General features: G+C 46.7%; 2 protein-coding genes across 2 annotated transcripts; one reads left to right on the top strand and one right to left on the bottom strand.

Moving 5' to 3' along the window:
- The first annotated feature begins 13,423 nt into the window (after positions 1-13,423).
- LOC142784738 (tetraspanin-33-like) lies at positions 13,424-51,989 on the top strand. Its single transcript, XM_075883238.1, has 5 exons — positions 13,424-13,450; positions 18,654-18,993; positions 22,376-22,490; positions 24,068-24,377; positions 51,960-51,989. Exons 1-5 carry the CDS (start codon positions 13,424-13,426, stop codon positions 51,987-51,989), a joined length of 822 nt encoding a protein of 273 aa, XP_075739353.1.
- A 5,463-nt stretch (positions 51,990-57,452) lies between these two features.
- Positions 57,453-64,341, bottom strand: LOC119173759 (NADH-cytochrome b5 reductase 2). The gene is made up of 4 exons (XM_037424545.2): positions 64,114-64,341; positions 62,427-62,642; positions 58,599-58,864; positions 57,453-57,763 (listed from the first exon to the last, which is right to left on the bottom strand). The coding sequence occupies exons 1-4, from the start codon at positions 64,339-64,341 to the stop codon at positions 57,550-57,552; spliced, it is 924 nt and encodes a 307-aa protein (XP_037280442.2). The 3' UTR covers positions 57,453-57,549.
- Positions 64,342-72,089: the final 7,748 nt, after the last annotated feature.

Below are 72,089 nucleotides of genomic sequence, written 5' to 3'. Positions count from 1 at the left end.
CCGCCTTTCTCGGTGATGTTGAGGATGCATTATTCGAGGGATCTGCTGATTTTGAAGGCTTTCTCGAAGCTGTGACGGTATTTTGCCTATGCGTTCTTCGTTAGTTTCAAGGGTGTTCTGGTACCCTGTGCGTCGAAGGACGGCTTGCCCTGTGAGTGACAGCTTGAGTCTCTCGACCCAGTTGATAAGGTGTGCTTCGGTGAGTTCTTCCCACGTATTATGAACTCCCATGCGAAGCATTCGGTCAGTGGAGGCGGCTGGCGGTAGTCCTAGTGCAAGCTTTGTAGCCTTTCGTATCAGCAGAATAAATTTTTTTCTCTGCTGTCTTCAGGTTGAGGTAGGGAGTTCCGCACGTTATGCGGCTGTAAAGGAAAGCATGTACCAGTTTTAGGGTATCGTGCTCTTTGAAGCCACTGCGGCAGTTAGCCACGAATTAGGTGGGTGAGCTGTGTCACAGTGTTCTGCAGCCGGGGTAGGGCAGCAGAGCCAGACCCATCTTTATGTATATGTAGTACAAGGACTCGAAGCGTGTCAACTTGTGGTATTTGGACTCCCTGTAGAAAGACTTGTGGGTCAGGAGTGTCGTCGCTTGGTGGTCTACCCCGGGTGCGTACCGCAAGTACTAAGAGTTCTGACTTTTCCGGAGCACATTGGAGGCCGCAGGTTTTGAGATATCTTTCAGTGATGTTAACCGCCTCTTGAAGTCAGTCCTCCTGTTCACCCGTGCTTGAACCTCTTGTACACATAGTAGTATCATCGGCGTATAACACGTGACGTATCCCAGAGACAGCATCCGCGAGACATGGGAGCTTAAGGAGGGCCAAGTTGAAAAGCACTGGCGATATCACTGAGCCCTGCGGCGTGCCTTTGTTAGGGAGTTGAAGAAGCTCGCTCCTGATATTGGCAATCCCTACAGTCGCAGTGCGATTGGTGAGGAAAGCCAGCACTTAGACGTGTGTCTTGGCACCGCAGCCGACATCTTCCAGGCTACGGAGAATGGCTTCGTGGCTCACATTATCAAATACGCCCATTACGTCCAAAGCTAGAACAGATTACTCAATGTGCTTGCTCAAGCAGAGAGGAATACCTTCTTTTATCTGCAAGAAGATGTCTTGTGTGCTGAGCATTTGGCGGAAGCCGAACATGGTGTTCGGGTAGTGACCATTGTCTTCGAGATGTGTGGTGATCCGCTCGTTTACCATGTGCTCAAAGAGTTTCCCAGCGCAAGATGTAAGGGAAATGGGACGAAGATTCGCAATCGAGATTGGCTTGTTTGGCTTGGGTACCATGGTTACCTCTTAGTGCTTCTAGGTTTGTGGTAGCTCGCACTTCCTCCGGCAGTCGTTATAGTGCCGAAGGAACGCCGTCAACGCTTGGGGCGGTAGCTGTAGTAGGTGCTCATTGGTCACTACGTCATTTCCTGGGCTCGTGTTGCGCGTAATCTTAGCGAGGGCCGCGTGTAGCTCTGCCAGCGTGAAAGGCTGGTCTAGTGCTTCGTTCGGTGCTCCTCGATACTCCCCGGGTGTCGAATTGTTGATGGAGGTAGCTTGCTGGTTAACCGAGTCACGCAGTTTTGCTTGAAGTTCTTAGAGTAACTGGTGCTCTATGCCCTCATAGTTGTGCATGAGCCACTGAATTGTATTTCTTTGATTAGTTTTGGTGTGGGTGTCGTCGATCTGGGCTCGAAGAATGCGCTAAGCCTTCTTTGTGCTCAATGTCCCTTGAAGTTTGTCGCAGGAGAACCACCAGTTCTGGCTCGCAAGGTTTTCGGCGTACTCCTGTGCCTGTCTAATGAGTACGGCGATGCGGTGCTTCAGCTTGCCGTTGAGCTTCTGCCGTTGCCATTGTTTATTAAGCGATCTTAGAGCTTCCCATGGTGAAGGAAATGATTATTGACGACTGGATTGTCCTTGTTCAAGTGTATCGTTTTGTTATGTCTGTCAGCAACACTTACAATATTGTTTAACTAGGCTCCAATGTCTTCGATAGTCGAGTCATCATCAAGGTCATTCTTGTAGGAGGTCCAGTCCGTAACCGAGCTTTTCTTGTCTTGAGCGAGTAGTGAGCCTGTTCGACTTCTATTTGAAATATGTGATGGTCACTCCTTAGAGTGTCTAGTAGCCTTGTCCACGTTGCGTTGTGCACGTCTCTAGTGAACGTGAGATCATAATTAGTATCCCTCGACACACTGTTGCCCACTCGGGTTGGATGGAGCAAGTCATTCCACAGCGTCAGACCGTGTTGCTGTACAGCGTCGTGAACACGCGCCCCCTTCTTCATGGTGTTGTGATAGCGCCCGGCCGCGTAACTCCAACTATGACGAGTCGGTTGCCATTAACCATTTGACGGAGCTCGTGGATGAAGCGGTCGTATTGGTGTAACTGCTCCCACTGAGGGCTGTAAATGATGGCCAGGTATAAGCTTTGTTGAGTCTTCCGAGTTGGGACTATCTCCACGATGGTGTGTTTGATGCCAATGTCTTCAATTTCCTGAGCCTGTGCAGTTAGAGTCTTCTTGACTAGAATTGCGGTGCGGGGTGAGCATGTGAAAGTGTTGTAGCCAAGGAGCTTGAGTTTTTCTGTGTGGGTTTCCTGCAACGCGATCATATCTGGATTATTCGTTTTAACATATTGTTGCATGTTTTCAGAACGAAGTCTGTACGATCTGCGATTACAGTGCCAAATTCGAAGAGCTGGGAGTGGCTCAGGCTGTCGATTTGTGGGAGCTGCCATTCTGGCAGTTGATTCCCGCCTGGTGCTGGTCGTCTGGTGCTGTCGATCGAATTTCCGCTGCAGTTTCATCCCCTAATGTCTTTCGCTCTTTCCGCTTGGTCCCTGATTGCTCCACCAGCTGCTCATGGGTAACGGAATTTTTGTATGCATATGTTATGAAGTTATGCTGTTGTGCCATGAAGCCACCAAGCTTGGCGTCAAGCGTGCATACAGTACGGGTCAGTGGGTCTACCTTTTCCATAATTTTAGTAACCACTTTCTCTATGGTTATGTCTATGAATGCCAGGAGTTTCGCAGTGAGGGATTTTTCGAAAGCTTCAAGGCGTCGTTCGACGAGGTGGAGCATCTTCACTTCATGTGCTTGCAGCCTTTCTCCTACCGGCTTCATTATTCTGGCTTCCGTTTGTTTTAGTATGCTGTCGTCAAGTTCTAGTGTGTTACACTCGGCTGGTGGGCGTTGTTGCACCCTCCATTGTAAATCTTAGACTTTAATTTATAGAGCCCGGATGGTCACTGTCTGAGCAGGCGAGATTGTCGAGGCACTTGTAGTATTTAGAAAACTGGGCCTGTCACTACCGGTCACCGCGGCGGCGTAACTGATTCCTCTAACGGAGCGTGACAGTATTGGCGTGTGGGATCTAGAGCGACCTTTTTTCTTAGAGCGAGAGTGACTTCGGTCAAATTTTGGGGGAAAAGAGAGGCCCGTGAAATTTCTGGTCTGATAACTGACCCGGGTGAATCATTTGTGCAAGCAGTGCAGCGATTCTCACGGGCGCTGGCATTAGCGAGCTGCTGGCGTCTTACTTGATAAGGAGGGGGGTTGCTGCGGAGTTTCTTCTTGCATTCCTTTCCAGTAGTCTCATGGTCTTCTCCGCAGATCTTGCAAATTGGTTGGCAGTCATGTGGTTTTGTGTCCATGTCATGGCCGCATTAGTAGCTGAACTTCGCTTTCGGCTGAGGGCAGATGTCTTTTCAGTGACCTATAGCGCCACAGGTTCGGCAATATTGGATGGACTTCCGGTATGGCTTGCATCGGTAGTCTCCACTGGGGTACGTTACGTAAAAAGGAACGTGCTGCCCATCGAAAGTGATAACTGCAGCTGTGGAAGATCCCAGCATGCACGCGCCAAGGACGTGGTATCTTGGGTCTATGCGAAGGCCTGCAACAATCTCTGTGGCACTTGTTTTTGGTTCGAGGCGGTAGTTCACTCCACGACACACATCATCGGGGTGTCGAATGTGCGGATTTACCTAATATATTACTCCACCGAGCTGTATAGTGTTTTTACTTTGCAGTTTGAAAGCTCGTTCAGTACTTTCTGTGCTTGCGATGACCACATTCTCTACTTTCTGCACCTGCACTCGCACATGGTCATAAAATTCCTGCTGGGCCAAGCCACTTGATCTTCCGATGGCATGTGTAACCTCTATGAGTGCTCGTTTTGAAAGATCTCGTCCTGGTTGCGGGCGGAATACAATTTTTAAGTCATCAGTAGGGAATGGCCGCCTCCTAGTGCTGCGTCTACGTTGCGGTTGAGATTCGGCGTCTGGCTTCACAGGTTGCGTAGCTCGTTCTTCGGCTGACTTGTCTTCTTTGGCTGACCTGCCTTTACGGACAGCTTGAAGCCACTAAATGTGGGATGTGCTTGTCGTTTTGCCACTATTTTCATCAAATGTCCATTGTGATGCCGTTCTTGAGTTACCCTCAGTGTTGTGCACTTGCATCGTACTCGGGCTTTCTTGACGTGGGTTAGACGTCTGCGTTTCCATGAGAGCGTTAGCTCTTTACCTCAGATGCTGCGTATCTGTGCTGCGCAAGCAGCGTGCTCATGCACCTACGAGCCGCTGGCGTCCAGCTCGTTCCACAGACCCGTCCTCGTGCCACAGCGGCGTTCGCGAGCAGCACGGCCTCTGAATTCCTTGGCGATGTTGCATCCCAGCGAACAGGCACAATATGTTTAGAGTTCAATATCCAGTAAAAAAAGTACACTCACTGCGATGAGTCTGGTGTCAAACAATGCCCTGCAACGTGAGGAATCCTAGCTAACCAAACGCGAGCAGTGTCCAAGCAAGGTTGCACAGAAAATAGCAAATAAGAGCAGGAGCCCATTTGAGGTGCGACTACAAACCTCAGCCCCCTGGCGGCCACTGAATCGGTGGGAAAGTGAAAGCAAAACTTCAACATGAATCTTCTTCGCCAATATTGAGCTTATTATAGTCAAACATATGCCACCAGAGTTTTCAGAGTGCAGTTTGTCAATCTAGACCGAATCATTGTTTCACAACAGTGTTCCTTTATTGTCATGAAACGTCAAAATGCATTGACCCGCACTTTCTTGTGCGTATGTGTTGAACACAGCACTGTTCTTTTAGCTGTTAAAGATGCAAAAAATCAAAGCTAACAGCCCAATACGGCGTATCCGAACCCACCCATAGGATGGTCTATAGTGTCAATGACTATACAGGTCAGCATAAATTGTTGATATTCCATGCTTGGAAAAAATTATCCTATCGCAAGTATCCAATTCCTTAACTTGTCTTTGCAGTTACTTCCACTGTGACGCGTCGAACCCGAGCCATGAACGGTGCTCGGTGCCGCCGTCTTGTTGCCGCCCTGAGTCGGCTTTCACTGGCATCTTCTGTGGGCGCAGCGTACTGAACTTGTCTGATCACGAGGCTTGGTTCCGCGTTCACACGGGAAGCTGCCCTGACGCGACAAACCGCTACGTGAAGGAGCACGTCATGATCATCGGGGGTTTCTGCCTCGTCGCTGTCATTGTTCTGGCCTTCATAGACATGGTCACAAACGCCGTAATTGACGAGATCGACATCATTCGCGAGATATATGACCATATCAACGGTGCAGAGGCCGAAGTGTCGTCCGCATTCACAACCTAAGATGCACTATTCGTTAGAACGTTTCCTGTTTTTTTTCTATTTACATTTACACATTGAATCTTTCCTGGTAATCAATGTTGTTCACTTTTAAAGATCTTTTTAATATATCTTTAGCACCTCAGGCCACAATAGCGAATAATCGCAACCTAAATAGTTGATCGAAGGATGTAAAAGTTGAGGGGGTTGGTTTCCTTTGTTATACGTTATAATAATTACTCTTAACAGAGAATGATGCAAGGAAAGTCTATGAAAAAAGAAAAGTATGCAAAAAAGTTACTTGCTGTAAGCGGTAACCCATCTGTCTTCTTTAGGCAGGCAAACTCGGAGTCAGGGCCGCTAGTAGCCCTGACTCTAAGTTTAGAACATTTTTCGGCCTGTTGGCGTCACACACCAAGTGAATATATTACGAGCTGGCATCTGAATAATATTCACTCGTATACAGCCTAAATACATCAAGTCTTCCAGAACCTAATTCTCACTACGAACAAAGGAAAGAAATCGGAAATGTAAGGCTCATTCATCATTACCTATTCCCCTCTGGGAATATGGATGAGGAGTAAAGTGGTACAGTACATGACGTAGAGGTGACGCCATCTTTGCATGAAAAAGCTGAAATACACCTAGATAGAGAGATTCCGATTCCCAGAAACGCATAGAGGCCTGCGCGAGTAACAGTGTTCTCTTGCCTGCTTCTATACACCGGGGTAGGGAAACGGGAAAGCAACCACACGATGGATAACGATGTTGATTTATCGTTGTGAGTATATACCGTTGCTACAAGTTGACCAAGTGCTATATTCTACATCGAGTCGATTCATTCACAAGAAGGTTATTAGTGCTCTTAGGACCACCGTCTCACTGTTGACCTCAAGTCAAGCGCCGAACACAACTTGATCTCGTTGCGGCACATTACAATATCGACAAGTAAAATAAATGAAATTATGTCGTTCGCGAGTTCATGCAGGATAGGTAAAAAACAGTGTTCATGTGTTTCTGGCACCTGATGGTAAATATAACAGGTGCCACTTTCCCTGCAGCCGATAATATGGGTATAACAGGCGCAAAAGTTTTGGGAAAGGAACATAAAATGCAGAAAATACAATTGCATTTCGTGGCATTTTTATCAAAGATTTTAATTAAAAAATTGAGCAATTTTTCCCTCCGACGACCGCAGTATTCCTCTAAATATTGTCAAATTTGCCGTGTGTGCTTGGTGTTTCGTGTACATTCTTCAAAAGCCATTTCAATTACATGCGCCTTATTGCTGAATTCCCCCTCACTCAGCATTTTAATTGATCATTGGTGAGTAGTGGAGTGGGATACTCCTGACTTTTGAAGTGTACCAAGGCTGTGTAGTGTGGTTTTCTTTATATGCAAGGTACATCTAATGACTGCAAGCGCACAACTTGCTCTTTAGACTTTTAAACACTTTTATGTGACACAGTCCTCTTCATTTTTTTTAAGTTGGTAAGGGCCGTTCATTATGGTAATACTTCCTCTTGAGCGGGTAATTTTTTTCTCTCTTGCTAATGCCCTATCTATTTACAGATGTGCCCTAAAGGGTGTAATTGTACTACACAAGGAGGTGCCAATATTGGTGCGGCTTGATGTTGTAACCCTTTAAAACATGGTAGAACAGTCTTTCTATCTGGTAACCTTTCTTTAATATACAATATAAGCCACACTAATCATGCAGTAGAAAAAGAAGACGACGATCAGTTTTTTTTTTCGATTAGATCGTCAAACTAGTGAGGTGGTTTAATGATAATTGTATCAAGTAAACTATGTGATAGGGCGAGAATGTCCTTCAGAATGTTAGGCTCGGGGCGTCAATTTGTAGCAATACCTTTGGGTCTCCCCGGATACTACGTGTTTTTCATTTCCTAGTTGTCATTTCCTCTCTTGTGTTCAAAGTACTAGTCACGTTGGCAGTGTTTTGGCAGCCTGTTGAAGGAAAAACTGTATTCAGAGGAGACTTTAATTCACTGCATTTTCTTGGGAGCTAAGGACGAATTCCTGTGGTAGGCGGCTGTGGGAATACACCATCGACCACAGCTTCTCGTGTCCGAACAAAGGCCACGTAACATTTGTCCGAAGTCAGACTTGCTCAGTATTGGATTGACCCTTTTCCTTCAATGCAATCAATCTTTTTTTCATCAGCTGTTGTTCACTCAACAACAGCGATCACCTTCCTATTGTTTTTTATTACTTGTTGAATAATAACTTTAGGTCGGCCAACACGCAAATGAAAACCATGGTAAGTTTCAAGCCTGCCTGCATTCTGCCATTACTAAATTTCAAAATGCGAGTGCTAATGAGATTGCATGTACGAATGGCTATATACTAGAGAGATTTAAAAAAAATTCTGATTTCACTATTCGATTGAGTAAATGATCTTCATCTTGTTGGTGGAAGGATGAATGCACGCGGGACTATAAAAGCCTAAATTTCGTTAAAAAACTTCTTAATAATCAGTACTCAACAAACTCGAAATACTATCAATTTCTCGCTCTCATATTGAAGCGTACAATTAAGCGCGCGAAAGAAAAATACCACAGTTCACATTACAATTACCCTTCCAAACTAAGAATGAATGTGATTTGTTCCCATAGCTCGGGAGAAGGAAAGTACTGCCGATGACTTTAACCTTACAATCATGTGCCTTTATGCCGGAAGAAATGAACTACTCTATAGAAGGCAAAGTGCTAAGTTTAGAGCACTTCTTCACTGCTAAGTTTTCGGCTATTCGCTTTGTGCTAGTAAATTCACTTGGATTTTGAATAAATTTGTCAGCTTAAGTAAGTCACAAAGTACCATGCCGAATAGGGACATCAGCAGGATCAGATGAATAAAAAATTATTTTTTGTTTACGATGTTACTTCAGGATTTACCTAAACTTCTGCTGAAACTTGTGAATTATTTGATAGGGAACACATGGATGCTGCCAGAATGGAAACTTGCTAAAAGAATAATGTTGCTCTAAAATCAAAATGGAGCATGTATGTTGGATAAAATGACACCAATCACGTTGACATTAAAGTTCAGTAAAATTGATTTAGAGGATAATCAATATACAAATGAAGAACTCATTGACGAGAGGCCAGTTTATAGCCTTTGTTTAATTGGGTTAAAGACTGGTTGTTTATATTGAAATATCCGAGTTGATTTGAAAATTCGTATGCAGCTTGCTTGGCTACATAACAAATCTGCAGCTGTAATTACTTTACACTTTGCTAAAGCATATCGAACTGTAGAGCATTGTATTTTTATACATCAATTAAAATATTTCTGCTGTACCTAATAATGTTGGCTCACATTTTTCTTGCAGACAAAACATTCTACAGATTATCTCTAAAATTTACAGATTATCTATAACGATAATCTACTCACTCACAAATGAGAGGAATATACCGCAAGGCTCAGTGGTTTTCCCAGTGCTATTTCATGCACTAATCAGCACCATCACACGTCACCAGAAGAAAACAACGTATGTTTATGCTACGATGTCACGTTTTTCGCAATCGCAGATAATATTCAGACTTTATCTAAACGGCCACAGATTTACCTTAATTCTTTAGATAGCTGGCTTGTTGTTAAGTGATTTATGCTTAATTCGAGTGAATGCGCGCTTCTTAAACTCCCGCTGCGATGCCCCGTGCACATCTCACTGTCTTATTATCATCAGGATATAAAGCAGGTAGAATCCATTAAGCTACTAGAAGTAATTCATCATACATTGCTTTACTGACAACCTAAAATCACCGGAAAATGTGTGCGGGTCTGTGGCGTATTACGTAGGCTAAGCGACTACCTCATAAGTATTAGAAAAGACCCGCTGATAATTATATGTCTCATATACATTCGTCCTGTTTTGGAAGCTGGTTGTACACCTTTCTCTAAAGCTTCAGCTCTAAAATTAAGACCTCTTCTTTGTTTTCGGAAAAACAAGCTTGGCGCTTATGTCCTAGCCTGCATAAAACAGTTTCTAACAATACGTTCTGTGCCTAGAATTGAGAGTTCCTTCTATTTCCAGCAGAATATGCCTCTGACTGTACAAACACTCTTGACAATTTATGATTCACTATTACGACAATCAGAAACAGCCTTTTTTTCCAACCCGGTATGAATTTTCGAAGCTTCTTGGTCACGACTTCACAGCTAACAAATCATAAACGCGCATATATGCGATATCATCCCGACTCGTCATAAGTCATACCTTGTGAAAATTCAATTTGATAATATTTTTTCAAATAAAGCCCAATTACTTTCCCGTAATATCTTAGAGGCTCTATTACAAGATCACCTGCGCAGTATTACCACAATTGTTCTTCTTGCAGACGCATCACAATTGAATGAAAACTGCTGTGTTGGTTTACTTAGACCGAATTCAGATTGTTCTTATACTTCTCCACTATCTGATCTATACCCGTTTTTGTGGCTAAATTTCTGACAGCTGTGGTCGCTTTGCGCCAGTTGGATATGACAATTACATCAGCTGTCATGATAACATATTCTCTATCTTTTGGTGCGGCACTTTCTGTTTGTGCTGAATCTTAACTAATGAAAGCGTTCCATGCACCACTACCTGCTGACCTGCAGGTCACGGGATCGGATGCCGAAGGCAGTGTCTGCATTTTCGATGGAGGCAAAAATGCTGTAGACCCATGTGCTCAGATTCGGGTGCACGTTGAAGAACCTCAAGTGGCCGAAATTTCCGGAGCCCTCCACTACGGCGTCTCTTATAATCAAAGGGTGGTTTTAGGACGTTAAACCTCACATATCAACCAATCAATCAACCTACATTTATTATATCCCTGGCACTATGCCTTTTGCCAATCTTGTAAACTAGAAGTACATGTTATGAGGCTGCGCTGCCAATTCTAAATTTCTACAAACACAGGTCTGGTTACGCACCTTCGCCACTGTGCGCGTTCTGTGGTGAACTAAAAACAATGAGTTATTTTTTATACCTGCGCTCGGTATAATACAGAGCGAAAAATTGTTTTAGAAATACTTTTACGTGGTATTAAAATGAATTTATTTCTGCCTCTCATTTGGTCATTAGGAGCCTCTATATCTCGGTTCTCCATTAGGAAGGTATGCGTCGCTGTCAAGGACTATAATAATAAAACTCATCGGTTGACTAATTTATCAGTAGTAATATGCTGACATAATTAGGATGTAGTGCATGATCACCATCATCATTTCTTGATCACCGCGCCGCGTCTCTCGCGCAGCTGGCGCTAGCTCGAGCTGCGCGAGAATTAGAACGAGCTGACACGCCTGGCGTGGCGGACGCTGGTAGCCGACGGGCTTCGCTTCAGGCCTGCAATAAAGTGGCGAAATCGGCACGGCCCCATCGGCCGCCTTCGACGGCGTCTCACGGCTCCCTCCTCTCGCCGCTACATTGGTGACCCGGAGAACACGCCCTTCGCCGAACGGCCCGCTGCCATGTTCCCGCAACTCTGCCCACCAGTGCCGCCGTTCCAATCGACCTACCCCAAGGTATGGTTTATGCAGCTGGACGCCGTTCTTGCGGTGAATGGCATCACGGACCAGCTGCTGATGCACGCCATTCTTCTCGACGCCCTTCCGGTGGAGTTGCGCCATCTCTCTGGCACATCAACCTCCAGCCAGCAGCCTTACGATGACCTCTGCTCGGCGGTGCTTGCCAGACATGGCCTCACATACCATCCGCTTCCGTTTACCCGCACCAGACAGGTTTCCCAGGCGTCGCAGAACAAGGTACGAACCGGTCCGCAACCCTCCATTGACCGCTACCTCGGTACCCCAGCTTTGACTACTTCTACACCTGATCCGGTCGCAGAAACATCCACTCCTGCACCTGATCACGACCGCGAGGTAGAAGGCTCCCCCACTGCGACTGACCTTCCCTCCGAGAGGTACATTCCCTCAGAGCCCCCGTACGGAGCTTCATCACACGTGCCTGCCACCTTCACGTCTTCCGTGAAATCTACGGCACGTCACACCGTGGCCCTCGCCGTTTCCGCGACCACCAGCTCAGACGTCTCGGCCTCCTCCTCGCCGCAGCTGCTGGTCAGCTCCTCTATGGTGCTCCCTGCCGCTCCGCCACCTGCCACTGGTGCCAGCAATGGCCTGCCGGGTGCCTCGCCACATGCCATTCGCACCTCCCCGGCCAGCAGCCGACCACCCTCGGCGTCCTCGCTCCCCGCCCCTGTCCCTGTCTCTGTTTCGTGGTCTACGACGGGCCCCAGCGCCGTGCCTTCGCGGAGCCAGAGCCTGCCCTCATCGTCGGCGTCGACACCTGCAACCACCAAAGCAACTGCCACCGTCGCCCCTCTGCCCGTGGCGCTGCAGCAGGCACCTGCGTCGAAACCCGGCGTCGCACAGGTGGTTTCGGCCAGCCCCAGTCCTCGCACTTCTGGTGCGCCCCGGCTCATCCAGCCGAAACAGCCACAGATCCTACCCAAGCTGTCGAGTGGCAGCGCGAACATGACGACGCCTTCGGCAGCGGCGACCACCCGGTCCCAGTCTCCCCTGGCGGCCCAGCACAAGGCCACACCGCGGCCCGCGCCTGTACCGGCGCCGCAGCCTGCGACCACGGTGCCGCGCGGAGCCGCGATCGGGCTCAACACGGGGAGTCCGCTGCTCATCGGGAATCCCGCGGCAGCGCAGCCGGGCATGTTTCCGGCTTGACCTGCGCACGGCACTTTCCTGCTGAACCAGTACATTCCGGGCCCGGGCCACAGCCCGATTCTGATACAAGGCGCACTGGGGCAGACCCAGAGCTCTCTGGGACAGATACAGGGTGTCCAGCTGGCCCTGCGGCCACCTCATGCCACGGGCCTGACCCTGGGACCTCAGACGGGGCCCAGGACCCAAGGGGGACATCCAGGACCGCCTGGCACCCCGACGCTTGTCATTCCACAGAACCTGGGGCCAAGGCCCAACATCTTTCTGGCACCGCCATGCATGATGTCGCCCCTCTCGCTTGCCATAGTCCCTGGACAGCCACTGACGCTGCAACAGCTGCAGGCCATGCTGCCCACGCAGACCATGCTGGCCCAGCCCACACTGGGTGCGTTCCAGACAGACCAGCACCAATCCCTGGTGCAGATACCGACGTTCACCCAGCCGCAGATACTGGCGCATGCCCACCATCACCACCACCACCACCACCATCATGGGGCCCTGTCGGGACCTCTAATCTCGACAGGCGACAGTATAGTGTCCTCTGCACCTAGCGCCAACATTGTCACCCACCATCCTGTCATGACCTCGCGACACACGGTCCACTCTCGGCCTGTCCGACCAGGTCACCGTGAGACCCGCTTGTCGACTACCACAGCGACCCGGCACTTCCTCCTGCGTCCTCTGCGCAACTCCCAGTGTCGCCCACCAGAGACCCACCGGTTCCCGACGGTCACTACACGTTGACAAACTGGACTTCCTAAACGGACACCTTGCGGATTGTCGTTCATGTATATAGTCTCTATCTCTTTCTTTGTTATATACACTTCAAATCGCGCAAAGCGCTAGGGGGGGAGCCCTGTAGTGCATGATCACCATCATCATTTCTTGATCACCGCGCCGCGTCTCTCGCGCAGCTGGCGCTAGCTCGAGCTGCGCGAGAATTAGAACGAGCTGACACGCCTGGCGTGGCGGACGCTGGTAGCCGACGGGCTTCGCTTCAGGCCTGCAATAAAGTGGCGAGATCGGCACGGCCCCATCGGCCGCCTTCGACGGCGTCTCACGTCTCCCTCCTCTCGCCGCTACAAGGACATTCAGGAGCAAACCTCATAAGCGTGAAAATGCACGTGACAGTGACGAGCGATGCTGTGAGCGACGAAACAGGGGCGTTTGCGCGACGTGTCGCGTGCTCGTTTTCGCGCGATCGCTCGGTTCTCCAGATTTGGAAACCGTCGCTCATCACCCGGAAGTGCTGGGCTCAAGCAGCCAATAGCGAAAAACCGGAAAAGACAAAGACTACATGATGCACGTGACCCTGCCCCAGTCACGTATGCGCAACAATAATGCAAAGTTCACGCATGTGCATATAAAAAGTGCGTTGCAAGGCATTCATAAACACGCTCCGTTCCAATACACAAATATATATCTTATATTTAACTTGAATACCGCACACTACGCGGTTTTTTTGGTGCGAGTAGACAGCCTCATGCCAGCAAAACTGGAGTTCACTCGCCGAAGCCGTCGCGTGAATGAGGTTTGCCTGTGCTAGCGACTGATCGCGCGAAGACGATCTACGTCGCGTCGCTCGTCGCTGTTGCGTGCATATTCGCGCTTATGAGGTTCGGCCCTTATACGTATAAAAATAAGGGTAATACTCTAACCTAAATAGATTTTCGTTTCCTTGTTTTCTTTTTATTTAACTGTGTGCATTAGGTCAGCATCACAGTTTTCAAGGTAATCTGTATTCTTTGTATTATATGACTTGTATTATTCTGAAACTTCATACTGTTTCGTAAAACCACTCAATTCTTGGCCGATCCCCGACGGTAGGTATGCGCCACAGGCCATAGGTGAAAAGAAGATGCTGTTTTAAGAAGGTTGCTTTGAGCATTCGGCACCTCTACATTGGGCTACAGTCACAGGGATGTTCACTACGGAATAGAGAAATTTATCAGTCAGACTAAAAAATATAGAGCTAAATTCTTCATAGTATATGTGAAAGTGTTGCCCTTTCATCGCAAACCTTGCATTTTTCTGTTAAATACAGATCAGGGTAACAGAGACTAAAGAGAACTGGATTCGGATAAGTATATGTTTGCAGTTGTCGCCACGCAACTGCCTGTTTTTTATTTAACCTGTTGTGTGGCGGAGGGTACTTTCGCCTTTCTAGCTTATAGTGCTGCGTTATTTCGTGGTAACTAGTCATGCGGTCCCCCCACTCCCACTCCCCCCCGTGTGGAACTTCGCCCGAGGTGGCGTCGGCGTTCGCAACGGCTCGGTTCGTGAGTGCTCGAGCCGCCGCGTGCGCCGCCTCGTTGCCGGCCAGCGGGGTTTGTGTGTGTGCGGGGGTCCATATGACGAAAGTGTCATTTTTTTCCCGAATTTTGTCTTCGTTAGTCATTAGGATTCGCAGCGCCTCTCGGGAGACACGACCGTTCGCATAGTTGCGTATCGCTGCTTGCGAGTCACTAATTCACATATACTATGGGAATGCTCGAGTTTAGATGAAAGCAACGATGAAAACCACGAAGAGGCAGTTTCGGACCGCAGGACACGCTGGGAGGGGGCTCTGCTCAGCTCCTCATTCGAACAACAACTGTGGGCCGTCCAGCGAGCCGAGGAAGCCGCCCGAGCCCAAGGGCTCGTGGCCGACGCCTAGGCCCGCCCCAAATCAACTTCGCTGGACTTCATAAATAAAGTTATTCTTCTTCTTCTTCTTCTAAATTCTTCAGTCTTTTAAACTTTTAAATATAATTATTCAGTAATGATTTGATGTGAAGCTTGTCCTTAGCATATACGAGTAGTATTGCGAATAAAAAAACAAATTCACCTAAGACTCGGCTAATTGTTGTTAAATAAAATAGCGGATTCTCTTGCGAAGGCATCGCTTTTGAAACCCATCATTCCTATTTTCCCTCCTGCAGTACACATTACGGTGGCGCAATTTCGCACAGGCAAAATTGATCGGACCCTGCATTGACGGCTTCTCTGTAGTACAACCACTTGTTATTTCCCTGGCGCAGTAAACTGTCTAATTCAAGGATGATGGAAGTTATCATCACAAAACTTCGTTGCCGCGTAACCTCCTTCAATTTCTACTTGCATAGAGCAGGTTTATTGAATTCCCCTAAGGGCATTTACTGTAATCAAGACGAAACGATCAGTCACTTTTTCTTATATTATCGCCGTTTCGATTTATTCAGGCGAAGCATACTAGCTCCACCTCTTCAAAAACTGAGCTTGCAATTATCACAGCCTGATTTTCTTTCATTTGAAGCTTTTACACTGGGTTTCTGCAACAGGGATGTTTTACCCACTGTTAAGGAATACATCACTGCGACTAAACAATTTTTTTGCTAAGCTAAGGTCTCTATATGTTCCCTTTATTTCTTTTTCTGCAAATTCGCAATTTGCACTTCAAATCATAAATAAATAACAAAAAGTTTTTTAGGAATGAAGCAATGCTGAAAGTATCGGGCAAATTCACCTTATATTCGGCCAATCCCCTCCGTTGGGTACGAGCCATTTGCAGAGGAGAACAACAACAACAACAACAATTCCCTGCATTGGGTAAGAGCCATGAGATGAAGAGAAGAATAATAATAAGAAGAAGAAGAAGAACATACACGAACGTGTATATTGTGAACTACAAAACATAGTCCTTTCCAAGCTCATCAGCTGCATGTCCCGGCCATACAAGCATGAAGGTGGTGCAAGTTCACGTTCAAGCGGACCCTCGGCTCCAGTCAGCAGCCCGCAAGCTGACCCAACGATCCTTCTTGACGTCAATCCAGTGGTGAACTTACCGCGGTATCGATGGTGCATTAATAATATGATAGATAAACGTGCGGGTCAATATTGTAATTCTTACCGTTCCGGGATCACCATCATAAGTTTCCTGCTTGTTTAAATAAATGAAAAGCCTGCTCCAAAGAATCAATCAAAGTAATAGAGCTTTTCGGATATCTCTTCATCAGGTATATCAGCAATATTTTTATTTATCCTATACCTTGCACTTGACCCAGCGTACCTTCTTATAACCTACATATCACGAAACATCCAAGCCCATCACTATTTCGCTCTGCGCAAAAAGAAGCATGACATTATGTGTCTCAAGAGTACCCGTTAGGACAGAATATTTGATGAACCAATAGTCGAAATTCAGGTCAGTATTTTCTAGGCTATAAGTTCCGAAAGAGTGAACAGATTGTCAATTACGGAACATATCCAAGGCAAGAAACTGTGTTTAGAAAAAGTACATAACGATTTAGAGTACTCGGTACTGTACTATATATGAGTGAACTGAAAGCCGTCCTTTGGGTCTCACACTTGTTGAGGCCGTATTGACGAGAAATTCAGGGATTAATGAATTCACTTATCACCCCATCACTGTATGTTTAGAAAAAAATTGGCAGCATATCCACGGATGAATGATGGAGAGTGGGAAGAAGCATTCGTCCGTCCATTTGTTCTTGCTTCCGTCTGTCCATGCGTCCATCCGCCCTTCCGCGCGTGCGTCTGATCGTGCGTCCGTCCCTGCGTTCGTCCATGCATCCGCCCCTGCGTCTGTTCATGCGTCCATCCATACATCTGTCTGTGTGTCCGTTCGTCCATCTTTTCAACGCTCCAAGTACCACCATCACGCATCTTTTCATCATATATTCCCCCTATAGAAGCACCGCTATTCAGCAGACATTCCAAGGACTAAACGAAAGTTGGCACACGCATTCTTTCTCACGGCTTGCGCTTCGGGTCTCCTTCTTACCTTTCACCACCTCGAGTCCATAGTATATACTAGTTCACTGTGTTCATGGCACTCCGGCCCAACGCTCGCTAAACCTTTCTTAAACCAAGGAGGTTACGCACAGCGAATATAACGTAGCAACCTTATCCTGCCGGTTAGTGCCTAATGTACAAGCCAATGGCTGCTAATGGGAAATGAGAGACAAAAGAATTCGACTTTAACTTTCTTACGGCTTGCGCTTCGTATCTACTTCGCACCTTCAACCACCTCGAGTTCATAATATATACTAGTTCATTGTATTCATGGCGCTGCGGCTCAACGCTCGCTAAACCTTTCTAAAAATAAGAAGGTTATACCCAGCGAGTATAACATAGCAACCCTTTCTTGTCAGTTATATTGTTCAATGTACATGCCAATGGATCGTGGATGCCAATGAATGTGGATCGTAGTGTGCGCGTTAACTAAAAGCCGAATGCTCCTGTCTCTCATTGTCCATTAGCCGCCATTGTCATGTACATTGAGCTCTATTTTTTATTGTTCAACAACGCACAGAAGAAATATTTCACTGGAACCACCTTGGAGGTCAAAATGTTATACTTGTTACACACTACAAGGGCTACGAAGGACGAACGCGTGTCGTTATAAAAAGCTTCGCTCTTAAAAAGAGAAAAAAACTACTGCTCGCACTGCACACACGTTGACTGGATCACGTTTTAAGAATTTAGTCAAAGGTGTCTAATCCGTGCGGGTGGCGCTTACGGCAGCTGGCGTTCCAAGATGCCAAGGAAGTGCTGAACTAGCGGCAGTGAAAGGTGAGAACTAGACACAAAGACCAGGCCTAAGACAGTGCGCGGGTGCCGCTCCTCTAGTCCGGCCGTGCCACCTCTCGTTCAGTCCTTGGACGGTCCTCTGGATGACAGTACTTCAATATGATCAATACACGACGAAAAGGTACGAAATGGTGGCACTTACAGACAAACAAATGCACGGGCGGATGGAAGGATAGACAGACAGATGGGCGAATGCATGGATGGACGCATGGACGAACGCAGGGACGGACTCACGAATGAAAGCGCGTATGGACGCATGAATGGACGCACAGATGGAAGCATGAATACACGCAAAAATTGACGGACGCATGGACGTACTGAAGGAAGGATGCACGGACGAACAGATTCACGGACAGACGAACGGACGCGTGGACGGACGTATGATCAGATGCACGGACGGTCGCAAGGACGGTCGCACAGACAGACACACGGGTGGAAGGAAGCAAGCATGAATGGACGAAAGGAAGCATAGATGGACTGACGGACTGACGGATGCTTCATTGCCCCACTCACTCATTATCTTGCACTCCATGGATAGGCTGTGTTTTTTTTTCCAACAGCTCTTAACCACTAGTATACCCCATATTTCTTATATTCGAAGAAATAAATATATTGTATCGTATTGTATTGTTTCGTACTGCATCTGCCAGGAGTAGTTCGAAAAAACGTCGCTTTAAATTCCTCAATTTATGAGTTCCTAAGATCGGCTATTATAATGGCGGCCTATAGAACGCTGACGTGAGTGACTGATTGAAATCCGGTTTCTTGTCTTTGAAGGTGCGATGCCCGCTGCTGCTTCTCAATTGTCTCCTGTGGTTCGTGGGGGCGTTCTTCATGCTGGCCGGGGAATCGTGGGAATCGTGGGAGTTTCTGGTGGAATCGTGGGAGTTTGAGGAGGACGAGCGCATCTTGGAAAACGTGGACTTTCCCGGCACGTTACTGTTGCACCTGGAGGTGCTGCTCTTTTCATTCGAGCTCGCCCTGTTCACGGTCAGCTCTTGTGGGTGCGTTGGGGCACTGCGCGAGAACACCTTCCTGCTCAATATGTACTCCCACGCACTCACTCTCCTGATTCTCATCAACTTCGTGCTGGGTGTTCTGGTATTTTTTGTTCCTGGTAAGAAAATGTAGCTGTCTGAGCTTTATCGGTGACACAATGACAACAGAAAAATCGGGGAATCATTTCGCTTGTTGTCCTCGACAAATATATCTTGCAATAGAGAACTTGTCACATAGTTACCCTTTTCAGCTTTTTTGCATGAAATATATAGGCCAAATTTCATCTATTCAAAAAATGAAAATGCGTTAACCACTCAATAATGTACTTCAATGCATCGATAACGCGTGAAGGACATCATAATATGGGATGACCTTTTAATTCCAACTAAAACTATCCACGTGATAGCATTCTTAAAAAATGAGCTACATGCAAATGCACTTCTTACAAAACATAAGGCGGATCGTCCCTGTGCAGGGTAACAAAACTGCTACTAGAAGTACCACACGAACTACGGAATCGGTGTGTCCGGCTTCAAGCACTAACCTGGCTTGTAAAATTTCGTCGCAAATGATTATGTGTCAACGATCGCGTGTTCCTGCGTTAATATCCAAAGACCTTTGTCCAAAGCTACGACGACCACTCCAAATAATTCTATTCATATTAGGTAACAATTTTTTAATAATTAGCTTTTGGTTATAACACACATTCTATCCAAAAAGTGCCCTGTGACAATAGGGGCTGCTGCAGTGATAGGATGCTCCGGAAATTTCGACCATCTGGTGTTTTTTAATGTGCACTCTGTGGTCGGAAACGCTGCGGTCGGAATTGAGTTCTTCGGCCTCCAGGCCAGCAGCGGAGAACCGTAACCGCTACGCCAATGCGTAGGACTCACCCATTTAATGTAAATGATACGTCTTGAACGAAGATATACCAAGTCATTGTATTCAAGTTTCTTTTTAGTTATATAACAAGAGTATTTTTATACATCCTGCCAGTATGCCAAACAATTACTGGTTTTAAGTGCAAAGAATTTCTTAGCGAATTTCTGCGACTTTGAGCGTATCTATCTATCTATCTATCTATCTATCTATCTATCTATCTATCTATCTATCTATCTATCTATCTATTTATCTATCTATCTATCTATATATCTATCTATCTATATAGCCGCCTACGACGTTTAGCTCTTCTGGCCGTTTTGATAATGGTACTAATACCAAATTTGGTATGGCATAACATGACTGTATGAAGAACACATTTGACTAGCTATAACTTGAAAATCTTAACGTATTTGTTATGAATGTCAAGATTTACCTTTCATGGCCCTGAAGCTCTTGCGGTGGTTTCGTTCACATGGCATGTAGCAAAACTGGCATGGCATGGGATGATTTCGTGGCGAACACAAGATGCAGACCTTAACAAGAAAATTATGATATGCGTGTCATGTAACAACATGACTACATGCCACGCTCATGATGCGTTCGCGGACGTTTCGTTAGCGTCACATATATCAACTTTTGTATTACGGGACGTTAATGGATGACGAAGGTATTATACTGGTTCAAACATGATAAACATGAAAAGGGTGTCAAGTAACAACATCACTACATGCCACGCTCATGATGCGCTGGTGGCCGTTCCGCTAGCTCCACTTATACCAAATTTGGCATTACGGGACGTGAATGGATGATGAAGGTATTATACTGGTGCAAACATGATAAACGTGAAATACCTGTCATATAACAACATGACTACGTCCTACGCTCATGATGCGCTCGCAGCCGTTTCGCTAGCTTCACTTGTACCAAACACCGCATTACGCAACGCAGGCGGACGACATAGGTAAATTACACATTCAAACATAATAATCAGGAGATGTCTGTCATGTGAATACATGACTACATGCCAAAGTCAAGGCGCCAGTACATTTCGAGGTGAAGCGGTGCGCGTGGTCGTCGGCGTTCATTTCATCGCGCCACGCCGGTGTTGCCACGCCAGGCGCCGGTCCTGCCATATATTCGCAGGCGCGCGCCGCACTGCGTTGCTTTGACGCATGCACATTTCAGCGCGTCGGGCGTCCCTCTGTCACAAAAAGAAGTAAACGCAGTGTTGTCTGGGTAACGCATCGACGCGAAATGCAGTGTGTCACATTTCTCGCCGGACGCTAGTCGCTCCGGTCGCGCCTAGCGTCACACTAAAGAGTGCTCGTGTTTTGCTAACGTAGCGTCACTGTGCCCAGCGTGCGCGCGCTTCAACGCTACATTGGAGTAAATTGGGCCCTTCAGGATGCGCTCACGGCTGTTTTACTAACTCCACATATACCAAATTTGGTGTTACGTGTCATCATTGGATGGCAAAATATATGACTGGTGCAAACATGATAATCTTGACACACGAGTCACCTAAGAACATTGCAACAATCCACGCTCATGGCATTCTGACGGCTGTTTCGCTAGCTCCACACATAATAATTTCGGTATCACGTGACTTAAATTTATGACAAAGGTAAACGACACGTCCAAACATTATAGTCATAAAACGGAAGTCATGTACAGCATCATTCACCTCCACTTTGTAACATTGTGCTGATCTTAAAATGACATAACATTTCTCATTCGCGCTTGGAATATTATGGATTTCCACTGTACGTGGGGTCTGCCAATTTTTCGGCAAAAAAATATTCCAAAGAGCCCCCTAACCACCCCAATGCCAACATTTATTTGTGGTGTTCGAGCTGTGTACGAATCTTCGCAGCACGCGTACCCGACAAAATTTTTCGAAACGGGGTCGTATCAACGACGTCACACGCGTATATTCTTCAAAAAAGGGACCGTGCTTGTTTTGCTATTTTCTATTGCTATGCTCCTTTCATTGGCTTGTCTCTTCCCGGCCGAGCAGTTCTCCTTCGCAGACGAGGAGGAAGAGTTTGCGAGCTCACGTACCTCGAAACAGACAAAATAAATTCTATTTTAGGGACGAAGCTCCTTTGGGTGTGGGTTAGTATTCAGGGCCGTGACCGCAACCCGTGGCCGCGCAGCAGGGCGGCCCAAAAGTTGCCGCAATGTGTGACGCCAAGCACGCCGTCGTCGCCGACGTAGGGCAACGGGTGGCAGACACGCATAAGGCGTGAGCGCCGTCGCAGTTGTGACACACGAGCTGGCATTGTGGACACACGTCTGGCCGTTGCCGTCCGGAGGCAAAGGCTCCGGGGAATGACGGTGGTTGAACCCCTCCAGCGTGGGCTCGCCCGGAGCACTGGACGGGACACCTGTGCTCGTGCAATGACCTCCGGCAGTCCGCGCACGAGGGCCGTCGTGCAGGTCTGCACAATTGATGGCCGCCTCCAGCCAACACCCCCCAGACTGCCACACCGCAGGCGCTGCATGCCCGGTGAGCCCCGTCCGAAGCGGACCGGGCACGTCGCCCTCAAGCGCGTCAGTCACAGTCGCAGCGTCTTGGAAGCCTGGCCGTGGTTGATGGCTGGCGGCCTCAACCTCAGCTGCGGGAAACTGCGAGGACGATGGTGGTCGTTGCCGGCAGGACGTGCAGAACACTGAGGTTGGTCGACAGTCGCCTTCGGACATCGGGGAGGGTGAAGGCTCCGCAACCGCGAGGTGAATAGCAGGCGGATGGACGTCAGCGCCATGTGAATAATACTTACTCTTGTAAACTGGACTGGATGTGACTGATTGATGGTAACCAGAATCATGGAAGCTGGAGCTTGCAACGGAAGACAATGACAGTCTCCGAGATATATATGGGTTCCTCACATGAACCACTTGGCCAAAATGCTTGATTTCTTTTTCAATCTTCTCTTTGGTGTAAACAATGCTTGCTGTTTTGCTCAGCTCATCATCAAATTTACGTTCAACTACAAAATGCTTAATGTCATCTCGTAGCTCAGCCAAGCTCTGCTCAGAGAGTGAGGGTGCAGTATCACTACGTGCCTTCAGCGCAGCTACATCATTTGAAGGCAGGGTGCTATGACGACATTCAAAGCCCACCTCTGGAGGGCAAAGCAGCTACGACAACGAGAACGCGTCTGATGGGGTGTGTGTTCCCATTGTTTCCAGGCACCTTGCTATCCAGTGCGTGATTCTGATGATTGTCACATAGTTTTATTCGTAAAAATGAACAGTGAGCTCTATATGCTGTATGTCTTTTGCAAAAATTGTTTTCAAATATGCGTGTTACACCGCAATTGTAGTCGAAAGACGATAGTCTTGCGTCTGGAGAGAGTGAACAAAACGTTCATTTGATGTTCTGCACAAGAAAATATGAGAAGGTTATTCTGGAGGTGCTACGTTAGAGTGCTTTGAGCGTGCAGCGGAGGCAAATAAGCGCATCGAGGCACGTTAGACACGAGCGCCATCTGGCCCAACGCATTCTTCGAAAAGGAAGGCGTGCAGCCCGCGGATAAAGGTGCACGCCAGACCTGGAGGTGATAAGGTGTAGAACGCAAAGCGACGGGCAGGTGCCACCACCATGACGTCGTAGCAAAGCGTTGGAAATACCTTTTTGAGCATCACGTTGCACTTTCGGCGCAGCGCCATAAACGCTAACTTGTGTTGTGCCTCTTTTAGTATAAAGCAGACATACAAAACTTTGAAGTGTTGTTATGGCGCCTCAGATGTACGCAATAATTGCTATTCAATTGATCGCACAAACATGAACGCTAAACATTAAGCAATATTGGTGGGCGCTGCGAATGGGGTTGGCCGTTTGGTGCCGTTTGAGGTATCGTTAGGGCGGACAAACAGACAAAAGTACAGACAAAAAGAACAAAATTTTTCCGTGGAAGGTCCTCAAGAAAAAAGCAAAATACACCAATTGTATTTAATGTTTTATATGCTGTTTGGCCCCTAAACTACCCACAGAATAAAATTTATTCATGACGTTGCATTTACACATTAGTCTAAAGCTAACGAGTTCATCGACTAATCTATACACTTGTTCGAATTATTTTGCTCAGCGTTCGAGGTGAAAACGCCATGAGCTAGTGCATCTAGTAACAGAAAATGACGCTAGAGCGATCATTGTGGTAATTTAGGGGCTGAGCATTTTGTTTGTTTGTTTTTGCCAATGGAGACAAACTCATTGCGGCGCTAGAAGTACAGAGCTTCGGTGTAAGAATAGCTTGACGCGGTTGTGTTGCACTCAGTATACTAGTTCTTAAAACATCTTGTTTCAGCAGCTACTTCCACTGTAACCTGTCCAACCCGAGCCACGAGCGCTGCTCGGTGCCGCCATCGTGCTGCCGCGCGGACTCCAGTTACACGGGCATCTTCTGCGGACGCGATGTGCTGAACCTGCCCGACCACGAGGCTTGGTTCCGAGTGCACACGGGGAGCTGCCCGGACGCAGCTAATCGCTTTCTGAAGGAGCACGTCATGATCATTGGCGGCGTCTGTCTCATCGCCGTCATCGTGTTGGCCTTCATCAATATGGTAACAAACGCCGTGATCGATGAAATCGACATCATCCGCAAGTTATACGAGCACGTGAGGTCTGCTTACAGTGGGACGCCGTATAGCCAACAATCTGAATTGCAAAACCAGGAATTCGTTTAAGATCCATTTTTCTTCCCGGAGCTTTCCAATAAACTAATGTGGCGTTATTCTGTGAACTCAAGGTTAAACTCTCTTAGAGTTTTGATGTGACCACTCTCAAACCTATATAAAGAAGAAAACCATATATTGTATAATGGCGCAGAGAACAGACATACATTGTGATGTGTGTCGTATTTTGGTGTCTATGCTCTGTCTTTAAAAAAATAGGCAGATCCGACGTACCTGACGAATCGGTGTTATGCGAAGTATGCAGGCGGAAGGGGAATACGTTTTAGTTCTTTTATTGACCAAGACGTTATCAAGCAGCGGTAAATATATGTACAAATATACGCTCACACATACGTTAAACAGCCGCAAAAGTTTCATACTAGCAGTTGTTTACAGTAGTGCCAAAAGCAACATGGATCTTAGCAAAACCAGAAGATGGTAAGCTGATATGAAGCGCTGGTGTTTGTGCTGGTGCGCGCGAGGATGATCTATCTCAACACTGCTACACAAATCAAGTTCAGCGGATGGCGGCTGACTACAATTTACGTTGATTGATTGGTTTGTGGGGTTTAACGTCCCAAAACCACCATATGATTATGAGAGACGCCGTAGTGGAGGGCTGCGGAAATTTCGACCACCTGGGGTTCTTTAACGTGCACCCAATTAACGTTAACCCGACATCACGGCTGTATTATAGGAGTACATATGTATAAAAGGGAATAGCCAGTACTGCACCCACAATTGACGCTACACGAACCTTAGGGCCTATTTGAAAAAGTATACTCGACACCTGATGTGGCTCTGTGTAAGATACTTCGTTGCCACGCTGAATGCTAGAGTCCGATTGCAGCTGGGACCCTGACATTTACTGTTCAAATTGATTCGATAAACGCTGTATATGGCAGGTTTTCTTAAATCTCAAGCGTAAATCTCAAGCGTTAAAGTTACCCATGTGTGTTCTCAGAGTTCATGAGTAGATATAAAACCTGTATCATCATTCGCGCAAACCCGCATCCCCGTGCACATACGCGTCCCTCGATATGTGCTACTGTTTTTCGGAAAGTGACGGCGTACGTGACGAGATTGTGACAAGATTCTGTGTTGCGTGTGAAGCGCTAGGTCGTAGCAGTCTTCGTATTCATGTGCTTGATTTTCGACGACCACAGTCTGTGCTAGACGTTGTAGTTGTACTGTGAGTGCTGCTTGTAGTAAAGTGCAAGTGTTTGTACAATAAAATGCCACTTTTCTAAATTTACCTTTGGTGTTTTTGTTCTTAGACACTGCACTTCGTATATTATTCTGGGTCTCTATTGATATTTTGCAGGAAAAAGCGCGCAAGAAACGAAGACGAAGTTGGAGGGAAGGCACATAGCACTGTTTAATTTTTTTTTTTTGTCACCTTTTTTTGTCTGTTCCAAAAATGACTACGCACCAACTTACCATTTAACATAGTAAGGTCAGTGGCAGCAGTGTAGCCGTGGCACATTAAGCCCCTGAACACCCCCGTATTGCAAACAATCTATATTTACCATGGCATCGTGAAATCACACGCGACCACAAGTTCATGCCCCACTTCAAGAGAGGCAGGTGCTTTCCCCGAGCTCTTGTCCCCCTCCCCCCTTAAAAAAATATTCCGCCAACGCTCCCGGTGCGGTGCCATAGTTTCGGTAGGCTGAACAAGTGACAATTCGTAAACATATAAATATGAATGGAACGATGTACAGATAAAAACGAGTGCGTGTGATATTACCGATACCATTTTGCTGTTGAAGCGAAGACAGCTTCTCTGCTATTTCGGCCACTACACGCGCAAAATGATGTTCATCAGCAAGGAACCTGGAAACTTGAACACGTATGGCGCAAGATAAGATTAGTGATAAGCAACTTTCAGCGGCGCGACCACTGCGAAATGGGATTAAAGATTCTGTGTGGTGCCTGAATGCTGTCGATCCATCAAGCACCACTGAAGAATATCGCAAGGCGCCGTGTAGAGCACACACATAAAAAGAAAAAAATGACCCCCCCTCGCTAATGGGGATCTTCTATACGGCCAAATGGCCTCTTGTTTACGACGCTTTGACACCTTGCTGCCCTCCCTAACTCAATATGCCGGTGAAACCATCGCGCGAGCCGACAACGCACGCCAGTTCACCTGCAACCGTCTAAAGGCCTCACAGGTGCACCAAAGGCAGCTCGACGATTCTCATCGTAAAAACGTGCACTTTTCACCGTGTTCTCTTGTCCTTCTGTTGTCACCCACTCGGCGCGTTGGTCTCTCAAAAACTGCTCGCTAAACTGGACCATAACGTGTCGTTTGCCAGGTGACTGACGTTACATAAGACATCGTTCCAGCCGATCGACGTTTGTCATCGTCCGCTTCGAGCAACATCATGCACATAGCTTGACTCAAGCCTTATCACCATCCTTCGACTGCATGCATGTAGATCAAGCACTGAAACGGAGCTTATGCCGCGGGGGGGAGGGGGAGGGTTGATACAGAACAGCTGTCGCAGCTTTAATACATGAAACTGAAGAACAACGACGGTTGCTGGTTGTTGTTGGGCTGGTGCCATCTCGTTCACCCGTAACTCCGAAAAATAAATGACCTACCTGTACCATTATTATACAAATACTGTAAACATCATGTGGCTTTGAACAAAACCACATACTTTGTACGCTATAAAAATATGGCTTTTATATCATCCACTGTCCTCTCAGAGCTTTGTTGACAAAGCGCAGTAATCCATGAAGTAGTTCCTGTTATAAGTTCCTTCTAAGGTTACTTTCTAAGCGTCCGTCCCATTTATCGTGTTTTCAGTAGCAGAACAGCAACTTTGTTGACGTCTTAACACTTCACCTGTAGGCGGCCTTACCACGAGCATTGACATCGTTCATAGCATCCATTCAAACCAAACAAAGCTGTGCAACCTCTGGAATGCTCTTCTTCCGCCACGATATGGCTACACGTTACCCACTTTCGTTAGTCCCACGAATGATCGCGGCGGGCTAAAGGGAACACACGACGCATCTTGTGTTTACTTCTGGTCAGGCAGTAGGGTTTAATAACTGTAATATGCCACAACAGGGCGACCTTATGCCAAGTTCGGCTTCCAATGAGTCACGCTCTTCTGGCTGCCGCATCGCTTTCTCTGGTAACACACTCACTGTTAGTGTGCGCCTTACAGTCCTGCGGATGTCCGCTGGATGCCGATCGGTGATTTGCGGACGAACAGTGGACGACCGAGACATCCGGAAGCGGTTGTCCAGTGAACGTCCATCGGTGTTTAAATGCCCATTGGGTAACTACTACAGCTGCCACACGCATCTGTGATCACAGAGGTTTTATTATTTTTTAATAATTGACGTTAGTCTGCGAGAGGTAGAATAATGACTAAGTGTTATTGTGAATGCATCCTCGTTAAGAAAAAATCTAGCTGTGTAACATTATTAGACATTGCTCTTTTATATTGCCACGTTCCAATTCCCAAGTTTTTGTTCTCGTCCCAAAACACCACACGAATCTCAGCGGAAACCGCGCCTGCAGTTTTTGAGAAGGTTCCGTACTGTAGTAGATCATTTCAATAAGATCACGACCACTGTGCGAACGGTACAGATTGTTCTGGATCCTACACCACCACCAGAGATACCGCTAGAACATTCGACGGCAAGAGTATAAATGCCGACGCGCTTCTCCGCTTGTCAGTTGTTGATCGAAGGCCGACGCTCCGCTCGCCGCTATCAGTCCGAGACTGCTATCTGTGCGAGACTGCTGCCGTAATTGGACTTTCCGTTTACCGGGCACAGGTTCGCCCAAATAAACAGTTAAATCCCAACACGAAGTCTCCTGTCTTCGGCCACGTCACGACCCCGTGACAATATCGTACATTAGACTACTTTTGTAAAGACACGCTTTACTTTTGTGTTTTCTCGATTCCTTTAAGGGAGGCATAAATCATGTTTTTTTTTCTCAGGTTGGTACCATATATCACCTAACCCCTTCGCAGCGCCACTGATGAATAGCGTATGCATATATTGTCTCGCTGACGAAGTGCGGCATCCATGGTCAGTCAAGTTCCCCAGCACGGTTATATCGATGAACGCGTCTTTCAAAGTAAACCTGAAAGTTCCCTGTGTCAACGAAGAACGTACAATATCATCATTATAAGTGTGAGCATTGTTTCATTTTAAAAACCGGATGGGGGGGGGGGCGAAAGCAAAGTGCAAATACCCCTTAATGCTGATGTATTAGGCCAACTTTGCGCCCCCTGCCCTCTCAAGTGACTTTGACAGACGTCCGTCCCTCTCCTGCTTCCCCACCATGCAGACACTTATGCGTATGTTCGTAAACTACATCGACTGCATGGCGCCATTGTAAAGCGCTTGCTTCATATGCCCACCACGACAATCAAAAAATATGCTGGAATGCAGCACGTTCGATGTGGTGCATCAGCCGCAGAGCCAAGCAAAGTTTGAATGTCGACTCATTCGAAAGTTTTCTACGCTTTCGCTCGTAGTATACTTGCTTACTATAAAAAGAATTTGCTTTCTTCCGAAGGTGAAAAGCGCCGCACACGCTGTTTCGCCGAGAGCAGTCAATCAAGCTCATGGCCTGCTGCTACAGGAACTGCCTCAATATTGAAGATAATTTTTAAAAAGTATTGCTTCAGCCACAGCAAGTTGAAATGAAACCCTCTTCTCAGCTCCCATTACAATGTCTTTCACAAATGCCACATCAGGAGCTTACGCGACAATCGTAAAATTTTATTGGTGAAGCTCCTTAGGCCATGGATAGTTGCCTCGTCCGTATGTAGTATGCAGCCACCTGTAGATTATGCCTTCCTAAATAGACGGCGTTGCGTGTATATGTCCCCTGGAATATAACTAGATGTCATTATAGTTTTCACAGCATATCCAGAGAGTGAATGATGATGAGTGGGGCGAAGCGTACGTCCATCAATCCGACATTTCGACCCTCCGTTAGCCCGTCCGTCTATGTTTTCTGTCCGCCCGTCCGTGCATACGTCCGTCTTTCTATCCGTGCATGATTACGTGCATATGTCAGTCCGCGCGTCCGTGCTTTCGGCCGTCCGTCCGACGGTTCGTTCTTGCTTGCGTCCGTCCGTGCGTCAATGTAGTCATGCGTCCATACATCCGTCCGTGCGTCCGTTCATTCGGATGCACGGACACACGAATGGAAGCACGAGTGGACGAACAGATGAATGAATGTTTCCCCCCTCTCGTCATAATTCTCTCTGTGGATATGCTGTGATTTTTTATTCACTAATCACGCCCCCTCAAGAGAACCAAGCATGCTAAGCTGGCTGTGTTGGAGTTTCTGGACGCCTAGAACATACACTTTACTTTATTCTTTATTCTTTATTCGAAGTATACCTGCAGCGCCCGAAGGCGTTATAGCAGGGGGGTTACAGATTCGAAAGAAACAAGGTTTCATTTACAGCAGACACTTGTACACTTGTGAGCCCATTCCACTCATGTATTATTCTGACAAAAAAAGAATTTGCAAAAATTCCAGTCCTGGGACGGTACTTCCTCAGTTTAAAAGGATGATTAATTCGACTTGACAAATAATACGGCGTCTGTAAATACATATCCTTATTGATTCCAGTTTTATTATTAAATATTAGATATAAAAGTTTCAATCGCAATTTTCTTCTACGCGATAAAAGCAGCTCCCAATTCAAATCTTGTTTCATAGCAGCTGCGTTGTCGTGATTAGTTTGGCAGCTGCGTTGTCAAAATAATCTACTTTTGGAACTATTTCTAACCAGGGGTATATGACCTTCATGGTAACGAGGGTGTAGCTCAGAGGTAGAGCACTTGCATCACATATGACCTTCATAATTATTACAAGAAATAAATGTATAGCCTCCGTGACGTGAGTGCCACGCTGGGCGGCACACCACACCGTACCGCTCGCAACACAACAGTAGTGCCTGTAAATGTTTGTCAGGCTCAGTATCTGCCCATGGATCTGTTACGTCTATTTTCTAAAGACAATGGCATTGTTGTTCGATGATTCATAGTTGTAGAAGGTTACATCTGGTGAAGCCGGCAAATCCAATAGAAGGCAATACAACCTGTTGCAATCTTTGAGGCCATTGCTAGCTGCCCTGTGTCACGCTGCTGTATTTTGCTGCTTGTGCTTCGAAACGTGGTCAGTTTGATGAAAACATGCATTAGTTAGCACCCGTCAACGAAACAAGAAATAGCCACCCGCACCTTCCCACAAGGGGAACTGGAGTAAGTGCGTCGCAGAGTGGGGGGGGGGGTATCGCATAAATTTTGCGTAGTTGGTATGGTTCCGGAATGTTTTATTGTTATTTCGTCGTTATTATTCTTCTTTATCGAGTGAAGAAAAAGCATTGCCTTCAACGTTAAGCTAAATCTAAGTAATGACGCCCTTGAGTGAAGTTCGAACGCACGATCCAGTGGTCAGTGCACAGTTGTGCACCATCAGCAGTCTTTTTTTTTTAACTAGCATACGCTGCCTCCATTGGTCTTGCGGGGAGAGAGAGGGAAAGGGGAGCTGCCGCTTCGCTGGTGTGTTGCTGGGCCGACGGGAGACTAGAGCATGCGCAGTTTGGGTGTAGATGACGCCCTGGCGTCGCCGCCGACGCCGAAGCGTAGCAACGTGTGACTAAGATATGCTCCAAAACACTTTGACGACTAAGAAATACATTGAAAACACTTTGAACCGAGCTTAACCCATCGCAAGCAAAGAGTAGTAACGTCGGATGGCTAAATAATCGACTCTCGGCAACTGTTTGTTCAAACTTTGTTGTGTGCTGCGCGTGTGACACCGCTGAAGTTTGTGCCGTGTTCGTGTTCTGCTGAGTGCCTGACTACGTCCGGAAACCTTCATTCTACTGTCCTCGGCTCTGAATGCGCGCTTGTTAGACACGAATAAGTTAAGTCCACGACATGTCACTATTTGTCGTACGCGTAGCGCAGTGTCTGATTCTTTTCGTTTTAGTGAGCATGGCAAACCATAACATTTTCCACCCACCTATGTGATAGTAATGACAGGAAAAATGGCGCGAGGGCATCTGACAAATTGGTGAGGGACCAAGATATGCTGTTGCCACTAAGTGTGTTTGCGACGCCATCGTGGCATAGTGGCTATGTCTAACCCTGACGACAACAGGCTTCGACACAACCTGGTGGCATCACCGGGCTGTTTTGTTTTAGAGTGGCGGCGTATGGCGGAAATCTCTAAGTTATATATCGCGCTCCGTAATCAGCGTGGTTAAACGGTGTATAAAATTTAGGTAATGTAGGTGGGCTTGACCGTGCCATGATCAATTCGACATGCTTAGTGGAAATTGTTGTACAGAAATCAACGACCAACCTTAACTCTCGACTACAATTTTACCGCATCAACTTGCCACAGTGTTGTAGTGGTTACAGCGCCTGGCTGCTGCTCCGCAGGTCGTGGGATTTAATCACGGACACGCCGGGCCTATTTAGATTAAGACACAATCCTAGAGGCTTGTGCACTCCCATTCAGCAGCACGTCGGTATTTGGGTGCAGGCGGTCCATATTTACGGAGCCCTTTATACGGCGTCCCTCATATTATTGTTACCAGAAAGAGACTGACTCGGAGGGGTAGCCATAGATGTATTTTCTGCCGGTTACGTGAGCAGCGCTAGCCACACAGATTAGCGCGCGACAGTCCGTATTCTTTGTCTTCTTCATCTTCATGCAGTGGCACGTAGCATGACCCCCAGTGGTAGAGGCACCGTTTCGGTGCCTTAAAGGTCATTATCTGACGCATTCTTCTAGGGCTTGATCCGCGAGACAAGTAAAATATCACTGGACCACACAGCAGATGATCATAAATAGATGCGGCTGATCTCGTAGATGACAGGTGTTACTTGACGTAATATAGGGTAGGGTCCCGTATAATGAGACAAAAGTATATCCAATAGGGCCAGCCGACAATAACGAGACCAGAGTGCAACGAGAATACCGGAAGCGAAATTTACGTCTCTATGTTTCGCATCGTACCAACGGCATTGGTTGGTTTGCGATGCCATCAGCCGAGTACGAGTGAGCTGACGGGCATGATCGGCTAGCGCGATCGCGTCACGGGCGTACTCACTTGTTAACGAGGTGTGAGCTGAAATGACTAAGTCCAGTGGTAAAGTCAACTCTCTTCCATATACAATAAGTAGAGCGACGAAAAGTCCGCTGCGTCATGACGGGATGAATTATTTGCGAAAGTTGAGTAGCGTAAGGCAAGGACCCAGTCCCGGTGGTCGGGTGACACGTACATGGCGAGGATATTTGTTATAGTACGGTTAAATCATTCCGTGAAGCCGTTTGTTTGAAGGTTGTAAGCTGTTGTCAGTGATTGTTGCGTGGAAAAAGAACGCAGAATGTCGGCGATGACTTGGAATCGAAATGTACGGCCACGGTCTATGAAGAGTTGTCTCGGAGCACCGTAAATTAAAACAACGTCCCGTAACAAGTCAGCTACGTCGGTTGCACAGCTGGTCGGTAGAGCTCGCGTAATAGCGTAGCGCGTAGCGCAGTCTGTAATCACGGTTATCTTTTGTTTCCCAATGTTGATTAGGGAAAAGGACCAAGCAGGTCTAACCCAACACGGCAAAATGGTTCCGAGGTTATGTCGATTGGTTGAAGATGGCCGGCGGGTAGCAGCGACGGTGTTTTACGACGTTCGTATAAGTCACACGACGCGACGTATCGGCGCATTGAGCGAGCAAGGCCTGGCCGGAAGAAACGGCGCCGGACGCGCTCGTACGTGCGGGATACACCAAGGTGTCCAGCCGTGGGAGCGTCGTGAAGTTCAGTGAGAACACAGCAGCGCAAGTGCTTAGGCACAACCATCAGAAGGTTAGGCCTCTCTGGTCGGAAATTGCGGCAAAATAGCACACCCTTTTGAATGACAAAGTAGTGAACGGAAGCATTATTTTGGAAAGATTCCGCACGGCTGATGATGTCAAGCAGCACTGGATTGTGCTTGTGTTTTTCCCCAATGTTAAGGAAGTCGGACACTAACAAGATGGAGTTCTCCGTGGGCTCGTCAGTGTTCTCAGGATCGTCGACCGCGTACCGGGAGAGGCAACCGGCACCATGGTGTAGGCGGCCAGATTTTTAGACCGCCGAATAGGAAAACTCTTGCAGGCGCAAAGCCCAGCGACCAAGGCGGCCTGATGAATCTTTCAGAGAGTTGAGCGAGAAGAGCGCGTGGTGTTGGTAACTACCGAAAATAGGCGTCCGTATAGGTAAGGTCGGCATTTCACCACCACCCATACAAGAGCCAAGCACTCACGCTCTGTGAACGAATAGTTACGTTCATGGGCGGATAGGAGACGGCTGGCATATGCAATAACGCAATCATGACCATGTTGTTTCTGAGCCAGTACTGCACCAATACCATGTCCACTTGCAACTGTACGGATTTCCGAAGGGGCAGCATAGTTGAAGTATGCCAGAATTGGAGGAGTAGTGAGAAGAGCGATGAGAGTGGAGAACGCAGAAGCCTCTTTGGAGTCCCGTAAAAACGAGACGTCTTTCTTGAGAAGCTGCGTAAGCGGCCTCGCTATGTGTGCAAAATTTTTGACGAAGCTTCGGAAGGTGGAACATAGTCCGATAAAGCTGCGTGCATTCTTCGCAGGTCGCGGTACAGGAATTTTTTTGCCGGCGCTGAATTTTGCCTGGTCTGGTTGTACACCATTGGCGTCTACTAAATGGCAAAGTACTCTAATTTTATGGCATCCAAAGTGACATTTGGACGAGTTGAGCTGCAGGCCAGCATGACGGAAGATGCCTAAGATGGCTGAGAGGAGCTCTATATGAGTTTCAAATGTTGGTGAAAAGATGTTGACGTCGTCCGAGTACCACAAACAGGTGGACCATTTGAATCCATTGAGCAGCGAGTCCATCATTCGTTCGAGGGTGGCTGGAGCGTTACAAAGGCCAAAGGACATGATCTTGAACTGATATAGGTCATCGGTGGGGAAGAATGCTGTGTTTTCGTGGTTCATTTCAATTACCTTTATCTGCCAATAGCCGGAGCGTAGGTATATGGAGCAAAAATAGTGGAACCCATAAAGGCAATAAAGTGCGTCATCTATTCGTGGCAGAGGGTACATTTCTTCTTGTGGTAATTTTGTTTAGGTGTCAATAATCAACACACAAATGCCATGCACCGTCTTTCTTGCGGAGTAGCACTACAGGAGAAGCCCAAGGACCGCAGGATGGCTCAATAATGTCCTTGGCGAGCATTTTGTCGACCTCACTTTGGATAATGTGACGCTCGGCCGCTGACACCCGATATGGACGGTTATGAATAGGATGCTCATAACCAGTGTTTACGCGGTGAGTCATACCTGCAGCTTACCCCAACGGACAGCCGCTGAGGTCAAAAACGTCGATGTAGGAAAGCAGAACCCGGTGGAGCTCGTCAGTCTGCTGCGGCGTTAAGTTGGAAGCGATCATCGACGTAATAGCGCTGTCGGAGCAAGTGTCAGATTGATGTTGAGCGTGGGGGTCAAAAAAAGCGGCCATCGTGAAAACATCTACCGCATTGTCTTCTAAGGTGCGGATATACGCCAAAAAAATCTCTTGTGGCAACATTTGAGGTGTCAAGCTAAAGTTGACAACTGGGAGTCTAGTAAAACTTCCTGCGATGCAAAGAATGGTGTGTGGTCATGTAATGCCGTGGTTTATGAGGACATTGGTGATAGGGGTCAGAACATAGTCACCATCGGGAACTGGTTGTATTGAGACGAGCTCTACGTAAGTCAGTGTCTGAGGAGGAAGGCACGCTTATCCCGTTGTGCAGAGGCGACTCGGCCATTGTGCAAGAGGTTCTGTTGCAGGAAAGTGTAGACTGAGCGTACTGGTCGAACAGTCTATGAGGGCAGATTGTACGGACAGGAACTTAAGGCCTAAAATTACGTCGTGAGGCATTTATCAAGGACGGTGAAGAGGACAACTGTGTGTCCATCCGCAATGCTTACACGAGTGGAGCACATTCAAACGATAGATGCTGTTCCGTCATCCGCGTATGCATGAACTTAGTGGTTGCACGTGTGAGAACCTTCTTAAGCTTGCGGCGAAAATCACTCATCATCACGAAAAGTTGAGCGCCGGTGTAGACAAGAGCAGCGACATGCACACCGTCTACTTGTAGGCCTATAAGGTACCATTTTATTTGTATTGTCAAGAGACTGTTTTCTGTAAGTCCTAGCAATGCAGTGCCACCACCGGGGGCTGCAACACTTAGTTTTTTGTCGGGTAATCTCCTGGAAAGGCGGGGGAAGATGGTCGGTGAGGCTATAAAGAACGCGACTGGCGACGTTGCGGGGATAGAGAGCAGGAGTTGTGGCGTTCAGTAGGAGGTTTCTGGGCAAAATGGTCACGGCTGGTCTCATAGCGATAGGCAGGACGAGTATGGAAGAGACGAGATGAGGCTTGTGGAGGAGGACCCCAGCGACTCCTGCAATGGCGAGAAATGTGCCTCATTCGGTACATTTCTGTATATATTTCAGAAAAAAAATTCTGTTGGTCCGGTGACAATATAATTAAGAATAAAGGAGCACACTTACGAAATTTGATAATTGTTTACTCTACGTTTCGGCCGTGGCACAGCCTTTGTCAGGATCAACCTTACGAAGGCCGTGCAATTCAATCACGGCCGTGCGACGGCCGTGATTGTTTAACACGGCCGTGCGAAGGCCGCGATTGTATAATCCTGACGAAGGCCGTGCCACGGCCGAAACGTAGAGTAAACAATTATCAAATTTTCGTAAGTGTGCTCCTTTATTCCTAAATATATTTGCACCGGACCCACAGAATTTCTTTTCTGAAATATATATATATATATATATATATATATATATATATATATATATATAAGGGAAAGAAGTGTATACCTAAGGGCTCGTTTTTCCGTGTTTTAACACAATATTAATGAGATCTAACAGACAGTAATGCCAAGGAATGTACAGGGGAAGTTATTAGAACCAATGGAATGTAAATAGGAAGAAAGAAGAAAAAAAGTGGATGAAAGAATAACCAGCCGTGAGCAGGAATCGAACCTATGACCTTCGAATAACGCGTTCGATGCTCTAACCACTGAGCTATCACAGCGCCCTTTCCTCCATCCACTTTTTTGGGTTTATATGTGAATTTAGAAGTAGGAGTGACAGTCAGTGCCATCTATAAGCCAAACGACGAGTGTGAAAACACTCTTCTGCGCATGTTTGGCGTCACGTAGCACGTGAACTTATTATGAGCGAGCAGCTGATTAATTGTTCCTCCTATACAACCTAAACACACAAAGTCTGCCAGTACTAGACCCTCGTTCAATGAAATAAGGGAAAGAAGTGTATACCCAAGGGCTCCTTTTTCCGTGTTTTAACACAATAATAATGATGTCTAACAGACAGTAATGCCAAGGAATGTACAGGGGAAGTTATTAGAACTAATGGAATGTAAATAGGAAGAAAGAAGAAAGAAAAGTGGATGAAAAAATCACCAGTCTTTCTTCTTTCTTAGGAAAATTAGGCAATGGAGGCAGCCAAGTAACATCAAGGTCAAAAAATTGCATCTGGGGTGTTCACAAAATACGTAGCCGGTGGAGAGTACGAAACGCGGTAACAAGTGGACAGTAACACCCACTGTGTGGTTACCAATGGACGATAAGCGCAGCCGAGAAAGGGAGAGAATTAGATAGTGTGAGAAAATCGACGTTTTTAGGTATAAAATAAAAAATAGCTCACCCTAGATAGGGCGAAATAGAAGCCATTGTGTGGATCTTTATATCCTCCAGTACAGTAAAACAGGTTTATAGTGAGGGTTCTAATAATAAGTGACAACGTCCTACACGACAGTAGCAAGGTCATACATTAATGCAGTTTCACGAGGCCCAAATGAGATAGGCCGCCTGACAAACGATGATGATGATTACAACTGTTTGTATGTACAGATGAAAATGACACGCTCAGTGTCAGCACCCACACTGTCTTCCCCCATTCATGAAAGTGGGCAGTAAATTAGCAATTTGAACAAATTAGCAATTAGCAGTTAGCAATGACCTGGGATCGGTCCTCACTTGGACCCGGAAGTGTCTTTTTTTTCAATATATTGGCACCTTTCTAAATTCTTCTGTCATGGACAGGAATGTGATATTTCACTGCTAACCAACGACGTCGAATGCCAACGCGGACGCCGATGTTTCCGAAAAACGAGGTCTTTAACGCTATTGCGTTGAGATAAGAGAAAATGACAGTCGGTTCAACAAACGGTTGTTCGGCAACCAAATCTTCTTAGCCTACCCAAAAGGTACCATCATCAACAACTAATATGTGCTACAGAAAATAGCCCATTCCGAATACTCATGACTGCTCTACTAAAAATGAAGCAGACAGCAGTTACCCCTTAGCTAGGGAACGGGAAAGCCAACGGCGGCTGCGAAAAAACACGAAGGGATTGCAGACACAATCTCAACGACGACCTCTCCGTAGATCTTCGAGAGGTGCGAATGCTTGGTTTCGGAGTGAGACTCTGTCCATCGAGTTTAGACGTCCGGCATGTGTCCGTCACCTTGTGCGGCTTACCTCTCTTCTTGGTATGTCTCGCTTTTATCGATCATTGTTTAAAGTTTGTATTCTACTGTATCTTCCCTAACTTTTCGCTTTCATGATTGTGCTTCATGTCCATTTCAGAAAATAAATTGTGATTTGTAGTGTGTCTTCCATCATGCCCAGTGTCTCCAAAATATTGTTTGTTGATTACAGGACAGTAACCCACAACATGACAAGAGGAGGAGCACCTGATGAAGTGACTGTCATTGGTTCAAGTGGTAATTCATTTCAACTACTCGCCAAAAACATAAAACTACAGGCTTTGAAGCTTTCACATGATCTGTTTTGCAATTTTGTTGTATAGTCGCTTTCCAGAAACAAATATTATTTTAGGGAGGTGGTGTATGACGGATTATTTTAAATTCTCTTCCACGCAAGTGATTGGATACCGGTTACTCAAAGCTTTTACACTCCTTTCTTCATTCACTTTGTAGATCAGCCACTGAAAATTGAGAACTCTCAAGCCAGTACTGTCTTAGGAGGACGGAACGCGGCATAATGAGCTCACTGCCTTCATTCACACGTACTAACATTTCGAAATGTGGTTCTGACAACGGATTTGGAAAAGACGGAGTGGTTTAAGCAGTTCTTTTTTTGCGCCTTGACGCAGTCAGATTACATAGAAGTTGTGACCTCGCCAAGATAAATATTTGGGCTTGTTGCTTCACGCTTGCTTTAAAACAGCACCGGTTATATCCAGAGATTAGAGGATGAGGAACTACAACTACACAGGGCACAATGTCAACTGAATATTCATTGAGTAGTTACGCAAAAGGAATATTGGCTGCACGTAAATAAGAGAAGACAGATAACGGCGATAGGTATCGCCGCACACGCCTATTACTTTTTCAGCTGAATAAAAGAACACAATATCATGTTTTTACTTCATTTATTGATCGATATGTGAGGTTTAACGTCCCAAAACCACCATATGACTATGAGAGACGCCGTGGTGGAGGCACAGTTTTGGGCACAGTTTCGTCCACATAAAAACAAAAACGCGGCATATTCACGGAGTGAATAAACATGAGCGGGGCGAAGCGTCCATCAGTCCGTCCAGGCTTCCCTCCATCCGTTCTTTTTGCTTTCGTCCGTCCATGCGTCCATCTATCCTTGCGGCTGTTTCTCCATCTGTCCTTTCACTCATCCATCAGTCAGCCTCTATGTCCGTCCACGCGTTCATCTGTACGTCCGATCATCTGTCTGTCTGTTCGTCCATCTGTGCATATGTCTGTGTGTCTCTGGCTGTCTGTCTATTCATCCGTCCATCCGTCCGACCATTCGTCCGTCCATCCGAACATTTATTCGTTCATCTACTGAGCACTACAAGTACAGCCTTGTCGCATCCCTTCATCATATTGTCGTGGTTCACCGTAAGCAGATCACCGAGACGTTGAGTCCAGGAACTGACGGCGTGTGTTTTTATGCCGGAGCCAAGAGCAAAATCGACGTATGTAACTGCGCGGTAGTAAACACGGACGACAAGAAGATACAAGGACAAGCGCAAGAGCAAAGACAAGAGCAAAGGACATAAACAAAAGCACGTGGTATTATTCAGTGTCCCTTTTTCACGAGATCGTTGGCGCGCAAATTCTTCGTTCCCTGTCTATTTCGAGCGTGGCATTTGCTTCCCTTTAAAAGAGTATCGTCCCGATCCTATAGCTGAGCCTGTCATTCGCGCATAAGGTCACTTTGTACAAGCGACGGTGCTTCGCAGAGTCACTCGCTGACGAATGGCCTAATGCGCAATACGTGCACAAGTTCAGGTCGGTGCTGGCGACGCCTTGTACAGTTTGGACTATCTGGGTCGACTTTATAGGTAACGTCACTTACCCCCGTATTCACAAACGCTCCTCGACTCGACTTTCACCCTTAACTTGACAGAGTTGCGCACTGCGCCGCTGCTCGGCTGAAATGACGCTGCGCTACTCAAGAATAGCAGCAAATTATCACTTATATGCAGTGGATTTCCCTGCCTACAGATGGCGCTCCCATCGGCTTTCTCAAGTGAAGGTTGAGCGTCGAGTGAAGGGACGTTCTAGAATACGGGGGTTAGTCGTCGCAGCACTCGATAAGGTGAGAAAGTATCTTCTGAGCAACTTTTTGGATAGTCCCCATCTTGTACAGGTGTTCACACCTATACTCGGTCCCCGGTTTCGTACGTTACAGGTGTATGACGTAGGTGATAGCGACCTGCGTCGTACTCTTGCTGTTGGTATATTCGGAGACGTGAGAGCTGCCTGGCTTCCTCTGCGCGTTGAGTGAACGCGTCAGCACTTGTTTCGTTGTGATCGCATTCGTGTTGCAGCACCGCGTGCAACATCGTTCATACTTCTCGTCCAAAAACAAGGCTGAATGGGGTCATCCGTGTGGTTTCTTGTTTAGCAGTATTGTATGCAAATGTTATGTAAGGGAGAATCTCGTCCCAGTTTTTGTGCTCGATGTCCGCATACATTGAAAGCATGTCTTCCAGAGTTTTGTTGAGCCGCTCGGTCAACCCGTTCGTTTGTGGATGGTAGCCTGTCGACTTACGATGAATAGTATCACTGAGCATCTTGACGTGATCTAAAAGCGCGGCCATGAATGGGGTTCCACGATCTGTTATAACGATTTACGGCGCACCGTGTCTCAGCAGAATGTTTTCTATGAAAAATCAGGCCACCGCTTCAGCTGTGCCTCTCTGGATGGCTATTGTCTCGGCGTAGCGAGTGAGGTAGCCGGTCGCCACTATAACCTACTTGTTACCAGCAATAGATGTGGGAAGTGGGCCCAAAAGGTTCATTCCAATCTGGTCAAACGGTGTTGTTGAGATCTGAACAGGGTGTAGCAAACGGGCTGGTTTTGTCGGAGGTAACTTGCGCCGCTGGCAATCGAGGCAGGTTCGAACATGGTACTTCACGGCAGCGGTGATTCTAGGCCATTGATACCTCTCTCGAACTCTGCCCAGTGTGCGCGTGTAGCCTAAATGTCCAGATGTGACCCCGTTGTGGCACGCTTGCAACACCTCAGAATGAAGAGTGGTAGGGACTACAAGCAGGTAGGTGGACCCGTCTGGCGAGAAGTTCATTTGGTAAAGGACATTGTTTCGCAGACAGAACGACGATAGTCCTCTTGCAAATGCTTTGGGCGCGTTCAGACTTCGTCCTTCTAAATAATTAATCGAGCCAAGTAGCTCAAGGTCGTCATACTGGTGATGTGCGATGGTTGACGGGTCGAGTATTCCGACGAATGCTTTATTTTTATCAAGGAAATCAGCCGACTCTATTGGCGATCGAGACAGGCAGTCGGTGCCCGTGTGTCGTTTTCCCGACTTGTACACCATCGTCGTATCAAATTCCTGTAGTCTAAGGCTCGAACGTGCCAATCGCCCGGAAGGTTCTTTCAGAGTTGTCGACCAACACAACGAATGGTGGTCACTGATAACCTTGAATGGGCGACCGTACAAGTGTGGGCGAAATTTCGTAACTGCTCACACCACGGCGAGGCATTCCTTTCCTTTCCAGTGGTCGAGTAATCTGCTTCTGTGCGTGACAGAGTTCGGCTTGCGTAAGCGAACAGTCTTTCCACGTAGTCCTGGCACTGCACAAGCACAGCTCTGGGGCCAAACTTGCTGGCATATTTTGAGCACTGTAGGGGCTGTCCTTTTAAAATGGGCAAGCACGGGGGTCATGTGTACACGTGGCCGCAAGTCATTAAAAGCAGCTTTCTGTTTGTTACACCAAACAAGTGCAACGTCATCCCTCGTAAGACGAGTTAAAGGCGACGCAATGCGCGCGAAACTGGAATAAACCGCTGATAATATTGTCACGTAAGAGTGAGGGTAGTCCGAAGACAGGGGACCGGGAGGTTAGTAGAAATAGAAGGAGATCCGTTTATTTGGCGGAGTTGCGCCCACTGAAGAAAGAAAAGACACAATGGCTTAGCGGGAGGCGAACAGCGCGCTCGACAGCCGTCGGGTAACAGAAATGTCCCACCGGAACGCAAGGCGCGTTCGACGGCCGTCGGGTAACAGAAATGTCCCACTGGAACGCAAGGCGCATTCGACGGCCATCGGGTCACAGAGATGTCCCACTGGAACGCAAGGCGCGTTCACCATCAGAGACACAGTCGCTGTAGCGTGTGGCGCTATCTCGTTATGAACGAATGGTCGACGTGCGGGCCATGATCTTCGCAGATGAGTCGTGGTGCATCCTGGACCACGATAAGGCCGCGTGCCGGCGGTATCGGCATGCGCAACACTATCCGCAATACGCCACGCGGCAATATGATGAATATATTGCCACACTCGAAATAGAGAGGCAACGAAGACGACTTGCAACAGTCTCAGGAAAAAGAGACATTAAAGAAGACGATGTGCTTTTGCTTATGTCCTTTGCTCTTGGCTCCGGCATAAAAACACATGCCGTCGGTTCTCGGACTGAACGTCTCAGTGATCTGCTTACGTTAAATTGCGACACTGGTGGAGGTGCTGTACTGCAAGTCTGCCGATGCTCTACACTCCATCTGGGAGCCGTTCATAAAGTTCAGACATGCAGCCACCTGTTGTGACACCAGTGCACCACTTGAGTCGGCAGTTGGTAGGCCTCTCTCCTGAGCTGACCTCCTTGGACGAAAATTCTACCAGGCATTTCGTACCTCTGCCAATGGCCTTCGCCAGCCAGCCACAAGTCGTCCAACGGATACAAGGCAGCCCCATTTTCAATCCAACCCAAGTAACACTTCTTCAGCCACTGTACCCGATCGCTTCAGTGGTGCCCCACATGACGATGCTGAAGATTGGCTTGAGCATTACGAACGCCTTGCTGACATCAACCAGTGAAATGCTCAACGAAAGTTCGCCCGCACGTACTTCACTTTCGATGGCAGCGCTCACACGTGGCTTGAGAATCGAGAAGGCCGTATATCGACATGGGATGAGTTTCGTCAGCAGCTGATTGAAATCTTTGCTAGCGTCGACCGTCGATAGCGGGCTCAGCAGTTGCTCGAATCAAGACTTCAAAAACCTAACGAAACTGAGGCAAGGTTTACTCAAGACGTGACGCGCCTGTGTCGTCGGGCTGATCTCAATATGTCCGAGGAAAAGAAGTTGCACTACCTTATGCGCAGCGTGAAGGAACAACTGTTCGCCGGACTTGTGCGCAATGCCCCAACTACCGTGGCCGATTTTATAAGAGAAGCCACTGCCATTGAGCGTGCTCTGCACCAAATATCGAGGCAGTATGATCGCTCGTCCACTACCACCCGAATCAACGCCGATTCAGTTACTCTGGACAATCAGGGCTCCCTACGTGACCTGATCAGAGATATTGTTTGAGAAGAAATTCCGAAGCTTTGGACTCCTCTATTGAATATGCCAGTGACTGCCATTGCCGCAGTCATTTGTGGGGAACTTAGGCATGCTTTTCAGCCGCTGATCTCGGCGCGAGCAGCGTCAAATGAGTTACGCCGACGCTCTCCACCATCCACCACCTGTCCCGTCTATTACGTCATACTACCAGCCGCCTACAGCCACACCTTCGTCGCAACCTTTGCAGGAGGCTTTCAGACATCGGCCCGTGTCTCCCATATTTTCATGCCACCAGCCACCACTTTCCGCGCTTTACTCACCACCACAAGAGGACATGGGACACCCACAATTTCGCAGAACGGACGCTTGGGGCACTGTCGTTTGGCGCCCGCTTTGCTTTAGCTGTGGTGGTGCCGGCCATGTAGCTCGCTATTGTTGGTTCCGCGACACATTGCTTCACCCGTCTCGGCCAGGGTACGACGGTCGCCGACCCAATGCCGACTACATTGTTCGTCATGACGACCCTGATTTTCCAGGACCTCCAAAAACGTGTCCCTCCTAGCACGAGTCACTTTCCGATTGCCCGCCCAACTCCGCCCACAGGTCACGCTGTCCATCCCTTGCTCGGACATCGTCACTGAATTGACGTACTTCTGCTGACCTTCAGGGAACAAGGTCGCTTAGCCCTTACCGGGGAAACTTAAGGCGGCAACCTCTCGGGGTAAGGTCGATGCCCAACCACAAGACGATAAAAAGTGTCCAGTACTGCCACTACAGAACGACTTGACACCGACGAATATTAACAACGACGAAATGGTGAGCGCCTACCTCAATGTAATTATTGATGGAGAGCAAGTGACGGCCTTAGTAAATACGGGTGCTGATTTTTCCACATTGTCACAAGCTGGCCAGTCGTCTTAGAAAAGTAAAAACGCCGTGGACAGGAACACATATAAGAAGAGCGGGTGGTCAATTGCTGCTCCCTACTGCGAGATGCACAGCAAAAATTTGCATTGGAGACTCTTCTTTCGTCGTGATTTTCATCGTTCTCCTAGAGGGCTGCAAAGATTCGATCATAGGAATGGACTTTCTCAGGGAACATGGCGCAATAATCAATATCCTAGACCGCGTGGTTTCGCTTCACGAGAGTGCTCGTCTGATTGATTCTTCCTCACCGGACAACAAATCATTTCGTCTCAAAGACCACAATATAGCTGTGCCGCCTCGTTCATGTATCCTCGTTTCAGTAGCATGTGACGTACCGTTCGACGGTGAAAGAATCACCGATGAACTAACTTCGCGGCTTTTCAACTCACGGGATTTCAGAGCATGTGGAATAGTCAATGTCACCAACGGCTGAACGAACTTGCTGTTGACCAATTTCACCTCCGAGCGATGGCACCCTCCGAAAGGCACAACTTTGGCATATTTTGATGAGATAGCAGATGTTTGTGACTGCTTCTCAGCACTCCAAGCGACGCGTGCACAAGACGCACATGACCTAGCACGTAACCTTGACGCCAGCCCTACTTTACCTCAGCCACAGCGGGAACGCCTGTTTTGGCTGCTAGCCGAGCTCCACGACTGTTTTGCGTCGAGCTCGAAAGTTTGCCTGACGTTCTTGAACAAGCACCAAATAATCACAGAGAAAACGGCTAGACGAATTCATCAAAATTCGTACCGTGTGGCTTCAAAACAATGAAAAGCGATAGAACAGCAGGTAACAAAAGTGCTTGAAGACGACGTGAATCAACCGACGAAAAGCCCTTGGGCGTCACCTGTTTTTCTAGTCAAGAAAAAGGACGGCAGCCTGCGTTTCTGTGTGGACTATCGAAAGCTGAATGAGGTAACAAAAAAGACGTGTTACTGCCTCCCTGCATAGATGATTCGATCGACAGGCTTCGAAACGCACGTTATTTCGCTTCCATGGACCTAAAGACTGGATGTTGGCAAATGGAAGTCGACCCCAGGGATCGTTAAAAAACCACTTTCGTGACGCCTGACGGACTGTACGAATTTAAGGTCTTACCATTTGGCTTGTGCTCCGCACCTGCTACTTTTCAGTGTCTTATGGATACCATGCTCTCTGGGCTTAAATAGAGAACCTGCTTAGTATAACTTGACGACGTCATTGTATTTTCTACAACGCTTGACGAACACTTTGAACGATTGCAGGGGGTCTTGCAGGCCATACGGGCCACAGGCCTGACGCTCAAGCCGGAGAAGTGTCACTTCTGTTTTGAGGAAATACAGTTTATTGGCCAAGCCCCGCCGCGGTGGTCTAGTGGCTAAGGTACTCGGCTGCTGATCCGCAGGTCGCGGGTTCGAATCCCGGCTGCAGCGTCTGCATTTCCGATGGAAGCGGAAATGTTGTAGGCCCGTGGGCTCATATTTGGGTGCACGTTAAAGAACCCCAGGTGGTCAAAATTTCTAGAGCCCTCCACTACGGCATCTCTCGTAATCATATGGTGGTTTTGGGACGTTAAATCCTACAAATCAATCAATAAGTTTCTTGGCCATTTCTTCAGTTACACAAAAGTTCGTCCAGACCCCGGGAAAGTTGCCGCCGTAACATTTTCAACACCATCAGATAAAAAGGCATTAAGGCGTTTTCTGGGTCTCTGTGAAACGGGACCGCCCGTTTCAGCTCAGCTCGCTCCACTCGGAACCGATTCGAGGTGGGCTAACGACCAACAATCTGCGGAAAGCTATTCGAGAAGTGGTTAAGGAAGAACTACGCCGATTGCTACCTCCTACCCCCCCGCCCCCCCAAGGAGCATCTCTCTTGGACATAGTGCGTGATGAAGTCCAGCAGGCGCTTGGCTCTTCGTCAGCGACGACTCGAACAGAGGCCGAAGCAATGACTTACGCCGCTGCAGTGAACACTAGGCCACCCCGACGAAACGAGCCCAGTCCTCCACGGTACGCTGCAGCCCCAAGTAGCCGTCCGCCCTTACCCGCCCACCCTACATACGAGAGACGCCCGAGCCAAAGAAAATGCGACACCTGGAGAACTCCCGGCGACCGTCCCCTATGCTTTCACTTCGGTGAGGCCGGCCACATTCTTCGACACTGCCCCTACAGGTGGATGGGACTGCCTGGCTTCTCATCTCAGGCACCACGGCCACGCCCTGGACAACGACCTCCGCCAATCGAAGACTACTTGCGCCATACAGAGTACTTGTGCAGCCGTTCTCCATCACCGCCATCCCCACGCTTCACGTCACCGAACCGCAGCAACAACGAACGAAGAAGGTCCCCAAGCCCCCGTAGGGGAAACTAAAACCAGCAACATTTGGAGGTGAGGTTGCTTCAAGAGGAAAAGCTGAAGACCCTCCACCGACGACCATATATGACGACAGCACATCATCTACGACGACGACAACGCACAACAACCCAAGCCGCGAGACGAAGCAAAACGAAGCAACAAGACAAAGCCGTGCCCCGAACCCAAAACCAACGCGCAACTCCAGCCCACGTGCCACCGATTTTGAAGTATCTATCGACGGCCCCCGGTAACTGCCTTGATTGACACAGGAGGTGACTACTCGGTCATCAGCGGGCCACTGACAGCACAACTGAAGAAGGTTAAGACGGCTTGGGACGGCCCGCAGATCCGCACAGCGGAAGGCCACCTCCTCACCCCATCAGGGCGATGTACTGCAAGGGTGACATTCGATGGTCCCACATACCTTGCCACTTTCTTGGTGCTCCCACAGTGCTCCCGTGACGTCATTCTCGGCATGGACTTCTTGACTCAACATCACGCGGTTATTGACCTGGCGTCCAGATCCATCAAACTTTCCTCGGATGAAGCCATAAATTCATACTCGACACCACATAATCGCGCAGCCCTCCATGTGCTCGAGAATGACGTGAGCGTCCCACCCCGATCAACGACCCTAATCCCCGTAAGCACTGGTACTGCCGAAAATGCTCATGGCGTCGTAGAAGGTAACATAAAGCTTTTGCTTGGCCGTGATATCGCAATCGCAAGAGGCATTGCGGACTTCCGGAATGGACAGGGCCCAGTGCTGATAACAAATTTCAGCCAAGAACACCGCCACCTGGCCAAAGGCACGACCATTGCCTTTCTCGATGAAATCGCGGAAGTCAGTGACACCCTCGACCTCTCGAATCCAGCGACCATCACCCCACAGACCCACAACTCGCAGCTGTCATTCGACATTAACCCTTTCTTACCTTAATGCAAGCAGCAACTGCTCCAGAACCTCCTTCGACGTTATGACGACTGTTTCGCCACTTCTTCAGAGGTCCGACACACTTCTCTGGCAAAGCATCGAATCATAACCCAAGAAGACATCCACCCTCTCCATCAAAGCCCTTATCGTGTGTCGGCACTTGAACGTCAGGCCATCCGAGAGCAAGTTGAGGAAATGTTACACTACGATGTAATTCAGCCATCGAAAAGCCCATGGGCGGCACCAGTCGTCCTTGTCAAAAAGAAAGACGGAAGTCTTCGGTTTTGCGTCGATTACCGACGGTTGAATAGTGTAACCAAGAAAGACGTGTACCATTTACCAAGGATCGACGATACCCTAGATCGTCCTAGTGATGCAAGGTACTTCTCGTCCATTGATCTGAAGACAGGGTATTGGCAAATTCAGGTTGATGAAAGAGACCGAGAAAAGACCGCCTTCATCACGCCGGATGAATTGTATGAGTTCAAAGTGATGCCATTTGGACTTTGTTCCGCTCCAGCAACCTTCCAGCGTCTAATGGACACAGTACTGGCAGGTCTCAAGTGGCAAATATGTCTCGTATACCTGGACGACGTGGTCGTCTTCGCCTCCAACTTTAGCGACCACCTGAAAAGGCTCCGGACGGTACTGGACGCAATTAAGTCATCAGGGTTGACACTGAAGCAAGAAAAATGCCATTTTGCTTATGAACAACTACAGTTCCTTGGCCATGTTATAAGCAAAGATAGCGCAAGACCAGATCCCGAGAAGACAGCCGCTATCGCACAGTTTCCTCAACCGCAAGATAAGAGAGGAGTGCGCCGATTCTTAGGACTGTGTGCCTATTACCGACGCTTCGTCAAGAACTCACACATTGCTGCCCCTTTGACGCAGCTCACCAAGTCGGACACGCCTTTCGAATGGAAAGCTGAGCAACGTGAGACATTCAAAGAACTTCAACAACGTTTACAGTCGCCGCCTGTGCTGGGTCACTTTGATGAATATGCCGAAACTGACATACATACAGACGCCAGCAGCATCGGCTTAGGTGCCGTTCTCGTTCAGAAGCACAAGGGCTGCGAGCGCGCCATCGCGTATGCAAGCCGCTCACTGTCGAAAGCGGAAGTGAACTATTCCACGTCTGAGAAGGAATGTCTTGCGATAGTATGGGCCACCTCGAATTTCCGCCCATACTTATATGGCAGACCCTTCAAGGTCGTAACAGACCAGCATGCGTTGTGCTGGTTGGCCAGTTTCAAAGACCCTTCTGGCCGCCTCGCTCGATGGAGCCTACGGCTTCAGGAGTTTGACGTGAAGGTAGTCTACACATCTGGTCGTAAGCACTCCGACGCAGACTGCCTCTCAAGAGCCCCTGTCGGCGCACCACCAAGCCATGAAGACGACGATGCCTTTCTTGGGCCTATCAGCAGCAGCACCTTTGCATTACAGCAGTGCTCGAACCCGATCCTACAACAGTTGATCAACTACATCGAAGGAAAGGCCTCCATACCGCCTGCACTGTTCAAGCGTGGGATATCCTCCTTCTGTGTGCAAAACGGGGTGGTAGTTAAAAAGAACTTCGCACCGAATAAGGCAGCTTACCTTCTTGTCGTCCCAAGCAGCCTGAGAGAAGAAATTTTACAAGCGTTACATGACGAACCCACTGCAGGCCACCTCGGTTTTACACGCACACTCCACAGAATTCAAGAACGATACTACTGGCCCCGCCTCTCCTTAGATGTTGCGCGGTACGTCAAGAGTTGCCGCGAATGTCAGCGCCGGAAGAGACCTCCAAAAAAACCAGCTGGATTTCTCAAGCCAATTGAAACTTCGTCGAGACCATTCCAACAGATTGGTATGGACCTGCTTGGACCTTTCCCCACGTCAACATCCGGTAACAAGTGGATCATAGTGGCCACTGATTACCTTACCCGATACGCTGAAGCTAAGGCCCTCCCGAACGGCACAGCCGTAGAAGTTGCCAAATTTTTTGTCGAATCAATTCTCCTCCGTCATGGCGCACCTGAGGTACTAATAACTGACAGGGGAACGGCGTTTACGGCTGACCTTACTCAGGCAATCTTACATTACAGTCATACAGATCACCGAAGAACAACTGCGTACCATCCGCAGACAAATGGTCTCACGGAACGCTTGAACAAGACCATTGCCGATATGCTCGCTATGTACGTGGACACAGAACACAAGACCTGGGACTTAATTCTGCCTTACGTGGTCTTCGCCTACAACACCGCGGTGCAGGAGACCACTAAAATGACACCATTTAATCTCGTCCATGGGAGGGATGCCGTTACTACCCTGGACGCCATGCTGCCTAATGTCACCGATGAAAACAACCTAGACGTGGCCGCCTACCTTCAGCGCGCAGAAGAAGCCCGGCAGCTTGCTCGTCTGCGCATAAAAGACCAACAGCGAAACGACGCAAGACGCTACAACCTGCGGAGACGGGATTCAACATACAGGCCAGGTGACAAAGTCTGGGTTTGGACGCCCGTTCACCGCCGAGGATTAAGCGAAAAACTCATGCGCCGTTATTTCGGCCCATACAAAGTCATCCGTCAAGTGGATGAAGTGGACTATGAAGTGGTCCCTGATGGGGCTAGCTCATCCCAACGACGCCGCGCACGACAAGAAGTGGTACACGTCGCCCGTTTGAAGCCCTATCATGCGCGCTAAAGGAGGCTCCCTGTTTGCATCTCTTGTTTTGTTTATGTGTGCGTGATTCGTGCTTATTTGCCATTCACTTTCGCACAGGCTGTCCTTTTGTTTTGGTTATATTTTAAACAAATCATCGGGTCGATGCTTACGTTGCGGAGGGGAGCAATGCCGCGTGGCGTATTGCGGATAGTGTTGCGCATGCCGATACCGTCGGCACGCGGCCTTATCGTGGTCCAGGATGCACCGCAACTCATCTGCGAAGATCATGGCCCGCACGTCGACCATTCGTTCATAACGAGATAGCGCCACACGCTACGGCGACTGTGTCTCTGATGGTGAACGCGCCTTGCGTTCCAGTGGGACATTTCTGTGACCCGACAGCCGTCGAACGCGCCTTGCGTTCCAGTGGGACATTTCTGTTACCCGACGGCCGTCGAACGCGCCTTGCGTTCTGGTGGGACATTTCTGTTACCCGACGGCCGTCGAGCGCGCTGTTTGCCTCCCGCTAAGCCAGTGTGTCTTTTCTTCGCAGATGAGTCGCGGTGCATCATGGACCACGATAAGGCCGCGTGCCGGCGGTATCGGCATGCGCAACACTATCCGCAATACGCCACGCGGCAATATACAAGTACCGCCATGCCGCGGTGCTTTTAAAGACTAAACGAGAGGTGCCTACTACTACATACTATAAAAATGGGACGCACAGGCCATGGCGTAAGGAGTTTGCCACCTTCAACGAAGACTGCTGCCTTCGTCAACGTAACGACACCATGACAATGTGACAGAGTGTCACGAGGTCCTGTATTGCACGAGGAAAGTTATATTTTGAAAAAAAAACCGACATTTTTTCTTTCAGACAGCATGACGAATAATACTCTTGCAGAGGATTCCCAGAGTCTATATTATCTTTAGTGCCTCAGCAACCTCTGTTGTAATTCTGTCAGCTGATTTTAACATGACCGTAATGTTTTCAAACAGATATGCGGAACCATAGTGCCTACAATGAAATTTCTGGGCGTCCCGATACTGATTTTGGGACATTTAATTTCTGCTATTTTATACTGTCATTGCAGCATTCCCCTGTTCGGCCAAACTATGATGTTCCTCAAGAAAAAAGAATTGCACAAAACACATATTCAGGGCACTGTAAGAATATGTCGTGGCGGTTTTAGTGCGCACAGGTTTTCGAGTTCTACCCTTAACTACCCGACAGAAAGTTCAAACATTCCCCAACGGCTGCTAGATGTTCACCTGCTAGATAGGATGGTCGCAAGAAAGACAGGAAGATAAGATATGACACTTTGATGAAACATTAGATGTCAGTCAAGTTCTTCAGCCCCAGGAAATGTTCGAAACATTCCAGTGAAGCGTAATAAGCTTTGACTTGCTTTGATTATATACAAGAAGCCTAATAATGCAGGATTGTGTAGCATTCACGTGTTATTTCATTACTTGTATCATTCTTTTGCATTTGCACAACTTTTTGTCGCCTGAGTTATATCACACGAGAGTAAAGAATAAATTGGGTGACTTTCTGCGTCCACACAGCATTAGTTCAGTGTATTTAGGTGCACTAGAATGGCACTCTGCGTGCTTGTTCTGCAGAACGACAAGTTAATGACAGCTAGAAATCGTAATGTAGCGCAAGAAAGTTGCTCTTAAGTTGTTATTGGTACTGTCTATTGTGCTGTAACATGCTTTTTGTGTTTGTTATTTCAGGGCATGCTAATACCTTCCTTCAGTCACTGACGCTTTGGCAGTATCTCTCATATAGCGAGAGTACGCCTTCGAACGCGAAGCTTCGCACATTGCTAGGGTAATGTCCCATATACAGCGATATTCAGCTTATGTGTGTTCTCCCATATCACGACAACCCTTTTTGATAACAACTGTAATTTAAAGACATACAGATATTTATTTGGAGCCTCAGTTTTAAAGTTATGAAGTTTCTATTGACAGGTCACTTAAAAACCTCTACTATTCTGACATGCGTACATTATGCGTATAATGATGATTTCAGTGGAGTTAGAATTGGCGTTCACCTATCAAAAAATGATGGTAAACGAAAAGATTTTGCTAAATAGAAATAACAAAGCTTAGTAGAATAAAAGAAGAACGTTAAAGAAGTAATGCCACGCCTGACCGTGACAGAAAAACCAAAAATTGTGTTAAAATATTATCTCTGCTTTTACAGCCCAATCCACCGTATGATTAAGAGAGACAGCATGGTGGCAAGCTCCGAAAATTGCCTGGTGTTCTTTAACGTGCACTGATATCACACAATATACGGGCCCCTGGCATATCACCTCCATTGAAATGTGGCCACAGTGGGCGGAATCAATCCCGCCACGTCCGGTTTATCCGACAGGCCCACAATCATTGCTGCACTGCTGTGGATTCAATGACCTTGGTACACATACACGGTCAATGGTATACACGCTATACAATGACTGTATTACACAGAGCAAATCCGGGTATGTGCCAAATATTGGGTACTATCGTCCCACTGATCACCATACGTATAAATACTAGCATGCTTAGCAGCCACTTCTGTGGTACTACGCACAGCATATCTGTCTGTGTACACATCACGATGAGAAGTTCTCATGCGAGTGCTGTTTGGCTGCTCGGTTCAGGTTAGTTCCATTGCCAATACGAAATCTTTCTTAGTGAACAAAAGTTGATTATATCTCTCTGTCCATCCATCCGTCCATTCGTCCATCCATCCGTCCATTCGTACGTTCGTCTGCCTGTTTATTCGTTCGTCTGTCCGCCCGTCCCTCCATCCGTCTGTCCGTCCGTCTGTCTGTCTGTCTGTCTGTCTGTCTGTCTGTCCGTCCGTCTGTCTGTCTGTCTGTCTGTCTATCCGTCCATCCATCCGTCCGTCCGTCTGCCCGTCTGTCTGTTTGTAAGTCCATACGTCCGTACGTCAGTCTGTCTGTCTGTCTGTCAGTCTGTCTGTCTGGTCTCGGGATCAACTCCACAGCTTAGTGTAAACGAAAATTTGTGTAGGTGGGACAAATAAGCTTTACTTCTGTCGTGCACGTGATCAAATCCCTTCCTCTACATACGTATGGCCGTGGTATATGGGTTCGCAGTTCATATTTTACAAGAAACGCTGACAGCGGACATCGGGAAATAAATGCGAGCGCGTAAAGAAACCTACATCAGCAATATTTACTCGGCGAGTGCAAAAAATAATCATCGAAATCTCCGCAAGAAACCAACCCAAGCATTCCTTGTGGCAGTCAAATATTCTACCACACAGCCTAGCCATTTTTTGACACTGCTGAGGAAGAAGACTCTATGAAGGCGTCAGGTTGGTGTGACGAGAGTTGTTGTTGCAGTACTGGCACTTCATTTTCGGAACGCCCAGTATGAACTGCAGTGACGGTAGCATCCAATCGAGTTAATTGTGACTCTAGTGTGAGCTCTGCTTCTGTAGCAGTCTCACAATACATTTCTATTCCTATGATTCAGCAAGTTGCATTCAACCTTTGCTCGACGCAGGAGGAGTACGCTCACAAAAGTTGACTATCATATTCAAGTAGTCGCATCTTTGAGTTCACTACGTTGTGAACTTACATCTGTGCTCTAGCTTGATTACTGACGTTGCGTCCCACCATAAGATTCATATTACACGCCAGTGCAGCTAATATGCCCGGGAAGTCGACAATGTGCTCTCAGCCAGCACACTGTAAAAAAAACATAAAGGAGTTAAATACGAAAGCGATGTCGTCTCACTATAGTGCGTATTTTAACTACTTATTACAATGTTTTTAATGAGTTTTGTTAATCGAGAAGTTCAAATTGGGCCTTTCTGCTATGTAATTGGCAAAGGTGAAAGAGCTTTGTCTCGGAGAGAGAATCAAACAACCTTTATTGCTAATAAATAGGTCATTAGAGGTTGGGCCTTCTAGTCTGGAAGATCATAAGCTCTTGCTGCCGTCTGGGCTCGGTCAACCAAGGCCTGTTGGGGCACTGGGTCACCTCCCTCTTGACTATTGTAGGACTATGACTCACCGTTACACCGGGACGCTTTGGCACTTCCAGACCATGAATGTTTCCGCATATGGCTGCATTCTGTGCAACGGGTGGCCTACTTCAAACCACGACTAGTCATGCGCGTGAAATGTTTTCGAACTTGGTGTCCACCCACTAAGTGGTCTTCGTGAAATACTGGAAGTAACGTGTGCGCATTTTATAATGGGTAGCCGACTTTGAACCACGAAGTCACTGCGGCGTAGCCATAAGGTGGCACGCGGAGTCCGTGCCCCTTCCGCCTGGCCCCATGTGAAGTTATCCTAACTGCACGTTCTGACGCACGATGGCAAATGTGCGCTTGTACAACGAAGCGTTACTGTGAGACTTCATGTTGCAATGTGAGGTCTGTATGCAGGATTGATGTGTTCGGAAACCATGAAAGCTTTATTCACCGCATTTCGAAGCAGATGAAGTTATTTTCACTGTCACTTCAAGAAGACGCCTGGCTTTTTGTAGAACATCCGCTTGCCAAGCAAGCGGCCTGGGTTTGATCTTCACTCTTAACTAATAATACCTATTATTTTTATTGGCAAATTTCTCAGTTTTTTGGTCACGAAAAAAAAACTGACTATTTTTCGCTCACAGCCACAGACTCCATCGCTGGCGCCCTCACTAACACCGACACCGGCATTTCTGCAAAATAAGCTCTTTAATGTTATCGCGTTATAGACACGTCGGTCCACGTCATAATTCTTGGCTGAAAGCCAAAAAGTGCAGCACAGAAAGATTACTCACTGACTGCTTCGCATAAAACCGATTTCCACAAGGCACTAGATCTGTCGAATTGTTATTTAGAGCATGAAAAGATTTAAATATTTATCTAACAATTACATGGGAACAATCTCTGAACTACGTTTTATATATCTTCTGCTGTAATGCGGTATTTATTTTTCAGATCCTGACGATCCTTTTAAAGCAACCGTTCTTACACTGACTACAGGAAGTGCTTCATTCTGAAAAGTGGAGATCTCGGAGGCCGCAAGGAAGTTTAAAATATTCGCTTTGCTGCTCCCTTTGCTGACTTCAATACATCACATCTATCTAGTGCAATTTCACGGTATTTCTTTAAAATGAACCATATTTGTGTATTTTCGTGCTTAAGCGTGATTCACATAGAAATACGCGAGTGCCTCAAATTGACGCACGTGATGTACGACTAAAACCCCTAAAATAATAGCAGCAGTTAGGCGGTCATATTATTAGTCACAGCTTTTATATTTATTAGCTAATACTATAGAATCAAGTGAACAGGCATATGTGACTGGTGCAAGTGCTATCCCCTGTGGGTTAGCAACAAAAAAATCGAGCTAATGTCACAGGCACAAGATAGTAATCTCCGTTACTCGCGAAGCGAGTAGTAGCACCTGTGTTGCTCTTAAGGCTATAGTCGTGATTTGACATCAGATAATTTCATGCAAGTGTACTGCGCTTGTCTGATGGATTGGATGACCACGCTCTCGCAAAAGCCGTTTCACAAGCTTACTGTGAACAAACGTTATCTCATCAGGCTCTGACATATACTTTTTTAACCCTGTTTTCCCTCCATGCTTTTCTCACCTTCTGCAATTGAAACCAATTAGCCGTATCCACGCACTCATAATGAAGCAGTAGATATTAGGAAATGTACAGTGTGAAACACATAAAAGTAATGTCAAGTTCTAGGTGTCTGCTTCCTTCTTTCGTTGAGCGTGTTACATTTTATGCTAATTAAGTACCTTCCTTTTTTTCAGAGTGCATGCTATGGGTCAACAATGCATATAAGGACAACCACCCTCGTAAGTGCGTACGAAAGTACAAGAAATTCTGCGTTGGCGCAGTCTTGATCTACAACAAGCAGGTCTGCTCTGTACAACAAGGTGCATAGAATACTACCAAATGAGACAGCTACGTAGGCGGCACTGCCATATCACCAAAGATGATTCGACGTATTATGCCATTGAATCACACAGGCACGCGAAGGAAGGAAACGAAATATCACTGTGAATGCCTCTGCTGAATCTCAGTAAGTCTATCTTAGATCATCAATACATGGCTCTCCAAAGATTGGTGGCTGTACGAGCATGACTCCTCAGCTCCCTATCGTAGAACAAGCTAGCGCCAAGCAGCGCAGCCTCCCAGGCATTAAAGCTTAATGGTGATTTATATGGGAAGAATTACTGGATTTCACTTACACTCTCATGGTATAGGGCAAGATGGATTGGTCACTTACTCAAGGTATTGGGCAAGATGAGGTGTTCCTTAAACACAAAAAACGTGGATGAAGCTCGAGCTTCACTTTCATGACCATATTGCACGATTGGGAATTAAAACAAATAGACCAGAGGTGCACTATCGGGAATCGTGTACATCACCGTCTGTATACAGCTAGCTTGCTCAGGTTCTCGGTGCTTGCCTCATCCCTATCATAAGGACACAAAGAACTGTGCCTTAGCATTGTCCGTTTCGAAGTGTTATTGAATGTATACAGCAAGAACGGAGGTGAAGTGCCCAATGTACCACAATTATTTCTTTTTCAAATAAGTGAAGGGGCCTCAGCTCATGCGTTGGGCAACACGGGAACCTACGTGGCTGCCCACGTTGTTAATAGGTCTGGTGCTGATGACGACTGAATAAATATGTTTGAGCGTTTTGTTCTAACAAGGTACTTGAAACACGCACATGTTGCTCAATTCACACATCAAAACACCTGGGGGTATTCTATGCTTATTCCACGCAATATATGATGCGTTAAGCAGACTCCCTCTTCAAAATGATATTCAGATAGTGTCTTTCTTTTTCTTTTTCTTTCGAAGCAGTTTCAACAAATCACGTAGCCCTAAAACAGAACACCTGCTTGCCACGCGTACAGTCTCCGTGCAATGCTCACTCACATCTAATCATTTTTAATGTTTTTTTAAGCACATTAGCGCGTTGAAACTGCCAGAATTGCCCGGGGTAACGCATATCTCCCAAGACGAATGCGCATGTGTGTGCTGATTGTGGCCGCTAGTTCATAGGCTCAGTGTCTGTTATATTATTATGAGATGAGGCTGTGTTGTTTTTCTTAATTAGCCATATATTACTTATATTGATTGAATATGTGTAGCTGAGGTATCTTTTCTTATGCCGTATTATGTGTCAGCTCTTGGTACTTGCAAATTTTCCAGCATATCCACACAGAACAAAGAATGAGGGTAACATCGATGATGTACGATGAAGATTATTTCGAAACATTTGGAGGTTACTTGATTCATACACTTGTACGACCCTAATGTTGGGTCGCCACTCAGTAGCAAAGCACCCTCTGAGGCTTGTGTCCAATGTTGCTGAGTGCCGGCTTGCACAGTTCACTCAGAAAGCGACTCGGTCCACACAAGAGCACCAGAGTATTGTTGTTCGGCGGAGGAAGGTATTCAGCCATCATGCCAGCAGTCAGGGGGCCCGGCACGTACCCAGTAGCACCCTCACCTGCGGGCGGCTTGCTCAGTACGTGACGGAGGCTGCAGAACCATGGATGTAAAAGGTTCAGAATCGTGTGCGCAGCGCCACTGTACAACTAGATAGTACTATTAAGAAAGGAGGCTGATAACACAACACTTACGACTGCTAACTATTATTGTCGCCAATAGGTATTTGGGAAACTAATAATATTGATATGAGAGAATTTTAGTAAAACATCATTTTGACCTGGTTGGTACGCATGTCTGAATTAAAATTAACAGCTCAATCACAGAAAAAGCCCTACAGATAAAAGAAACGAAACGCACGGGTTCCGTGTTTGTACTGGCATTTTCCATTCAGGGACCATATGATGTGCCGTTGTAGAGGGTTCCGGAAATCGCCACCATCTGCTATTTAACGTGCACTTCCACTGCACAGTAGACGAGCCTCTGGCATTTGGCGTCCATCAAAATTGTATCGCCACGACTGGAAACGAAGCAGCGACCGAGCACAATAGCCACTGTTCCAATAAGGTGGACATGTTTGGGAAAAACGCAACGATTAAGTAGCCCTAACAAGCCTCCGTAACAACTTAAAACACTTTTATTTGATTTATTTCATCCCTCATTTCTAATGCCTGAAAGCACTATGCAGACACTATATACTGACACGATTAAGCATTGGCTTTTTTGTGAGCCATAAATTATTATAACCACGTGATTTTAGAAAATCGCTTTGCGTTCGTTCTTCTTGCGTGCTCAATCCTGCGCGACTGCAGATGAGCATACAAGAAGTACCGAGCCAAGTACTTCAGCTCCCTGCACACTGACCATGCGTGTCAGTTGTGCTGTAGTTACCCCTCGCTGATCGATATAACACGACTCAGCTGCTCACCTGAATCGCTCGGCATGGGCCTTGGTGTAGTGGTCTAGCTCCCGAAGCGCGATTATGTCGTCTTCCGTACTGTTCACGTCGATCATCTTGATTTTCGTTTCGTCTTTGCGATCCACCAGAGCGTGACGCAGAAACTGCAGCATTGGCGTGATGCCACTTCCCGCTGCGATCAGCCCAATCCAGGTTGCTTTCGGCAGTCGGCTTCCATCGACCGTCACGAAACACCCCTTGCCTTCGTAAATGAAGCTGCCTCGTGGGCCTTGAATCTGTGGTAAAATGTAAAAATGAGAAAATAATAAATCATACGTCTGGTTCATGTACACGCCAAATATTAGATTACAGCTACGATCAATTTTGAATCATTTCTGATTGGGTATCATTACAGGAGCAAAAAGTATCAACGTAGCTTCAGGTTGTCTGTCTCTGTTTACATTTCTGAGCAAGTTTATTTAATAGCATTGCAGCGACTATTTCGTATTTTTATGTTGGTAAATTTGCCACTTTTGTCGTTCAATCTATCGTATGTACATAATGCACAAAGAACACAAAGAGCACGTTAGGATCATTTTTGTTAAACGGTTTGACTGCAACCAATCAAATTTCTATGAACAGCCGGAGCAGTGAAGGTAACTAACCATCGCATGAGCGGATGTTCAAAACAGATATCATTTAGAGGTTATATGAACCATGTATATATTTTAGGTTGTGGCGTGAAGTAACCGTCTTTCAAATAATTCAACTATAATGACACAAATTAAAGCTAAATTCAATCTTCTGTGCTGACTACAATTGCAGCATCGCAACTCGTTCGTGGATATGTGTCTATATAAAATGAAGTGAAATGGTGAGAAACAGTGAGACAGGTAAGCCACAGGAAGAAACACGTTTGAAATGGTAGTTTTACTGCTTCACGTGGAATGCTGTCTGCACCTTGCTGGAAGAAATACAGTGAAGAAAGTCGCCTACTTTCACTGATATTCCAAAAGAGACATCATGCCTTCTGCATGAACACCTGCTTTTTTTATTCATGTTTCTACACACAGCAGACACGTTTTATATGCTTTGGAACTATGAATATCGGAAAGATTGCAATACTTATGCATAGAGCATGCGAACCCTACGCGCTGCATTTTGACTTCTATATAACAGCTGACGAAGCAATGAAAAAGCAGGCATTCATGCAGAAGGTATGAGGTCATCTAGCAATGAATTCAAGTTTGCGTAATGACTTTTCTTTTAACTAAAAACTAACACATATGTTGCAGATATACGTTTTTTTGTTTTCGTTAGGTTTTTGGGGTGAAAAGAAAAACTAACACCAAGAATCACTCAAAATTTTCTGTTTCGGCAAATTTTTTAGAAAAACTGCTGACCATGTAAAGGAGCCGATTATAATTTCATAGGCAGCAGCGACAAGAAATACTCATACGAGTTTTTATTATTCCTATTTCGACGGGCCGAGGACGCCGCCAGAGCCCAAGGGCTCCTGGCTGACACCTAGGCATAGAATTTGCCTCATCCAGGTCGTTGGATTTTCTGATGAAACAAATTCTACGCTTAGGTGTCACCGAGGTCGTTGAATAAAAATTTTCCTACTCCTCCTACTCCTCCTCCTCCTCTTCCTGATACGCCTTTTTTTTACATGTTACTCTGTTTCACTTTCTTGTGATGATTCTGGCATGGCCCTTTCAGTTTTCATTGATTATGAGTTATTGCTGGCCAAACCACTTTTATGCTTTTCATTGTCATACAAGAGTTTCTACTTCCGGTAGTTCAAAATTTCTGTCTTCGCGTCAGTAGCACATAACTACCACAAAAATTATCACATGCTTCACGGAAATGACCCCTGTTTTTTTACGCCTGAAATTTGACCGGTACTTTTACTGAACTTATCTCACTCGTCATAGAATAATAAAGCCAAGCACCCTTCGCAGTCCCTCTATAATTATAGCACTAATATAATTTTACACGTGTCATCATCATAATGATGATCCCCATCAACAGCATGAGTACGCTATGATCAATGTTGGATTAATATTTTAATAATGATCCCCAACTCACTTGATCCTGCTCGAGAGGATTCCATATTAGGCCTCAAAATTTTTAATTTCATAGCTGAAGGTTTTTTCAGCCTTAATTAGTGGTGCTTCATGCTACTTGGTACAAAAAAAGAAACATTTCAGGGGCTCGTTTTGTTAGGTAAACATAACATTAATGAGAACTAACAAACAAGAAAGACAAAACGTAATGGAAATGCCAACCGTAAGACGCTCTAAACTTGGTAACGGATAGATGCGATTTAGCCCGCGTATATTAAGGGTTATTATTTATAGAATGTATGAACTGTAAGCTAAGTAAACCTTACTATGGGTGCACAAGATGACATCTATCTGTTACCACGTTTAGAGTGTATTCATTCGGCAAATGCTAAGGAAGAGGTTGAAAATAAGCTTGCCGATTTTTATGCCGAACCTACTACTTTCGATTAATGCCTCCGATGAAACACCAATTGAGCTACAGGGCCGGTCATCCCCCGTCCACTTTATGGGGTGTGCCAATTTACGCGCATGTATACCCTAGAGAATGGAAGGGAGTACGACAAACTCTCACGTAGTTGTGACACCGAAAAAGACAGTGATGGCGTCTACAGAATGAAAACCTTTATTTAGTAGTACTAGAGCCAGAAAATGGCAAATAAAATTACAGAAAGCAGTGCGGGCTGTCACTGATATCGGCCAATAGAACGTATGCCGTCTATAAACAGATCAGTGGCCATGCGCGTCAGCGTTTACACTTGTATTATTGAATAGTTCAGAGTTATTCCTAGTGGCCGCGCAAGTTCCACAACTAACAGAAGTGCCCGTGTTGTGCTCGTAAACTCATCAGAAGGTTGCAGCACTACCTAAAATATTGGCAGTCAATAGCCCGAGCTTTAGCAAGGCAATGGTTATATTGAATTGGGGAGGTGACATGAAAAAATAAAGAAGCATATGTAGCAGTACGAACCACGTAAAGTCTACGGGCAAATGACCGCTGCTGAAGCTGAGTTGGTAGAGGGTCGGACGCCTTATTCGAAGGCCACAAGTTCGGTCTTCATTGGCGGCAACTTTTCTTTTCACCCACTTTATTTTTTAATGTTTCTATTGTATCTCATACAAATACAGTGATCTATACTTTTCTTAGCAGATTTGTGGGTTAGTTATAAATGCTGGTGTTTCCAACACCTTTCAGTGGGAAGGACGTCCTAGCTGACCTGACGACCTGACCCTCATGACCTGACCCTCATTACGTGATTTGTATCGGCCCCTTCCCTCCTTATAGCATGATTTGGTAAGATCCACTTTTCTCTCCTTATATCTGCCATCGAATACCGGCTATCAAGCGTGTTCCCTGCGTACTCGGGTGCCCTTCTCTCTTAATTGCTATTTTTTGACAGTACTCTGGGTGGTCACTGGGTGGTTCCTAAATTTTCTCTTGTGTCCTTGTTTCATTTCAGGCTTGGTCCCGATAGGTTAGAATTCGTACATTTAGGGGCTAAGCACAATTTCTATTTTGCAGAGGCATTCCTATTGACTGAAGGTTAAAAACAAGCGCGAACGCTTACCCGGCAGAAATACCTTAATTGCAAGATGTTTCAGCGCGCGAACAAAGGAAAAGGACAGGGTAGACAGAAAGAGCGTCGAGAACAGATGACGATGGAAAAAAACAGCACTCTTTCTGTCTACCCTGTCCTTTTTTTTTTAATCGCGTGCTGAAATATCTTACAATCATGACTATGCACCAACTAGCACAAGCTTCTACTCTCGTGAGAAATACCTTGATTGCTACCTTCAATTTCTCCCCTCGGCGCATTGAGTCCAGAAACTGGGACATGAGGCCCCCTTTGGGGTGTTCCTCGGACTCGCCCGTGCGGTACACCTTGACGATGATGTCAAAGTGGCCCGTTTGATCACACCGGGTCACAGGAGTGTAATGTCTAGTCACCGGGCAGCCGTGAATACTCGCGCAGACAAGCAGGTGTTGACCAACGTGGATTCCCAGCCTCTGAAAAGGGTCTTTGTAAGCAACATGCTGCTCGCCATCGTGGACCACCAATGATATACCTATCTATAATGAAGCGTGGCCTATACGCACGGCTCTCTATGATCGGCTTGTGACAACACGTGAGGTTAAAAGGCATTAATCGGACGATCTGATTGGCTAGCGAGATCAAGGGATGTTGTGAAGCCAAGGATTACGAAAAAGTCAAAAGGGCGTAGCAATGAACGTAGTAACAACATATTCAATATTTTACGAAGCAAGGCTAGCATTTTTAGGATCAATATTATTTGTAATAAACATGCGCTTCCTTAGAAACCAAGTTTCCTGCGGTGTGGACACAGTAGATGACCACAACAAGGCTCGTTCGTAGTGGTGATGAAAAGCGTTGATGAGAAGCACCTCCTGTGGGCAGCGCATGCTGGTACTAAGGGCTATACGTCGTGTGCTGCCGCTTGTGGCAGTTCGTTATGTGTATAGCCCATGTATATGTGCACGGCCGCTCCAGGAACACTTTTGACACAACTTTTTTGTGATGAGAGCACTGCCCATAAAAGCTGCCGCCTCCTGTGGTGACAATATCCGCTCGCCGATGCTTGCTGCGACAGCGCGGTAACCGCGACCGCCGCTCTCCCCTTGTTCGCTCACAAGATAGGCTTGTACGCAGACGATGCTGGCCGGAAATGCGATGTTGGCTCCACAGAAAGAGGAGGCTAGTGTATCCTTCTCTTTATATATAGATACATATACATATACATCAATGACGGTGGCAGCAACGGCAAAAACCAGCCAAGACTGTTCATAAAATTGCTATCTCAATAATTAGGGTGTTATGGTTACCCGGCGAATCTAGCCACGCCAAATTGCGAAATCAATGCTTTTCTTAAAGCGCGTGGTTACACATTATTGTTGAATGAGAGATCTAGTGGCCTCCTAGCTCCGTCATTGACGCTTCGGCGGAGGCCTTCTACTACAACTACTAGTTGTACACAACTACAGCGCATACTGCGAAAAGACAGCTTTGTCGCAACATACATTTCATCCTTGGTTATTGTTTCAGTGACTTGCTGAAATTCTCGCCTGCTGCGACACATAGCTGCAACATTATTATGACGCAATGGCGGCAGGTAATTCGCTAAAGCGTAAGCCGATGCTTATTTGATCACGTGATCTGACAACATGGCTAATACAAACGCCTTGTGCGGTCGTGCGCTGGGTGAGTGTGCATTTTTCCCAGCCTCGACATGACACGCTACCACGTTTTTAGTCTATATTCTATCGAAAGCTGCTGTGGAGGTAGAAGCAGTGGTTTTGAGCTTGCACCTGACCACTCACGCCCTCTTCATATCATTTACTGAACGGTCAGCTAACTAAAACCAAAAGTACTCGAATAACAAACCCGCATGTGCGGCATAAGCGGCACATGTATTTGAAAGTTTGCCAAAAAACGCGAAACAACCCTTGTCCAACTACGTACCTGGTAGCGGCTACGCAGAGAGAAGCGCAGCAGGCGAACGTTGTGAGTGACAGCAATCTTGCGCTCAAGCCGCACCGTGTACCGGGCATTGGGGTCGACGAGCAGCACGTCGCCGGAAATGTGGGCGCCTATCTTGCGTATGAGCAGCACAGCCAGCGTGATAGCTCCGAAGGTGGCTGCTGCGGAGGCTACGAAAATGAACAGCTGTTGGGCCCGCCCATGAAACATTCTGCTGGTGTTGTCGTGGTCGCTGGATAGTTAATATTTTTTTACCGACCATCCATTGGGGCGGATGCTTCTTGATGATGGTGATGATGATAATAGTCTTTACCATTGACTCATATCCACTTTGAAAAATTGACAAAGAAAATATTATTTATGAATAAGATTGCTCACACATGTAGTATATTACTACTGAATGAAATAATCAATGCTAATTTATCATAAAAAGATTTTAATTTGAAATCAAAATTATTCATCGCTTTATTTCGCTTCAAAACACAACTACTTCACTGCCCAGCAGATGTGCTGATACCACGCATCCCCACAAAGTGAGTAATCATAAGTGGGCTACGCTATCTCCTAAAATCTATAATGTCTACGTTGAAGTCGCCGTCTTGTATAAAGGACGCCATATGGATGGACATCTGGATGAACTGACGCACGTACGGTGCAGGTGATAATGTATTGTGCTGTCTTATGCTAGATTTATTTACATATGAAGTCAGGTTCCTCACACAAATTGTTTTCAATTTTCGCTGTGTTGGTGTTCAGTTTCCATTTCGGTTTTATGTGGCGTGACAGACGCCTACAAGGCTAGGGTTTAAGGAGAATCGGCCCTAATAAAGTAATTCCACAAATGTGCATATTTTATCATCGTAATTCATTCTGCATCTACAGGGGCGCTGCGCCAGTGGCCTTCAGCGGAAGTGAAGAAATTCTAGACAACACAAAAGTTGCCTTCAAAGATGCTTAAAAGTTTGCTAATGTTGAAGATTTGGCTGAAACCTCAGCAAGCTTCAGTGAAGATATGTGACTAATGAAATGACAATTTCGTAAATTGTATGTGCTTTACAAAACGCACTAAGAACATGCCTGTCAAATCATATGACCATCAGTATATCCCTTGAACGTGTTTATAATTCCCAGCTAAATCAAAAAATACAATTGATTCTACTAGAGTTCTTCCATACATTTACAGGTATAGTGATTCTGCAGCGGAAAGTTGATATACGGGCAGGAAAAAGCACTAGGAGCGTTCTCGTGAGCGCGCGGGAATTGAAGCGGCCCCGGCGGTCCGGCTGTACAACACGCTTCAGAACTTTAAGTCATCTTTAGGTGTTCCATGAACGCTCATTACATCTGCAGGGTCATGTCACCTTCAACGGAACCCGGGGAAGCTCTACTTCAACGAAATTTTGCGTTGAATGAGGCCTTTAGGCCACAAGTTTAATGGCAACAAGCGCATGCGGCTTCCGCTGGCAGATATGCTACCCTTGTAAGAGCATGCTTTTTTTGCCTGGAGCATCTACTGAAAACTTGTGGACAATTCAGAATCTTTCATGTTTTGGTTTGCGTCGGTTTACTACTACAGAACTGTAGCGTGTTAAAAGTTGATTTGCTATTGATAGGTAGTTTTCCAGTGTGCCTTTAAACTGCTGTGTAGTTTACTCACGCTGTGTATTTCCTTTTAAATTCGGAGTATTTCTTAGCGAACTTCGGTGACTTCGTGCGTATCTGTCTATCTATCTAGCCGCCTAGGACGTTTCGCTCTCGTGGCCGTTTCGATAATGGTATCATATCAAAACTGGTATGGTAAAAGATGACTGTAATATGAGCATAAGTGACTAGCCATAACATGAAAATAATGGCATGTATATAATCCAAAAGTTAGATATCATCCGACAGATGGAAACACGTAGTGGGATAATCAGGGTGAACAGTGGAAGTGCCTCAGACAGGCTGGCCGACATTTCGATAGGAGAACGTATCTTTGTCAAAGGCACCTTGTAATCCCTGGCGTGTTAGTTTGACGTCATCTTCTGGTGGTGGCGCGTGTCACTGTTGGCAATTTCCGTTTGAATATAAATAAAAGACTAACGCAGCAGAGTGCAGTATTCACTTCATTTTAAGTCAGGTGATAATGGTTCAAAGTGTTATTCGAGAATAAAAAAAGGGGACGAACGAGAAAAAAAAGAAAAATAAAAGAAAGAAAAAAACACGCTTAGTAGTGGTTGGCCGCAAAGCGGTGTTTGCTAAAGACACGAAAAAAGAAAAGAGCTTGAAAGTTTGAAGCCTGCAGACGGTCACCGCGTCCGGCTATCACAAAGGGTTGCCAACGAAAGCGGCAAACGCCCGTTCCCGAACACCTAACTACAAACGGGACGCAAAACAATAAAGCAGTAACAAAAATCGGCCCCGTATCTGCATGTTAATCTGCAAATTTCGTTGAAAGACGATAGTGTTGCGTCTGGAGAGAGTGAACTGAACGTTTATTTTATGTTCTGCGCAAGAAAATCAGTAAATGGTATTCTGGAGGCACTGCGTTAGAGTGCTTCGAGCGTGCAGCGGAGGCGAACGAGTGCATCAAGTCACGTCGCACGTGATACATGAGCGCTAACTAGCAGTTAGCTTAGAAAATTGAGCGTGCAGCTCTGAGACGCGCCAGTCTCAAAGGTGGTAAGAAGTAGAACGAAAGGCGACGGCTAGGTGCCACCACCGTGTCGTTTTAGCAAAGCGTTGGAAACACTTGCATTTTAGTGAAGGCATTGCACGGTCATCGGTGCGTACCGGCTTAAAGCCGGTACGCACCGATGATCTCACCAGAGAAGGATTGGCCACCCTGGTGCAGTATCTGGCCACCCCCTCCCGTAGGCATTCGTCAATTAAATCACGGCCCTCAGTCCCCACCAGCTGCGGAGCAACTGACCACGGCGGCGGTCAGATCTGCAAAGCAGCAGAGGGTGCTAGGAATCTCTGGATACGGACAGGCCACCATTGGAACTTGAACTTAGCAACGTTTAACGTTAGAACGTTATCTAGTGAGGGAAGTCTAGCTGTCTTATTTGAGGAGCTAGAAGGCATTAAATGGGATATAATAGGGCTGAGTGAGGTTAGGAGGACAGATGAGGCCTATACTGTGCTACAGAATGGGCACGTCATTTGCTATCGGGGCTTGGCAGACAGAAGAGAACTGGGAGTAGGGTTCCTAATTCACAGAAACATAGCTGGCAACATAGAAGATTACTATTGCATTATTGAAAGGGTGGTAGGCATTTTAATTAAACTGAATAAAAGATACAAAATGAAGGTAGTACAGGCTTACGCGCCTACATCCAGCCATGATGACGCTTCAGTTGAAAGCTTCTATGAAGACGTGGAATCGGCAATGAGTAAGGTGAAAACACAGTATACTATAGTAATGGGCGACTTTAATGCAAAAGTAGGGAAGAAGCAGGCTGGAGACCAGGCAGTAGGAGATTATGGCATCGGCACTAGAAACGCCAGAAGAGAGCTACTAGTAGAATTCGCAGAACGCAATAATCTGCGTATTTTGAATACCTTCTACCGAAAACGAGAAAACCGCAAGTGGACATGGAGAAGTCCTAATGGCATAAATAAGAACGAAATAGACTTTATAATGACTGCACACCCAGGAGTCGTGCAGGATGTGGAAGTGGTTGGCAAGGTAAGATGCAGTGACCATAGAATGGTACGGGCTCGAATCCGCCTAGACTTGAAGAAGGAACGACAGAAACTGATACGCAAGAAGCCAATCATAGAGCTAGCACTGAGAGGGAAAGTACAGGAATTCAGAGTGTCACTGCAGAACAGGTACTCTGCTCTTAGCGAGGAAACCAACCTTAGCGTAGATACAATGAATGATAATCTGACGAGTATCATCACGGAGTGTGCAGTGAAAGTTAGAGGCAGGGTAGCTAGACAGGACACCGGCAAGCTTTCCCAGGAAATGAAGAACCTAATTAAGAAGCGTCAAATCATGAACAGACAAAATAGAACTGGCAGAGCTTTCGAAGTTGATTAATAGACGTAAAGTATGCGATGTAAGAAGGTATAACATGGAGAGAATTGAGCACGCTCTGAAAAACGGAGGAAGTGTCAAAGCAGTGAAGAGGAAACTTGGGATAGGCAAAAGGCGGATGTATGCACTAAGGGACAAAGAAGGCAAAATAACTACCAATATGGATAGGATAGTTAAAATAGCGGAGGAGTTTTACAGAGATCTGTACAGTAGCCGAGACAACCACGACCTTAATACTATATGAAGTAGCAGTAACCCAGACGACACCCCACCGGTAATGATAGAAGAAGTCAGAAAAGCTTTGGAGAGCATACACAGAGGCAAAGCTGCGGGTGAGGATCGGGTAACATCAGATCTGCTGAAAGATGGAGGACAGATTGTGTTAGAAAAACTAGCCACTCTATTTACGAGGTGTCTCCTGACGGGAAAAGTACCAGAGTCTTGGAAGAACGCTAACATCATCTTAATACATAAGAAAGGAGATGACAAGGACTTGAAGAATTACAGGCCGATCAGCTTGCTCTCTGTAGTATACAAGCTATTTAAAAAGGTAATTGCTAGCAGAGTAAAGAAAACATTAGATTTCAATCAACCAAAGGAACAAGCAGGATTTAGAACAGGCTACTCAACAATTGACCACATTCATACTATCAATCAGGTAATAGAGAAATGCTCAGGGTATAACCAACCACTATACATAGCCTTCATAGATTAGGAGAAGGCGTTTGATTCAGTAGAAATATCAGCCGTCATGCAAACACTGCGGAATCAGGGCGTAGATGAAGTATATATAAACATTCTGGAAGAAATCTACAGGGGATCAACTGCTACCATAGTGCTTCATCAAGAAAGCAACAGAACACCAATCAAGAAGGGTGTAAGGCAGGGGGACCCAATTTCCCCAATGCTATTTACCGCGTGCTTACAGGAGGTTTTCAGAAGCCTAGAATGGGAAAAGTTAGGTATAAGAGTTAATGGAGAGTACCTCAGGAACCTGCGCTTCGCCGATGACATTGCATTGCTGAGTAACTCCGGGGACGAATTGCAACTCATGATTACGGAGTTAGACAAGGAGAGCAGAAAGGTGGGTCTTAAAAGTAATCTGCAGAAAACGAAAGTAATGTACAACAACCTCGGAAAGGAGCAGCGCTTTGCGATAGGTAATAGTGCACTTGAAGTTGTAAAAGACTATGTCTACTTAGGGCAGGTAATAACCGCAGAGCCAAGCCACGAGATTGAAGTAACTAGAAGAATAAGAATGGGGTGGAGCACATTCGGCAGGCACTCTCAAATTATGACAAGTAGATTGCCACTGTCCCTCAAGAGGAAAGTAAATAACAGCTGTATCTTGCCGGTAATTAGCTACGGAGCAGAAACCTGGAGACTCACAAAGAGGGTTCAACTTAAATTGAGGACGACGCAGAGAGCAATGGAAAGAAAAATGGTAGGTGTAACCTTAAGAGACAAGAAGATAGCAGAGTGGATTAGGGGAAAAACGGGAGTTAAGGATATCATAGCTGCAATAAAGAAGAGGAAATGGACATGGGCCGGGCATGTAGCACGTAGACAGGATAACCGCTGGTCATTAAGGGTCACCAACTGGATTCCCAGAGAAGGGAAGCGGGGTAGGGGGAGACAGAAGGTTAGGTGGGCAGATGAGATTAAGAAGTTTGCGGGTATAAATTGGCAACAGCAAGCACAGGACCGGGTTAACTGGCGGAACATGGGAGAGGCCTTTGTCCTGCAGTGGACGTAGACAGGGTGATGATGATGATGATGATGATTGCACGGTCAGAGCAGCGTGATAAACACTACGGTCTTTAGAATTCTTTAAGTATGCATTTTCTAATAAAGACGCCCATACAGATAAACGCTACAGTCCTTAAAATTACTTATGTATGCTTTTTTAGCAAAAGACACGTACATACAGAATGCATCCGGGTTGGTATGGTGCCTCAGATATGCGCAATAATTGCTTTTAAGGACAATAGTCTTTCTTGAGGATCTTCGACACAAAACATTTGGTCTGTCTGTCTGTCTGTCTGTACATTTATATGTTTGTCTCCCCTAACAGTTCTCGGTATTTTAAACTGCACAACCCGATATCCCAAACGGCCAACCCCATCCACAGTGCCCACCAATGTTTCTCAAGGGTCCGCATTCGTACTTGTGCGATTGTCAAATAAAAGCAATTATTGCGCATATCTGAGGCACCATAACACGTAGATATTCTGTATGTGCGTCTTTTACTAGAAAAGACATACATAAATAATTCTAAGGACCGTAGCGTTTATCACGCGGCGCTGTCCATGAAACACTTGCACAAAAAGGCGAGTGTTTCCAACGTTCCGCTAAGACGACACGGTGGTTTCACCTACCCGTCGCCTTACGTTTTGCGCCTTATCACCTCTGAAGAGCCACGCGCTTTGTTTTTTAAGAAAACTGCCAGATAGCGCTTATGTCTCATGTGTGACGTGACTTGTTGCGTTCGTTTGCGTTCACCGCATGCTCGAGTCACTCTAACGCAATGCCTCCAGAATACCATTAACCGATTTTCTTGCGCAGAACAACAAATAATTGTTTTGTTCACTCTCTCCACACGCAAGACTATTGTCTTTCGATGACATTTTGAGATTAAAATGCGGAAAGGGGGCCGATTTCTTAAAGACGATAGTCTTTCTTGGGAACCTTCGACGGAAAAGTTTTGGTCTGTCTGTCTGTCTGTCTTTCTTTCTGTACATTTGTCTGTTTGTCCGCCCTTACCGTTCACTCAAACCGCACCAAACGGACAACCCCATTCGCAGCGCCAACCAATATTTTTCAAGGTGGAGCGTTCATACTTGTGCGATTGTCAATTAAAAAGCAGTTATTGCGCATATCTGAGGCGCCATAACAACACGTCGATGTTTTGTAGGTGTGGATTTATACTAGAGAATGCACACACAAGTAATTCTAAGGACCGTAGTGTTTATCAGATTGCGCTGACAATGCAACGCGATGTTCAAACAGGTAAGTGCTTCCAACGCTTTGCTAAGACGACACGGTGGAGGCACCTGCCCGTAACTTTGCGTTCTACACCTTAGCATCTCCGAGACAAGAGCAAATCTTTCTCTGCGGGCGCGCACGCCTTCCTTCGTTTTCAGACTGCCAGATGGCGCTCGTGTCTAACGGGCCTCGATTCGCTCATTCGCCTTCGCTACCCGCTCGAGGCACTAACTCAGCGCCTCCAGAATGCCATTCACCAATTTTCTTGCGCATAACATCAAATACACGCTTTCTTCACTCTCTCCGAACGCAAGACTATCGTCTTTAAACGACATTTGCAGTCTGACATGCAGATTCAGGCCAATTTTTTTACTATCGGACAATCGCACAAATAGGAACGCTGAATCTTCAACATTGATTGGCGCTGCGGATGGGGTCGGCCGTTTGGGGTATCTGCTGGTGCCGTGTAGAGTACCCGATATCGTTAAGCGTGGACAAACAGACTAAGGAACAGGCAGATAAAAATTTTTGCGTCGAGAATTACCAAGACAGGCTATCGTCTTTAAAAGGGGGTTGAAGAAGGCAGCGTGCCCCACCGCGGTGGTCTAGTGGCTAAGGTACTCGGCTGCTGTGCTGACCCGGAGGTCGCGGGTTCGATTCCCGGCTGCGGCGGCTGCATTTCCGATGGAGGCGGAAATGTTGTAGGCCCGTGTACTCAGATTTGGGTGCACGTTAAAGAACCCCAGCTGGTCGAAATTTCCGGAGCCCTCCACTACGGCATCTCTCATAATCAAATGGTGGTTTTGGGACGTTAAACCCCACAAATCAATCAATCAATCGAAGAAGGCAGCGTACTTTTAACTGCTAAGATGTTGAAGGTGAGCGATACCGCATGGGATCGGAAGAGCACGTGTTAAATTGGGATGGTCACTGGCGAAAAAGTGCTTTC

The sequence above is a fragment of the Rhipicephalus microplus genome, unplaced genomic scaffold (genome assembly GCF_043290135.1).
Source record: "Rhipicephalus microplus isolate Deutch F79 unplaced genomic scaffold, USDA_Rmic scaffold_15, whole genome shotgun sequence".
Classification (NCBI taxonomy): domain Eukaryota; kingdom Metazoa; phylum Arthropoda; class Arachnida; order Ixodida; family Ixodidae; genus Rhipicephalus; species Rhipicephalus microplus.
This window is presented reverse-complemented; position numbering and strand designations above follow the sequence as displayed.

What these genes read in the sequence shown, in the direction of transcription:
- LOC119173759 (XM_037424545.2), bottom strand. Translation starts at nt 64,341, where the DNA reads ATGTTTCATGGGCGGGCCCAACAGCTGTTCATTTTCGTAGCCTCCGCA. An exon ending in GCCGAGGGGAGAAATTGAAG is followed by an intron (nt 58,865 to 62,426) that starts GTAGCAATCAAG and finishes ATTTTACCACAG; the next exon opens with ATTCAAGGCCCACGAGGCAG. An exon ending in GCCCATGCCGAGCGATTCAG is followed by an intron (nt 57,764 to 58,598) that starts GTGAGCAGCTGA and finishes ATGGTTCTGCAG; the next exon opens with CCTCCGTCACGTACTGAGCA.
- LOC142784738 (XM_075883238.1), top strand. Translation starts at nt 13,424, where the DNA reads ATGCACGTGACAGTGACGAGCGATGCT. An exon ending in TGACAGTGACGAGCGATGCT is followed by an intron (nt 13,451 to 18,653) that starts GTGAGCGACGAA and finishes TTGTCTTTGAAG; the next exon opens with GTGCGATGCCCGCTGCTGCT. An exon ending in TCTGGTATTTTTTGTTCCTG is followed by an intron (nt 18,994 to 22,375) that starts GTAAGAAAATGT and finishes CCTCAACCTCAG; the next exon opens with CTGCGGGAAACTGCGAGGAC.